Source organism: Nicotiana tabacum, chromosome 6, assembly GCF_000715075.1.
Source record: "Nicotiana tabacum cultivar K326 chromosome 6, ASM71507v2, whole genome shotgun sequence".
In the NCBI taxonomy this organism is placed as follows: Eukaryota; Viridiplantae; Streptophyta; class Magnoliopsida; order Solanales; family Solanaceae; genus Nicotiana; species Nicotiana tabacum.
Window position 1 is genome coordinate 64404041 of NC_134085.1, and position 72089 is coordinate 64476129.

At 38.6% G+C, this 72089-nt stretch overlaps 3 protein-coding genes across 3 annotated transcripts; 2 read left to right on the forward strand and 1 right to left on the reverse strand.

The window, feature by feature from the left end:
- The first annotated feature begins 11861 nt into the window (after window positions 1-11861).
- On the forward strand, window positions 11862-12386 carry LOC142181861 (secreted RxLR effector protein 161-like). Its single transcript, XM_075255483.1, has one exon. The coding sequence runs from the start codon at window positions 11862-11864 to the stop codon at window positions 12384-12386; it is 525 nt and encodes a 174-aa protein (XP_075111584.1).
- Window positions 12387-12942: 556 nt separating this feature from the next.
- Window positions 12943-14847, forward strand: LOC107802051 (toll/interleukin-1 receptor-like protein). The gene is made up of 2 exons (XM_016625490.2): window positions 12943-13781; window positions 14233-14847. Exons 1-2 carry the CDS (start codon window positions 13291-13293, stop codon window positions 14432-14434), a joined length of 693 nt encoding a protein of 230 aa, XP_016480976.1. The 5' UTR covers window positions 12943-13290; the 3' UTR covers window positions 14435-14847.
- A 4284-nt stretch (window positions 14848-19131) lies between these two features.
- LOC142181862 (uncharacterized) lies at window positions 19132-19728 on the reverse strand. Its single transcript, XM_075255484.1, has 2 exons — window positions 19521-19728; window positions 19132-19403 (listed from the first exon to the last, which is right to left on the reverse strand). The coding sequence occupies exons 1-2, from the start codon at window positions 19726-19728 to the stop codon at window positions 19132-19134; spliced, it is 480 nt and encodes a 159-aa protein (XP_075111585.1).
- Between the last annotated feature and the right edge of the window lie 52361 nt (window positions 19729-72089).

Consider the following 72089-nt stretch of genomic DNA (forward strand, 5'->3'; position numbering starts at 1 on the left):
ACCATTTGGTTAAAATTAGCAAATGGAAGAAGGAAGTTGGCCATTTGTTTTGAAGTTTGTAAACCTTTTGATTAAAATAGGCGGGTTGTTTGATTTTCAAGTTTGTAGGTCATCTTTAAACCTTTGAAACCCAGTTTGTTTTAATATGAAAAATAAAAAATGTTGAGTATTGTTTATCTTTTATTGGTCCGAACTACGCAAGGTCTGATTCATGCGGGGTCATGATACGTAGGCAATCTCCATAAGATTTGACCACAACAAAAAGAAAAGCCAAAAAAAAAGAAGAAATGAAAAAAAAGAAATGAAAAAAAAGACAGAAAAAAGAGAATGAAAAAATGATGAAAAAAAATGAAAAAATGAAAAAGAAAAAAGAAAGAAAAAAAAGAAAAAATCGAAAAAAAGAGAAAAAGAAAAAGATGTTGTCAATAATAAGGACCGACTGAGTCCATTCTAACCTGTTTGTTTTGCAAATAAAATTAAGGTGGTTGGTTTGTGGTAAACCAGACAGTGACACCCAGAATCCTTTACTTGCACCTCATGATGCACACTCTGCGAGGATCAGGCCTGGTGACAGAAGCATTCGAATCCTGTTGGAAACTTGTTGACGGAGATATGGAAATTGGTAATGGTCTCGGCAGTATTGATGCAAAGCTCAGGGGCTAAGATGCCAGTTCTTGATAAAATCGGGGGCTGCTCCGTTCCTGGTTAGCAAGAGAGAAGCTGTTGGGGGCTTATTTTGTTGTCAGTTCTGTTGTTCGGATTATTCTTAGGGTTGTAATCCAAGTATTGTCTTGTGTCAAACCTTCCTATCTTTCCATTTTGTCATATAAGTTTGTTTAAGTTTTGTCGAGGCTGGGTTAAAATTTTATTCTGGTTGTTTTGTTTGTCTGGTCATTCAAACCATTTCACCGGTAATCTAATGCAAAATCCGGTCCTTTTTATTTCCAGTTTTCTTTTGTTTAGTCCTTTTATCATTTCTTGTTCGATGCCGATTCTAGGGACATGACATGCGCACCCAGTTTGGGCCTAATCTTAAAAGTTAATCATAAAACCCCGAAAAGGTGATCAGACCATTTAAAGGAAATAAGGACTGTTGAGATTATTCAGAGCTCGAGTCATATGGAACTGGGGCAAGTAAAATATGAAGAAAAACCGTTAAAAGCAAGATTCGCCAAATTGGCATGAGGGGCGTTCATGATAATGAGAGTATCGCCCAACGGTGCTTTAGAAAGGACCAATGAAAAAGCAAATGTTGAATATAATTGTCAAGTCCAGCACCCTCAAAAGAGAGTACAAATTTAAATTGTGTTGTTTGCACTTGGCATGTTTTGAAGACTAGAATGACGAAGGCATTTTGTTCTGCTACCCAAACACTTTATCCTTCGTTACCCCTTTTTGAGCCTTATTTATTTTCTTTCATACCCCTTGTTCGGAATTAGTAGCAACGAATAAAATATGCGAGCATGGCAGGTAAGAGAAAAGAAAGAAAAGAAAAACAACAAAATGGAAAAAGAAGAATAAAAGAAAAAGAGAGAAAAAAAAAACAACAAAAAGAAAGGAGAAATGAAAAGAGAAAAGAAAAGAAAATTGATAAAAAGAAAAAAAAAAGAAAGTCAGATGGAGAAGAGGAATTGGGAACTACGTTTGACCTGATTCCTCAAAGAGGATACGTAGGCGCTTCACGGCTCGGTCATAGTTTTGAAAAAAAAATGAAAAAAAAAACACAATTAAGATATCCCCAAGCAAGAAACTGGGGCAGAGGTTGCGGTCGTTGTAAATAAATCTAATTCCAAAGGTTGTAACTAATAACCCAAAAAATTAATGTATTTTTGAGCCTTTTATACCCTTTCTTTCTAGCCCTATCCAAAACCCACATTACGGTCCAAAGAAAGACCTTCTGACCAGCCTTCAAAAGATGCCAAGTCAGACAAAGGAAGAGTCTTACCGGCGAACATAACATTCTGTTCCACAGCAGAAAGGACTCTAATCTCCAGCAGAAAGAGTCATACCGGCGACACTCCAAATCTCCAGATGAAAAGTGATACAAATGAGAGAGTCTTATCGGTGAAAACCTTCACAGGCACCATAAGGCGATGAAAGCTGAGAGAAGAAGCCAAAAATGAGAGAGACTTGATAGTGAAAACCCTTCGGGCACTGCAAGTCGAATAAGATGAAGAATATCTGCGTTTGATAGATTTTTATTTATAGTTTCTTTTGTAAAGGAGTCATTCGTTTCCTTTGTCTTTTATTTTGTTTCTGTTATCTTTCTCCTTTCATAAAAAATTTCCCCAATAGAGTCTGTCCGGTCAGAACAAGTATGAAATGACTTCAAAATATGCCATCAGCTTTCCAAGATGAGATCTGACTAGTATATCCAAATTGTATAGTCAGCGAGGAACAAGCGCGAGGCCAGTGTCAAAAAGATATCCCCAAAAGGGAGTTGACAAAAAGATTGACAAGTGTCAAGAGGGATACCATCGCCTTTACCAAAAGTTATAAACCTCAAGGCCAAGGCCCATGAACAAAGCAAGGAAAGCAGTGTGCATGATTTGGGGAAATTCATGCTAGACTAAAAGGTCGGGGAAATGCTAGTTTCCGAGCTATGCCACGAAAGAAGAGGGATATCCCCAACAGAAAGGGATTATCCCCAGCACATAATATCATCCCCAACAAGTTGTGGAGCACAGAGCAAAGAAGAGAGAAAGGGAAAGTCATCCCAGTAGGAGTACCACAACCAACCACTGCGTTTTAAACTAACAAAATTTTGTTTGATTTGAAGCAGGTAACGGAAATGGCATTGATGCCAGAACTGCATGCCACAAGGGATATTATCAAACTGGGGCAGAAAATTTTCCTTCCATTTAGAAAAATTTTCTGGAAGTCAGGTACCCCCAGCTGATAACATTTTACCCCTCCAACAGGTAAGTAAATCAAGGGAGGTAGTCTTTGAAGGATGAAGCTATGCAAAAACAAAACAAAAAAAGGAATAATAAAAAAAAAGAATAATAATAAACATTGGGGAAGGTAGAAAAGGAAAATTCATCCCAATCCCCAGCAAGTATTCGAGGTAAGACATTTTCAAGTCTTAAAGATATTTTGGGTTCATCCGCCCTCGAATAGGATCTTTCGGGTTCATCCGCCCTCAAATAAGATATGTTGGGTTCATCCGCCCTCAAATAGGATCTGTCGGGTTCATCCGCCCTCAAATAGGATATGTTGGGTTCATCCTCCCTCAAATAGGATCTGTCGGGTTCATCCGCCCTCAAATAGGATATGTTGGGTTCATCCGCCCTCAAATAGGATATGTTGGGTTCATCCGCCCTCAAATAAGATATGTCGGGTTCATCCGCCCTCAAATAGGATATGTCGGGTTCATCCGCCCTCGAATAGGATCTGTTGGGGTCATCCGCCCTCAAATAGGATATGTCGGGTTCATCCGCCCTCAAATAGGATCTTATTTTCAAAGTTATTGTTGAAGACAGGCGCCCACCTGAATAACGAGAGGAATACATTTCTGTCTTTTCATTCTTTGTTCTGGGTCACCCACCAGTATAATGCGGGAATACATTTCTGTCTTTTCATTTCTGTTCTAGGTCACCCACCAGTATAATACGGGCATATCATTTTTCATATCTTTACAACCAGGCGCCCACATGTATAACGAGAGGAATACATTTCAGTCTTTTTATTTCAAGTGTTGAATTTGGGAGCCCGCCCAGATAATAGAGGCATACATTCAGTCTTTTTTACTTTTAAGTGTTGAAGTTGGGAGCCCGCCCATAATAACAGAGGAATACATTCAGTCTTTACTTTTAGGTGTTGAAATTGGAAGCCCGCCCAGATAACAGAGGCATACATTCCACGTCTTTACCCATAGGAGATGCATTTCCTCCTAAGTTTTAGTTTTACCATAGGAGACGCACTTCCTAAGTTCAGTTCTACCAATAGGAGACGCACTTCCTAAGATAAGTTTCATCAATAGGAGATGCACTTCCTAAGTCAGTTTCACCATAGGAGACGCACTTCCTAAAGTTCAGTTTCACCATAGGAGACGCACTTCCTAAGTTCATTTCACCCATAGGAGACGCACTTCCTAAGATATGTTTCACCATAGGAGACGCACTTCCTAAAGTTCAGTTTCACCATAGGAGACGCACTTCCTAAAGCAAGTTTCACCAATAGGAGACGCACTTCCTAAGCAAGTTTCATCAATAGGAGACGCACTTCCTAAAGATAGTTTCACCATAGGAGACGCACTTCCTAAAAGCAAGTTTCACCAATAGGAGACGCACTTCCTAAGCAAGTTTCATCAATAGGAGACGCACTTCCTAAGTCAGTTTCACAATAGGAGACGCACTTCCTAAGAATAGTTTCACCATAGGAGACGCACTTCCTAAAAGTTCAGTTTCACCAGTAGGAGACGCACTTCCTAAGTTTATTTCACCCAATAGGAGACGCACTTCCTAAGCAAGTTTCATCAATAGGAGACACACTTCCTAAGTCAGTTTCACCATAGGAGACGCACTTCCTAAAGTTCAAGTTTCACCATAGGAGACGCACTTCCTAAAGCAAGTTTCACCAATAGGAGACGCACTTCCTAAGCAAGTTTCATCAATAGGAGACGCACTTCCTAAGTCAGTTTCACCATAGGAGACGCACTTCCTAAAGTTCAGTTTCACCATAGGAGACGCACTTCCTAAGTTCATTTCACCCATAGGAGACGCACTTCCTAAGTCAGTTTCACCATAGGAGACGCACTTCCTAAAGTTCAGTTTCACCATAGGAGACGCACTTCCTAAGTTCATTTCACCCATAGGAGACGCACTTCCTAAGATATGTTTCACCATAGGAGACGCACTTCCTAAAGTTCAGTTTCACCATAGGAGACGCACTTCCTAAAGCAAGTTTTATCAGTAGGAGACGCACTTCCTAAGATAAGTTTCACCAGTAGGAGACGCACTTCCTAAAATATTTCACCAATAGGAGACGCACTTCCTAAGTTCAGTTTTACCATAGGAGACGCACTTCCTAAGTTCAGTTTCACCAATAGGAGACGCACTTCCTAAAAATATTTCACCAGTAGGAGACGCACTTCCTAAGCAAGTTTCACCAGTAGGAGACGCACTTCCTAAGCAAGTTTCACCAGTAGGAGACGCACTTCCTAAATCCATTGTACCAGTAGGAGACGCACTTCCTAAAAAGTTTCACCAGTAGGAGACGCACTTCCTAAGTTTATTGCACCCAATAGGAGACGCACTTCCCAGGCAAGTTTTACCAGTAGGAGACGCACTTCCTAAGACAAGTTTTACCAGTAGGAGACGCACTTCCTAAGTTGATTTCACCAATAGGAGACGCACTTCCTAAAAATATTTCACCAATAGGAGACTCACTTCCTAAAAATATTTCACCGATAGGAGACGCACTTCCTAAGATAAGTTTCACCAGTAGGAGACGCACTTCCTAAGTTCAGTTTCACCAATAGGAGACGCACTTCCTAAAAATATTTCACCGATAGGAGACGCACTTCCTAAGTCCAGTTTTACCATAGGAGACGCACTTCCTAAGTTCAGTTTCACCAATAGGAGACGCACTTCCTAAAAATATTTCACCCCTAGGAGATGCACTTCCTAGTTTGATTCATTTTAAGTTCGACCATAGGAGACACAATTCCTAGTCCAGTTTTTTTGAAGTTTACCCGTAGGAGACGCACTTCCTAATCGAGATTTTATTCATAGGAGACACACTTCCTAGTTCTAGTCACTGAAGTTTTCACCCTTAGGAGACGCACTTCCTAGTTTAGCTCATTCTGATTCAACCATAGAAGACACACTTTCTAGTTTGAGTCATTGAGGTTTTTATTTTAGCAGACACATTTGCTAGCAAGAGTTTTGGTTTTACTCATAGGAGATGCACATCCTAGCCTAGTCTTTAGTTTACTCTCATCATTGCATCAGTAGTGTAAGTGAGTTACGATTTTGCTAACGACTCACAAATCTTCCCAGTACAAACTGGGTTAGGAAATTTTGTTTGTTTTGTTTGTTTTGATTGTCAGGGACCCGCCTGTAGAACGGAGGTTGTTGCGTGTCGAAGATAGAAGAAGTCAGGAGTCCGCTTGTAGAACGGGGAAACATTTTTCAAGATCAAGCAGTGACCCACTGGAAAGCAGAAGGTTACAACAAAAATCCCCAGCACTCAATCCAAGACAGAAGCAACAAGAAGCTCGCCCCAAGAATGCAAGTCCACAGTCTGGGATGATCAACAGAAGCTGGTCACCAAAAAACAAAAAAAAAAACAAGAAGAAAAAGAGAAAAAAAAGAAAAAAAAGAGAAGAGCCCAAAATACGGAAGTGGAGAACAAATGTGGTCTGCTCAAGAACTAGCGCCTACATCTAGCAAGTATCAAGGTTCAGATCCAAAGTCTGTATGAAGCACCATTCAAGACTCAAGACCAAGTTTCAGAAGACTTAAGAGATAGGAATCCTTGTAACTAGTAGCTGATAGGCTTAGCTAGTCTTTTTCAGTTTTCATTTTTGTTGTAATGACAGGACCGCGGACCGGAACCTCAACGGAACGGCACCTCGATCGGCTCTCCACCTCGGTACACTTCACTATCTCTCTCATTCCCGAACTACACGTGGCCTGATTCCTGTATAACCAAGGATATGTAGGCAGCTCAGATACCAGGGCTCGGTCACATTCCCTCCCTTTCCTTAAGTGTAGTCCGTCCAAGTAATGGTCGGGTCAAAAACACGTCTAGTCGTTCTTTGTCGGAAAACTCTTCGTGTTTCCAGTCAAAGAGGGGCAACTGTAAGCACGTGATTTTTGACCCTCCCCGGGAATTTTTACGTCCTTAAGCTTAAATATCTAATTTAGGACTAGTATAGCTATTTTAACTATTTTTACTTTATTTCGTTGCAAAAAGAAAAAAAAATCAAAAAATATATATATAAATTTTAGTTTATGTATCTCTCATAAACTTGAAAAATACAAAAAATTGCACTTTATTTTTGTACTTTATATAATTTCGAAAATTACAAAAAAATAAATAAAACATAGTTCTATTAAGGTTTTATAGTCATTTTAACTTTGAAAAATACAAAAAATATTACCTCATATTTTATCTTAATATTTAAAACAAAAATTACAAAAAAACAGTTTCATTAATATTTTGTAGCTATTTTAAACCTTGAAAAATATTTAAAAAGGATATAGTTTTGTTTAAATACTAGTCTTATTTTTGGTAGTTATTTTGCTTACATAGGACTAGTTAAGCAATGTGTTCCTATTTCTCGGGTCCGGGCAAAAGAATAATATTCGGGTTTAAATTACCCGGTTTTAGGCCTAATTTTCGGACCTAGCCCATAATAAACCGTGTCCAGGACACGTGGGGAACCCCACCACGCGTGGGGGACATATGCCTCGAACCCCACCACGCGTGGGGCTCATTTTCATGGGCATTGTATTACAAAAACACGGACAAAAGCATAAAAGGACAGGGGGAAATTTTGAAGGGAACGAACGGACTTGAAAAATTTGAAGGGAACGACTACTGTTCCTCTTTCTTCTTCAAAGAAGAAAGTAAGAAAACCCTACTGCCCCCCAGCGTCGGAAGCCCACCGGCAACCTCCTCCTCCTCCTGTCCAAACAACTACCTTGCCCCCGTCAAACCTCCATCCATAACCCAGCCCGACGAGCAGCAACAACGTCGTCACTGTCCAAACACCATATCCGAAAACCACCCTCAAACCTAACCCAAAACCACCACGAAAACCACCAGTCCATCACCTTCCCCCAGCTGACCCCTCGTCGTCAACCACCACTGCCCCATCGTCGGAGCTCCAGCTCCAGTCCGCCACCTTCCCATCGCCAAATAACCCAGCTCAGCACCACCACCAAACGCCACTGCCCAGACGACCCCTAGCAGCCCCGGCGACCAACCTGTAATACCACGCCAAGGCGACCATCCAGTCGCACCCCCACGTTCAAACGGTTGCCTGCAAACGTCCAGCCATGAACAACCTTTCCTCCTTGCCATGACTGACCAAGAAAACACACATACGCACAAGCTGAAACCTAACGAAAACGTTCAACAAAATAGCCCAGAAGTTCTGTCCGGGATGAGTTCCGTCGAGGTCGACTTCGGTTCGTCGAGGTCCGGTACGCCGAGGTTGTTGTTGTCCATTTTGGCGAGGTGGAGATGTTGAAACTCGACGTTGCTGTTTAACGTGAGTATTCATGTTATTTTTGTCTCGGTGTGTTCTTTGCTTCCATGTCTTGTTTCGATGAATTTGAGTTAGTAGTAGTACATTTGCCGTATTGTGAAGTTTATCTCGTCATGTTAGTTTATCGTTGTTTGTTAATGTTATGTTCTGTTGTTAGTTTTATATTTTTGTTTATCACTAATTGTTAGACGTTTACCATTTATTGTTAGATTAGTAGCTTATATTTCATTAAACTAGATTTAGAGGGAAAAGAATGATAGTTTATAAATAGCGTCAAATTAGTAATTTGTGGCAATATTGTTGGTTTGCATGTAATTAGATTAAAGGAACCGGGGGTGCATCTCATGTGACCCGGCTCCAATTCGGAACATAGTTAAATGGAACTTGTCGTGAACCACTAGTGCGTTGCGTACATCATGGCTTGCAATATATTTTAATAACTTTGATTTAACTCTTTAAATAGATAAAGTAGAAATGTAGTAACCTTAAGTTTACCTCTTCTTTTAAAGAAAAAAATATATATAAAAATAAATAAATAAATAAAAATGAGACGAGCCTCGAAAAATGCACAAGCTGCGGGGCCCTCTAAATGTATATATTAAATAATTAGAATTCGGGACGTGCCGTTTAGCGAATTTTACGGCCTTCCCCAAAATAACAATACGCTAGTCGCTTTTGGCGCGCCTTTAATAATGTTATCTCCCTAAACTCGGGTGCAGATTTATGTGACCCAAATCCAAATCTCAACGGAGTCGAAATATGTCTCTAGTCACGGGCACATTGATTGTGACGTAGCCCGAGATGCATGTCCATGACGTTGCAAATTCCTTTTAAAAAATAAGAATGAGACGAGCCTCGACAAACAAATGTACAAGTCGCGGGGCCCTCTGAATGTATATATATTAAAACACTTAGAATTCGGGACAGGCCGTTTAGCGAATTTTACGGCCCTCCCCAAAAATGACAATACGCTAGTTGCGTTAGGCACGCCTTTAATAATTTAATTTCCTTAAACTCGGGTGCACATTGATGTGACCCAAATCCAAATCTCAACGGAGTCAAAGTGTGTCGACAACCACGGGTACATTGATTGTAACGCGGTTCGAGATACATTTTCACAACGTTGCAATTCTTGATAAAAATAGTAAATGATGAAAGGGGTTAAAAGTTAAATTTTGCACATAAGTTCACACTTGTATAAAATCAGATAATCAAGCCGAATATAACAGTTGAGCGACCGTGCTAGAACCACGGAACTCGGGAATGCCTAACACCTTCTCCCGGGTTAACAGAATTCCTTATCCGGATTTCTGGTAAAGAGACTGTAATATAGAGTCATTATTTTCCTCGATTCGGGATTAAAATTGGTGACTTGGGACACCCTAAATCTCCCAAGTGGCGACTCTGAAATAAATAAACAAATCCCGTTTCGATTGTCCTTTAATTGGAAAAAACCCACCTGCGCCCCTCGGGCGCGGAAAAAGGAGGTGTGACAATATGTTACTCAAATGCAGGTTGTTAATGCGTCAATTGAAGATATCAACAATCAACCATAACTTCAGAGAGGGTAATGCAGTAGCTCAGCATCTAGCTCAGGAAGGAATCAACCACTTCAAGGCAAAAACGAGTATCTACCATGCACGTCCACCTTATTTAGTTGAAGTTTTTTTGGAAAAGGACATGAATGGCGTATGTTTTGGAACAAAACTCTTAAGTTCCTCGGTTTTTAACAACCTAATAGCTATAAACAATAGAAATGTCCTTAGGGACTACGTAGATGTATGTAAAACGTTACCAGTTTACTAGTAATTAATATATGTTTCGTTATCGTTAAAAAAAGAAGTTAAATGTGGTACCAAATGTATGAAGCTACAAGAATCCTAGGCCAGATACTCCCTCCGTTTCAGTTTATGTAAACCTATTTCTTTTTTGGTCCGTTCCAAAAAGAATGATTACTTTTTAAATTTGAAAACAATTTAGCTTAAAGTTCCAATTCTTCCTTAATGGGCGTTTGGACATAAGAACTGTAAAATTCCAAATAAAGTGAAAAAAAAATTCAAGTAATAATAGTATTTGAACATTAGAGTTGTGTTTGGACATGACTATAATTTTAGGTTAGTTTTTGAAGTTTTGTGAGTGATATAAGTGAAAATTTTGAAAAACTACTTCTTGGAGTTTTTCAAATTTTAAAAAAATTCCAAAATGCATCTTCAAGTGAAAATTTAAAATTTTATGACCAAACACTAATTTCGAAAAAGAAGTGGAAAATTTTTTATGTCCAAAGAGGCTCTTAGTGAGAAGTTTTTATAACCACACAAATACTCTAGACCTTTTTTGACTTGTTTAGGACCACAAATTCCAAAAGTCATCATTTATTTTAAAATTTCTTGCCCAGTCAAAACATTAACATTTCTGATAATTTTCGTAAGGTCGTGATCATTGTTACACAAAATAATATTTTTGTTATGGTGGATGTCTACTCTTCTTCCATGATTTTCATCTCAAATGCTTAACGACTTATTCAATGACATATCAATGACATATTCCATGACATATTTTCTTCACTTTTTATGCATATATAAAGGCCTTGTAATAGATAGGAAAATACAAACAATTGAAGAAGAAAATCTCTTCCTTTTCTCTATCTTTATTTTTGTTCATGTTTTACTAAATTGCTTTTATTTCTTGTTCATGTTTTACTAAATTATTTTTATTTTATAACACGTTATCAGCACGAAGTCTCTAACCTCAAGGTTGAACTCCACTTCTTACGAGGTATATCTCTATGATTTACTGTCAAAATTATCAAGCCTAATAATTCTTTAGTTTTTTTTCCAGATATACATATGAGTATATTCCGCCAAATGAATACTAGTTCCTTTATTTATTTTCTTTCTTGTGATGTTTCATCATAATATAAACTTGAACATCATTTTTTTTATTCATGAATATAGTACTGACAAAGATCGATGAACAAAAGTGTAAATCTTTTGGAAAATAGAAATAATCCTTCTAACACAATGGAAAACGGAAATAATCATGAATCTCATGACGTTATAGTAAATATTCCTAGTAATAATCTCATAGCTAAGAGGAGCTAATAAAATTTCATTATCCAGTACATTGGGAACAATAGACGTATAGACGAATATAACATTATCATTCATTTGGATTGGTATTTATCACCTAAATATCATACAGAATCAGAAGAGTTTAGTGTAATCATTTCTTTACGCTATTATCCTAATAATTTCTAATTATTTATCTTCTTTGATAGTCTTCACTATGTCTTTACGCTGAATTTGTCATCATAGTTGTGTATGTTGGTGACTTGAATATCATTGGCACTTCGAAAAAGGTTGTAGAGTGTTTGAAGAAAGAATTTGAAATGAAATATTTTGGTAAGACAAAATTTTGTCTTGGCCTCCAAATTGAGCATGTACCAAATGGAATTTTTGTCCATCAATCAACATACACTGAAAAGGTTTTAAAGCGATTTTACATGGATAATGCACATCCATTGAGTACCGCAATGGTTGTGAGATCGCTTGACATAAATAAAGATCCATTTCGGCCTCAAGAAAATGATGAAGAGCTCGTTGGTGATGAAACTCCATATCTTAGTGCAATTGGGGCACTGATGTATCTTGCCAACAATACTCGACCAGATATTGCTTTTGCAGTGAGCTTATTAGCAAGATTCAGCTCCTCTCCAACAAGAAGACATTGGAATGGTGTTAAGCATATATTTAGATATCTTCGGGGAACCATAGATATGGGATTGTTTTATTCTAATGAATTCAAGTCAGAAATGATTGGCTATGCCGATGCAGGTTATTTGTCTGATCCACATAAAGCCCGATCTCAAACAGACTATTTGTTTACATATGGAGGTACTGCTATATCATGGCGTTCAATGAAACAAACAATAGTTTCCACATCTTCAAATCATGCTGAGATAATAGCCATTCATGAGGCTAGTCAGGAATGTGTTTGGTTAAGATCAATGACTCAGCATATTCAGGAAATGTGTGGTTTTCTTATGAAAACAGATAATCCAACTACACTATATGAAGACAATGCTGCATGCATTGCTCAACTGAAAGGAGGATACATCAAAGGAGACAAAACAAAGCACATTTTACCAAAGTTTTTTTACGCATGATCTTCAACAAATGGTGAAATTAATGTTCAACAAATTCGTTCATATGAAAATTTGGTTGATCTGTTCACTAAGGCATTACCAACCTCAACATTTGAGAAGTTGAGACAGAAGATTGGAATACGCCGTCTTCAGGAAATAAATTGATGTTTTCATGAGGGGGAGTAAGATACACGATGTATTCTTTTTCCCTTAGCCTAGGTTTTGTCCCACTTGGTTTTACTGGTAAGGTTTTTAACGAGGTAGCAAATAAAGCGTATTACAGATATGTGTACTCTTTTTCCTTCACTAAGATTTTTTTCCTACAGGGTTTTTCCTTAGTAAGGTTTTAACGAGGCACATTGTCTATGAACATCAAAGGGGGAGTGTTATGATAAATATCACATTATGGTGGATGTCTACTCTTCTTCCATGATTTTCATCTCAAATGCTTAATGACATATTCAATGACATATTTTGTATGTTCAATGACATATTTCATGACATATTTTCTTTACTTTTTATGCCTATATAAAGGCCTTGTAATAGATAGGAAAATACAAACAATTGAAGAAGAAAATCTCTTCCTTTTCTCTGTCTTTATTTTTGTTCATGTTTTACTAAATTGATTTTATTTCTTGTTCATGTTTTACTAAATTGCTTTTATTTTATAACAATTTTCTATATATTCGTTAGCTTCCGAAGCCCAATTTTATGTCTTATCCCTAGAATAAAGAACATTTTACATTGCCGTTCAATATCGTTAATTATGCTAGCTTTTTGACTCTGTTGACTTGCAATAGTTCCTGAAAATAACTTTCCCCTTCGAGTCAATTCGAATTATTGGGTCAGTAAAGTAGTTTCTTTTCCAACAGATTGAATTGAACACCCTTGGATCTAAGTTTTTCCGGCAATTACATACATCAACATGGTAGCTGGAGCAAAGCCTAAATACGACGTGTTTTTAAGTTTTAGAGGAGAAGACACCCGCAAAAACTTTGTTAGTCATCTATACCGTGCTTTAACAAAGAAAGGAGTTCACACTTTCAGAGATGATCGGAGCGTAGAGAAGGGAAAAACAATCAAAGATGAACTAATCGGTGCTATTGAAGAGTCACGACTGGCCGTTATCGTGTTCTCGGCGAATTATGCGTCGTCCAGATGGTGTTTGGAGGAACTCGTTAAGATCATCGAATGCAAGATCCAGAAAAAGCAAACTGTTATACCCATCTGCTATGGTATTAACGAATCAGAAAAGTGCAGCGTAGTTGATGGTTTTGCTGAAGCTTTTGCCAAACGTGAAGCATATTCTACGGATGGTTACTTTGATGAAGAGAGACTGAAAAGTTGGAGGAAAGCTCTAACTGAAGCAATAGATTCAGGCTGGGATGTCAACAAGTGTGTGGAACAGTACTATCGGTGAGTTTCAACTCTCTCAAGTTTAATTGTAGTAATTTCTTTGTCACTCAGTTGTATATACACTAAGTAGAAGTGGTAAGTAAAAGAAATTTAGCGGGGATGAGGGAAGAGGGAGATAGTGTTGAATGTATATATAGGAATTTCATTCCATTAATGGCTTTTAACGTTACACTAAACCAAACTAATGAGTCGCTAAAAGAAGGTGAAGAGCTCACTTAAATTATAACTGAATTAATGAAAGAAACAAGTTTACTCTATCTTATAATTTGTGCCTGTGCATAAAATTAATCTTGCAGGGGTCATGCATGCATATACTGTTTAACCTTTTGTTTTTATGGGAAAAGTTTGTTTTCTTTTAATCATACTAGCAAATCAAATTTAATTCATTAATTTAGGCAATTTATCAACTGATGGATGAGTTGAATTGGAATTAATTCATTAATATTTTTAGGAACGAAGCGGAATGTATAGAGCAGATAGTGAAGGAGATCGTTAGCAAGCTAAGATCGGAAGAAGTGGCCGGAGAAGTACGTCAAAAGGATGTGGAATTCGGAAGTAAATTCCTGTCGGAGAGAGTCATTGGCTTCACTCGTTCAGCAGCATCTCCTTTCCCATTGTGTGTGCCCGTATTTTTTTTTTGTGACCATTTATAGTATTTAAAAAAGTGATCAAACTTTCTAGTCCAAATATAAAGATATAAAAGTCGACGATCGACCAATGGTTGGAGTACTTGGTGCGACTTTTTCTTTATTTGTGGGGTGGGGACGGTGAACCACTTGAGCACTCTAATGTGCTTTCTGACTATTGTTAGTGGGCACGATAGACCACTTCACTACTCTTTATGCTTTGTTGACTGCAAATATTATTACTCTTATTTAGTACTGTAGTTTAGTATATAGTATTAGATTAGAAATATCTCCAAAATCGTATATAAGGCTCTTGAGTAGATAGCTACCTAATATAGTAATGTACTCCTAATTTCTATTGTATGTTAGGATTAGGATGGTTTAACTATTGTATTAGTAATGTACTCCAAATTTCTACTGTATGTTTGATGGTTTAACTATTATATATTTGAGTAGGAACTGGAACAATGCAGTGATAAATTGACTAGCCAAGTCCCTACATTCCTTGGCATTCTCTCTTTTTACTTCAAACCCCCCACCACCCACCCCCACCACCCCCACCCCGCATCTGTAGCACTGTAAACTGTAAAGTTTCAACCTTGCTAAAAAAGTTTCTCCACCTTAAGGAGTAGAATGTCAAAATCAGTGGATCGTATTTGTACGTTGTTGACAAATTTAACTCGATTATTCATCAACGGAGGTTTAGGTATAGAGGAGCAGAAATGAGAGAAGAAGAATTAGAGGTGAAGATAAAAAATGAACGTTGCTTTTTCATTTCACACTATACGTGTTAATATACAATTACAGTCTAATAATACAACTAAGTAACAGCTGTCATTCTTTAACCTACTAACTTCTTAACAATAATTAACCATCTTGCTAACTACCTAGCAGCAGTGTAACTAACAACTGCAACCATAGTTAGTTAACTCAAGTTACTCCTATTTTATCACTCCCCCTCAAGCTGGTAGGTGCAAAAACATTAAGCACCCTCAATTTGGATACTAGATACTCATGTTGTGATATCAGAAGTGCCTTGGTCAATATGTCTGCTTGTTGCTCTTTAGAACTAACATGATGTGTTTTGATTAATTCTTGTTGAATCTTCTATCTCATAAAGTGGCAATCAATCTCTATATGCTTTGTCCTCTCATGGTACACTGGATTTGCTGCAATTTGTTGCGCTGCCTTATTATCACAGAACAATTCAATCGGTTTCTTCACATCTGCTCATAGCTCCTTGAACAATCCAGGCACCTATATTAGTTCTGCTACAATCCCTACCATGCTTCTGTATTCAGCTTCTGCTGAACTTCTTGATACTGTGTTTTACTTCTTTGATTTACAGGAGAGTCTCCATACTTTACTAGAAAACTAGTAACTGATTTCCTTGTATTAGGACATGATGCCCAATCAACATCACAATAGGCACTCGAAACATTTGCCTTTCTGCTACTCATCAGTATGCCAACTCCAGGCTCTCTCTTGATGTACCTTACAACTCTTAAGGCTGCTTCCCAATGTCTTCTCTTAGGTTGCTGCATGAATTGGCTAAGGGTTTGAACTGCAAAAGCTATATCTAGTCTGTTTAATGTCATGTACAATAGTTTCCCAATGCGTCTCTGATATTTCCCTTTATCTTCCAATGCATCATCATCTTGCACCCCTGTAATGTCATCTAGTTTTTTGCTAGTAAACTTCTGGTTGTATTCAAGTGGAGTCCAAGCAGTCTTTGCAGCATTTAATCCTAGATCACCAATTAGTTCTAAGGCATACTTCCTCTGGTTCATCAGAAAACCTTTGGTGGATCTACATAATTCAATTCCCAAAAAGTATTTTAACTCTCCAATATCCTTCATTTTGAATGTTTTGTTCAGTTGATCCTTAGTAGCTTCTATCAATTTCAGACTATTCCCAGTGATCAACATGTCATCCACAAAAACCAGAATGACAACAACGTTGTTATCCTGTTTTTGAGTAAACAAGGAATGATCCAGACTGCTTTGAGTAAACCCATGTGCCAGTAGAGCTTCATTCAACTTAACACTCTATTGCATGCTTGCTTGCTTCAATCCATAAAGGGATTTGGCATGCCTGCATACAAGATGCTCCCACTAGCTTGTAAAACCCTTAGGTAGTTGCATTTATATTTCATCATGAAGATCTCCTTGTAAAAAGGCATTGTACACATTAATTTGGTGGATGTGCCAACCTTCCGCTGCAGCTATAGACACCACTGATCTCTGAGTTGCTATTTTAACCACTGGTGAGAATATTTTAGTATAGTCAAGGCCTTCTTGCTGGTTGTATCCTTTGGCAACCAATCGTGCTTTAAACCTCTCAATATCTCCATTGGCTTTATACTTCACCTTGAATACCCATTTGCAACCAATGAGAATTTTTTCTTTTAGGCAAAGGTACCAATTCCCAAGTTTTGTTCTCCTCTAGAGCTGAAATTTCAGTCTTCATAGCCTCTACCCATCTAGGGTCTGCAGAAGCTTCCTTGAAGGATCTTGGTTCAGCTACAGAAGTAAGGGCAGTGAGAAAATATTTATAGGCAGGACTAATGTTGGTATAGTCAACTGAATTCTGGATAGGATATGATACATGTGAAGCAAAATTGGTGGCTGGTGTGACAAAATCCTTTAACCAACCAAGAGCCTTTTTTGTTCGAACTAACTTTCTTAATTCTGCTGACTCAGTTGATGGCATGGTATCTGGAAAGAAGATTTCCTCATGTGCAGATTTAATCACAGATGAATCCTCCATCACTGCTCATGTGTCTGGTTCAGAAGTAGGTGGGATATCTATAACGATAGGTATATCTACTTCATGATCAACTCCAGCTGATGGAACTGGTGAAGCATCATTCTCCAATTGAACAATCTCTAGATCATCTAAACCAGCTTCTCCTTCCATGTCATCCATAGCTTGATCAAGCAATATTGGACAATTTAAACTATCATCAGCAAGCAATGGTGAAGGTCTGCCCTTTTTGAACTTGAAGGGAAATATAGTTTCTCTAAAGCTAACACCTCGGTTGATGAAGAAGGTGTGAGAGGCTATATCATACAAAATATATCCTTTTGTAGAATCTGAATATCCTATCATGATAGCTACAATTGCTCTAGCAGCAAATTTATCATGATTGTTCAGCGTCTTTGCAAAACACAAGCATCCTATTGTTCTCAGATGTTGCAGATTAGGTTTCCATTTGTGAAAAACTTCATAAGGTGACTTCCCTTGTAAAGCCACAAATGGCATTCTATTTATCAGGTAAGCTATTGCTATGACATAATGTCCCCAAAATTTTAAGGAAATTGCTCCCTGAAATCTAATTGTCGTGGCTATCTCCAGGATATGTTTATGTTTTCTTTTAGCCACCCCATTTTGCTGTGGGGTGTGCACACAAGTTCTCTGATGTATGATCCCCAAACTCTGAAATATCTGAGAGCAATTTGCATTAACAAACTCTCCGCCATTGTCTGATCTAATCAATTTCATAGATTTCCCAAACTGTGTTTGTATCATATTGAAGAAATTCCTTAAAATTATATCTACATCATTTTCAAACTCGAGCAGATATAACCAAGTAATTCTAGAATGATCATATACAATTGTTAGAAAAAATTTATTCCCATAGTAAGTTTGGACATTGTAGGGGCCCATTCATCAATGTGTAGCAAGTGAAAAACTTTAGAAGCTCTACTTGTGCTATTACTGCAAGGCAATCTAACATGTCTTGCTAATGGACATATTACACAGTTTTCAATTGTTTTTCTACACTGTTCTTGAGATAGTCCCAACATTTGTTTTATTGCTCCAACTGCTGCATGCCCCAACCTTCTATGTCAAAGATCAATATCTACCTTCTCCTTCACTGCAGCCAAGCCTTTATTTTCAACAGTGGTCCTTTTAGTATAAATCTGAGGGAAAAAGTAGAGATCACCTCTTTCTCTACCAATCCCCCTGACCTTCCCACTATAAAGGTTCCGGAACATGCAAAAATGTGGGAAGAAGGTGACTGAGCATTGTAACGCCTTTGTGAGCTTAGAGAACAGACAACAAATGTGTGTGTGTGTGTGTGTATATATATATATATATATATATATATATATATATATATATATATATATATATATATATATATATATATGACATTGTCTAAAGTGTCTATGCCATTGAAACTACATGAACCAATGTGTGTTACAGTAGTTGTTCCTTCATTTGGTAATTGTACCTTTTATTGTTCATGAGGTTCTAATTTAGTTTTGTTTTCTAGCATATTTAGGTCTGAGATCATATGGTTTGTGGCTCTAGAGTCAACAATCCAATCCTTCTTCTGCAAATCTACTGAAAAAATATTATCATTACCTGCCATATTTGCTGAGACTTCATCAATACCTGCCATGTTAGTTGATGATTCACTAGTGTTGTCTTGTTTGAGTAGCTTTAGGATCTGAGAGTACTGTTCAGGTGTGAAATAAGGCCTTAGCAATTGTTCTGCCCCATTCATCACCATGGCTTTGTCTTTCCTCCTTTGCATCATGTTTTCTGCCATTACCAACAAGAACATTATGAGCTGCAACGAAATTTTGCTTCTTCTTATACTTGAAATCACCAGGGTATCCTATGATTTTGTAACAACCTTCACGAGTGTGGCATTTTAGTTTGCAGTAGTCACAGTACACATTGTAGTTCCTCTTAAGCTTCTGAGTAAAACCTCATTTTGCCATGATAAGTGTTGTAATATCTGCATTATCTGTTACAAATACAATGTTTGTCATATTTCTTTGGCTCTCCCTTTCCTTAAGCATAAAGTGTGCTTTGTTAATGGTAGGCACATGTACCATCATAAGTAGCTGCCTTCTAGCTTGTTCATATGACTCATTGAGTCCCATTAGAAATTGTAGAAGCTTTTGACGCTCTATAAACTGAACAAATTCACGAGAATTGGCAGTTTCACGACCAGAAATTGGTGTCAAACTATCAAATTCTGCCCAAAGCACTCTCAATTTTTAGAAATAGGTTGAAATTGAGCTAGTGCCCTGCATAGCAGTGGCAATTTCTTTGTGGATCTGAAAAATCCTAGAACAATCCACCTTATTAAAACGTTCCTTCAGTTCATCCCAAACCGCATTAACATTTGATGAATACACCATTCCACTCAATAATTCTGGTGAAACATAATTCATCAACCAAGACAAAATAATTGCATTACAATTCTCCCACAGATTAACGAGATTCGTACCGTAATTCTCCCTTTTACATGTGCCATCAATGAACCCTAGCTTATTCCAACCTAGGATTGCAATGCTCATTGCCCGGCTTCACACGGAGTAATTTTCCGGTCCTTTCAATTGCAAAGAGATCAATATAGCTCTTGAATTATCATTTGAATTCAGGAAAAGTGGATGATTGTGACCTAATTTCTCTGGTTCGGTGTTATCAAGAGTCGCCATCGTCGAGCTTCCAAATTAGCTTTGAGAAAACAAAATTAAGGATGATAAGACCACACTAATGATTGTGTGGCTCTGATACCATATCAAAATCAGTGGATCGTATTTGTGTTGTTGACGAATTTAGCTCGAGCATTCATCAATGTAGGTTTAGGTATAGAGGAGCAGAAATGAGAGAAGAAGAATTAGAGGTAAGATGAAAAATGAACGCTGATTTTTCATTCCAAACTGTATATGTTAATATACAATTAGAGTCTAATAATACAACTAAGTGCTAGTTGTCATTCTCTAACTAACCTACTAACTTCTTTTAACAATAATTAACCACCTTGCTAACAACAACAGTGTAACTAACAACTGCAACCACAGTTAACAACCTCAGGTTACTCCTATTTCATCATACAATCCTACCATTTTCGCAGGATCTCAAAACTAAATTACAGTTTTTGTACGAAAATACCATTTTATATGTTTATTTATTTTAGGTATGTTTTATGAAAAAAGTATTAGTACTTTGAAACGAGACAATACATATATATATGTTTGTCAAATCCAATCATGCTTTGGACGAAGATCTGGCTCTTCTAGAAAGGTTTCTCCCAATGTGCCGCAGGACATAAGATAACGCAATATAAAAAAGGACCGTGCATGTTTTCTTTCACTAAGCCTGTTTTATTTCGTGAGTGCATTGACATGGCCACTGCTATTAAGCCACAAGTTGGATAAGATTTATTGGAATCAGGAGAAATCACATACGTTGTTGTATAAATTCGTGGACTTCAATTATAGCCTATTGACTCAAATCAAAACCATCCCTTAGAGAGGACTAGTGAAACAACTTTAAAGCTTAGCAGATTGAAATAAATTACTAATAAGGGTAAGAGGGAACAACGACTCTGTTTAGTGTTATATGTTATTGGGCAATCATCAATTCATAAGCTAGTATCTGATGTTTAGTTATGCCTAAGTGTCACGATCCAAAAATCTCACCTATCGTGATGGCGCCTATCGCAACACTAGACAAGTCGACAATTCACAAATAACTATGCATTTTTAAATTTAAAACATAATTAAACAAGCTTAAATAGTGAATATTTCATAATACCTGATAAGAAAATACCGCAACTCAATACAAAATCTCTCCCCCTCCCCCCCTAAAATCCGGGTGTCACTGAGTATATGAGCATCTAAATGACAACATAATATGACTACTAAAACACTATCTAGAAAGATAGAACAATACGAATAAACTAGAAAGAAGTAGAGTCAAGGTTTGCGGATGCCAAGGCAGTTACCTCAATAGTCTCCGAAGATAAAGCTCCAAAGCTAGCAACCACCGTGCCCCGAAGTACATGGATCTGCACACGTAGTGCAAGGTGTAGTATGAGTACAATCGACCCAATGTACTCAATAAGTAACAAAATTAACCTTGGGTAGAAAATAGTGACGAGCTCAAAAAAGTACAATCCAAAATCCAGATTACAACGTTACATATATGATAGGAAATGTGACAGTAATATCTCAGAGAAACTCATAATTAGATGGTACACAATACATGAATGTAGATATGCTTTCAAGTCAGTTTAAGCTCAACACAAATGACATATGCCAAGTATGATTGATATGTGTAATGTTACATCTCTATTTCTACATGTCAAATGTGCATGTCACATGTAATGTACCACAATGATAACCTCACGTACACCCACTTTTCGAGTACTCAATCTGACTGTCTCAACTCTCTCGCATCACACTCAGTCACTCAATATTGTATGGTACCTGCGCTCACTGCTGGTATGTCAGACTCCAGAAGGGTGGAGCCTGCCCAAGAATTAATACAAAGCCAATCTGGCCTGCTGCGACGTGCATCCCGATCCCATAATAGCAAAGCTTATAAGGCAAGCTGCGGCGTGAAGCCGAATGTATATAATAATAATATATATAAAGCCAAGAAGGCCTGCTGCGGCATGCATCACGATCCACAATCTCTCTCACAACACAACTCTCAAACCCAACTCAGTCATCAATTTCTCCAGTTTTCCGGGCTCACAAATCTCATGCCAATCAGCTCAAATAATGATATATGATACAACAATAAATAATAAGAGAGACTGAGATATGATATGCAAATGATAGATGTGACTGAGCATAATATTGCCATTTAAGTAGATAATTCAACAATAGTAATGATCCTAGTAGGTCTAAACAGGATAGGCATATAACCTAAACATGATTTCTAACATGGATTGCAGCTCAATTACTCTAACACATAGGGATCACATGAATAAAATAAGGTTTGATGACTACACAGTACCACAGAATCGACCGGTCACAATTACCACGGTGCACGCCCATATTCCCGTCATCTAGAATGTGCATTACCCCAACACTAATCACATAATACGTATTTCGGGGATTCATACCCTCAGAACCAGTTTAGAAGTATTACTTACCTTAAACTATGCAAATCTCTACTCCAACAAGCCTTTGCCGTGCGAATCGGCCTCCGAATGACTCGAATCTAGCCACAAATAACTCAATACAATCAACACGAGCTATAGGAATCAATTCCTTATGATAAAGCTAAGCTTTTTAACAAAAGTCAAAAAGTCAACTCAAAAAGTCAACCCCGGGCCCACATCTCGAAATCTGATAAAATTTACAAAATTTGACCACCCATTCAACCACGAGTCGAACTATACCAAAATTACCAAATTCCGACACCAAATCGTCAGTCAAATCTCCAATTATTACTCTCTAACACATGGGTCAAAAATCCCCAAATTTACCTCAAAAATACCAAATCTATGGGAGAAATTCAATTGGTATTCAATGTTAATAGACAAAACGACCAAAATTTGCTTACCTCTCAAAATCTTGAAAAACCCCCTTCAAAACTCACCTTAATCCGAGCTCCCACAGTCCAAAACTGAAGAAATCACTCTAATCTTCGTTTATATCCCTTCTGCCAGCGAAACCACACTTGCAGCCAAGAATTTCACATCTGCGAAACTGTTTCTGCGGTTGCACGTACGCTTATGCAAAGAACACTATACACCCGACCATGCACTCTAGCAGACCCCTTTTGGCACCTGCGGGACTGCATATGCGAATAACCCATCGCTTCTGTGATCACCAGCCACACTGCCCAGCTTCGTTTCTACAGAACACTTTGAATAGGAGAGCGTCTGCTTCTGCGGATTTCTACTTCGCACCTACGCTTCCCAGATGCCTTTTCCATTTTTGCACATGTGCGCACCAATCCGCTTCTGCGGCTTCGCACCTGCGGCCAATCCTTTCGCAGGTGCGATGCCACCAGACCTGAAGCACTTCAGCATATATCCTAAGTCAATTTTCGATATGTTAACCATTCGAAATTCACCCGAGGCTCCCGGGACCTCAACCAAACATACCAACAAGTCCTAAAAAATGACATAAACTTAGTTTAGGCCTCAAATCAGATCAAGCAACATCAAAACACGATTGGCACCCCAATTCAAGTCTATTGAAACTAACTAATTTCCAACTTCTACAATCGATACTGAAACCTATCAAATCAACTCTGATTGACCCCAAATTTTGCACACAAGTCATAAATGACATAACGGACCTATTTCAACTTCTAGAACCAAAATACAGTAATCATAAAGTCAACTCTCGCTCAAACTTCTCAGCTCTCAAAACTTCTATTTTTCCAACTTTCGCTAATTCAAGCCAAAATCACCTACGGACCTCCAAATCAATATCCGGACACACTACTAAGTCCAAAATCACCCTACGAAGCTTTGAGAACCATTAAAACTCCATTACGGAGTTATTTAGACATAAGTCAATATCCGGTCAACTCTTTCAACTTAGGCTTCCAACCTTGGGAATAAGTGTCCCAACTCATTCTGAAACTTTTCCAGAACCAAACTGAGTACTGCCCCCCCTCCCCGCGAGTCACATGACAAAAAATGAGCCAAACTAAGCAATAAATAGGGTAACAAGGTTACAATACTCAAAATAATCGGTAGGTCGTTACACTCAAGTTCATTTTCTCAACAAGATATCAAGGTTAGATCCATTCCAATTCTTTAGTTTTTTAATGTGCAACCCCTAATGTTAGCTACGGTTTCGGATAAATGCATTAAGTTTACTTCGAACTTATATTTTTGTATTAAAAAAATATGGAATATATTGTTACGCCCCGTAGTATTACGTCGATGTTACGCCCTGCAGTATTATATTACGATGATGTTATGCCCTGCTGTATTACATCGATGTTATGTTTCGGAGTATTATATTACGGCGATGTAACACCCTGTATTATTATACGTGAAATTATCGTAAGATAATTGACCTCAATTCAAGGACAAGATTATTTGGAGATTATAAGCATTATGCTATTTCAAACAAGTGATGAGTAAATTCGTGAAGATAAGAGGGTAAGCAAATCGAAGAAAATGAATTTTCGTTGAAGTTTGACATTTTGGGATAAAATATGGCCCGAGCTAAAATACCCGGTATTTATGGACTAGTGCCATACAAGGTACTACGTGACAATTATAGTAAGGGGTCGTTTGGTAGGGTGTATAAGGATAGTGCAGAATAATGTGTATTAGTAATGCGGAGATTAGTAATGCATGGGTTAATAATGCAAGCATTAGATATGCAGATATTATTTCTTATCTACTATTTGATGAGGTGTATTAAAAATTATAATGCATTGCATAATTTTTAAGAAAAGTAGTTGTTTACCAAAATGCCCTATATATTCTCTAGCTTTAAAGGACTTTAAGGACAATTTCGTCTTTAACCATACTAATGCATGCATTAATAGCCTTGGTATTATTAATGTCATGGTTTTCTATGCATTACTCATACATAGGATAATACCAAGTATGATGTATAACTAATACAATTATTAGTTATACACAGGTTGAAAAAAAGTACCAAACAAAGTATTAGTAATGCACAGAGCTAATGCTTGCATTATTTTTTCTAATACCTCCTACCAAATGACCCCTAAGGTGTATAGAGTGTGTTAAAAGTGAGTAGTATTTTAAGTAATTTGAGACGATTCTTAGTAATGTGGATAATTAGGTAATTATTAGTTTTTAGTGATAAATTACCATGTAATTAGGTGTTTGGCGGATAAGATTAAGGGTAACACCATCCCCAACGTGGCAACCCAAGTAGTCTTGATCAAGACGCATGTAGTGATGCTTAATTTCACATGAAAGGTGACAAAATTTGGAGAAATCATTGGCCAACTAAGCCACAAAGTGGAGCCCACTCCCAAAGGTTAAGAGAACCTTTCTAATTCATTTTCTGAATCTCTACAATGAAAAGAAAGCTTCAGCAACTCATTCAACATGTTAGCAACGTGAATTTTGCTACAAAAATCATATGAGACTACGTAATATTATAGTAACGGGATTTGGAGATTCTAAAGGAGTACGGTACAATCTTTCTCAAGAATATTATACGAATTTTCTTACTTCGATCCGCCATTACGTATTGTTGCAAGTGACGCGTGTTAGAGGGATTGTAAAGAGAATCGGCTCAGGTATGTTAAGGCTATCCCTTCTTTCTTTTTGGCATGATCCATAATATACAGGCGAAACGAGCAAATGCACAACTTCTATAAATGACTTTATTCATAGAAATATTAGAGATGCTTATGTTCTTGATTCCTCACGTGTCATATTATTCCATCTTCTATTCATGAGTCTCATAAAAATACGTAAGTTAAAAAATAAAGTTTACTTCATGATATTTATCAAAGGCATAAGGGTTTATGATACTTCGAAAGATTTTATTGACGTACTTCTCATGCATTGCATTCATTTACATTGACCCATGACCAGATGACGTTATATACACTTATATATGTATATATATATATGTATATATAGGATATGAGAAAAGGTTATGGTGTTATATACGCACCACCACCTGATCAGCTGGTGTACGTTGATGATTTGCCCACAGTGGCCGAGATGATATGATGAGATGCCCTCAAAGGATTGATGATGTTATGAACGCATATAGCCATGCATAGTATGATATTTATATGCATATGAATGGCATTATAATATTAAATGATTCACAGAGATATTCAGATATACATGTTGAGTCTTTTACTCCATGTTTCTCTCATGTCTATTGTTTATAGATTTTCATTCCTTACATACTCAGTACATTATTTGTATTGACGTCTGATAAGTTGGTATTTTATCAACTTATCTTGTCTTTAAGCCTATATTTTTGATATGTTTGAGGGATAAAATCACGTGTTTAATGCCATTTACTTATATATTACAGGTTCTATGTGATTTAGAAGTGATGTTGAAGAAACCAAGTGAAATGAGCCAAAAAGAAGCTAAAAAGAGGAAAATCTGGGAAAAGCAGTGATGGGAATTGCGAGAGGTTTCTCGCAATTGCGAAGAAAGGCCATTCAGGCAGTTTTCGCAAATGCTAAGAATACTTTGCAAATGCGATAGTCAACTAGGTAGTCAACCTTCGCAAATGCGATGTCAAATAGTATAGACATAGTTCGCAATTGTGAACTTATGTTCACAAATGCGAAAAACGTGATTCAGTTTTGGGCAATTCTGGAATTTCACATTTTTTGGCCCCAAACCATTTAATACCCAACTTAGCTCATTTGTAAGATATCTTTTGGCTTACTTTCAGTTCCAAACACTAGAGAGAACAAGGTGGGAAGCTAGGATTTTGCACACACACTTTGATCTTGAAGATTTGAAACTTGTGGTTGAGAATTTCTTACCCTATTTATGTTTATTTTTTCATTTCCTTGCTTTGTATTGTATATCTAAGTGTGTAGTATTTTATCCAATACTTGAGTCTTGGTTATGGGAATATTCATATTTAAAGTGTGGATTAAATACCTTGTTGTGCTTATAAATTGAATGACTTTTATCCTTTAATGAAGTGAGCTATTGTTTCTTTAATTATTCTTGTTCTTTAATGTTTCCAAAGGGATTAGATAACCCTAGGACTCGCCCATTAACTCTGAATTAATTTTGGGAAAGATTAATTAACAAGAACTTGAAGCTTTAACCCTCAATTTATAGATTCTACCTAGGGATATGATTGAACTACTTGTAGACATATCCGGGTGTGCTTAATCTCTTAATTGTTTTAAGGATAATTCAATTAGGAAGTCTTGTTAGTCTTTGGAAGAAGCCAATATAGAATTATTACCCGTGGCTAATTAACATAAACTCGCTCATATTGTAAAATCGTGAAAAAGATTGGATCGTTACTTGATTGTAATTCTCGGGGCATCCATACATGTAGCCATTGATCATTTTACTCGCTTTCTAGGTTAGTTTACATTTCCGCATTTAGGTATAAATATTTTCTCAAATCAATTCTAAGTGTTTGGCATTGCATAACAAGTGATAATTCTCTTACATTCCTAATCGCCTACATATTGTTCTCTGTGGGATTCGACCCCGACTCATAGTTGGGTATATTATATTGCATGCGACCGTGTCCATTTACCTTTTAGTAGTGGATTTGGACGTCATCAAAATTGGCGCCATTTCCGATGAACAATTTGGCATAATTTAGGTTGTTTAAGAAATAAGCGTAACTGCTTTGGTCCAAACTTGTGAATATTTGTGTAATTAATTTTTCTTACCTTGGTCTATTCTTCTTGTTTGTTTCTTGTTTATTTTCTTAGTTTTGAAAAATGGCATCATTTAATGAAAATTGTTCGGATGGCAGTTGTTCATACTTAGATGACCCTTGTCCTTATTGTGGAGGACCACACTCGTGACAAAATTATTTAAATTCTCTCGGGGGTGAATTGCACGCACAATCTCAAACCCATGAGTGGTGTATTTGTGATAAGTGTGATCGTCAAAATGGTCATTGGGATGATTGTGATTATTTGTCCTTCCCTTCCCCAAGCCCCCGCTATGATGATTCTACTTTTTGTGATGAAAATGATAGGGCTATGAAAATGGAAGAAGTTGAGCATGGTCAAAGTGGAGAGTTCAAGCTCATGTTGGAATGCCTAATTGAAGGAGGAAACAAAGAACAAAGTGCCTTGGAGGAGCTTTTGTAAAATAGTCTCCAAAATGACTTGGCACTTAAAAGGTTGCACTCACAAATGGGAGAAATGCTTGAAACTTTAGAGCTCCAAAAAGCCTCGGAGGTTAATGATAGCAAAGAATTTTCCATAGATGTGGAAGCCAAAAATCCTTCCTTGGCACTTGATCAAAACCAAGAAGAATTCTCAAATGCTCAAAATGAGAAGACGATGCTCATGTTGGAGACCATTCTTGCAAATGAGGAGAAACACAACTTTGCACTCGAGGACTTGAAGCAAGTCTTGGCTCACAATGATGAACATATTCGCACTTTGGAAGATCAAATGAAAATATTGGTTAAGGCTCACTGTGCCCACCAATTTGAGATTGTGGAAGGAAGTCAAGAAGAGTCCGATTTCGAGGAAGAAAGTGAGCTCGACTTTGAGGAATCAAGAATTGAACATCCGCCAACTGATCCCATGAGTGTTAATGATGCCAAGAAAAATATGAAATTAGTGTCAACCGGTGTAAATGAAAATTTGGTTGCGATTGATTCTAGTCCGGTGGAAAAGGAGGATGTCAAAATCCGGGAAGAATTGCAATTTGGAGGGCTGATGTCACATTCCAAGCATTTTTCAACATTAGAATTGTGTGGTGAAATGGGAATTGAACTACACGAGTCAATGAAGGATTGCGAGGAGGAAAGACAAAGGCCATACATTTTACAATTTGAGGGAACAAGAAGGAAAAATGATATTCCTCACATGAAAGACAAGAAGTACAAAATGACGAAATTAAGTCTTGGCTTGATCATCTACTTACCACCCCCACCGCTCGTGGTCACAAACTTGATTCCAAGTTGGGTGCCCAATTCATATCGTCCAAGTGGCGAGAAAAGTGGTAAAATTGAGTTGCGTCGTGCCACGACTTTAAATGCGGCGCTTGGTGGGAGGCAACCCATCGTTTTTCAAAGTTTTTAGGTCATTTTTGAAATTTTCTTTTTTTAAATAACTTATTATATTATTTCTAACCAATATTCCAAGTTTCATAATTTTTGGAGTTGATTTGAGTAGGTCGGGGCGACGTAAAGCATGAAAAACAGTAGCTGATGAAAATTGCAGGGGCAGTCTTCGCATTTGCGAACCTGGTCCATCGCATTTCCCAGACTTTTATCGCAATTGCGAACACTACAGGGTTCATTAACCTTCGCAATTGCGAAGGTTGTGTCGCTATTGCGACATCAGAGAGGTAAAATAGGGTCGTTTACTCATTATGAACAAAAGTGAAGAAAAAGTTCTAAGGCTCTCAACCCTTTGTCTCCCTCACTCTCACCACTGTAAAAATCCATTATCTCTCACTCCTAATTGCAGGAAACCAGGTATGAAGGCTTAATCACTTCTTCTTTTTCTTCTTCTTCTTCTTCTTCTTCTTCTTCTTCTTCTTATTTTCTCTTAAACCCTAGGTATTCAAATGGGTAACATTTCCTTTGCCCGAAATTGTTTAAAAATTGTTCAAATCATAAGTTGATTTCTGGGTGAGGTTGGTTGAGAGTGTGTATTTTGCTCTTGGCTAAAAATTTGGGGAAGTCTGAATACCCAAGGCTTGTCAAATAGAAGTGAATTTTTTGTGCTTCTTATGTGATCGATGAAAGGACCGAATGAGATTCTAGGCCGAAACATCGATATTTTTGTTGATTCGTGGTTGTCTATGAAGTCTAGTGCATGATTTATGTTTAAAAGATGATTGGGTTCATTAAGAATGGCTTGGATTCCAAAATTTTAGGGCTTAGAACTATTCTCTAAAAAAGGTGAGGCTGGGGACGGTAATATCGTAATTGCAATGGCCTCTTCGCATTTGCGAAGAGGTGGTCGCAATTGCGAAAAATCCCAAATCCAGCAACCTTCGCAATTGCGAAAATTTCATCGCAATTGCGATCTTGTCAGAAGTATGTTTTCTTTCCATTTGCAAGAAATTTTTCGCAATTGCGGCTTCTGATAACTTCGCAATTGAGAAGATTTCCTAGAATTTGTGACATCACAGAGCAGTCACTTGAAAATTTCAAAATCCTGAAATTTTTTCTAAGGCTGAGTTTCGACTGTGCGAGCATTCCTTTGGCATATTTGATTCATTTTGCATTATTCTTCATAGCCATACCATATTTTCACTCCTTTCATTTGTTGACAGGTACTATAATTGAAAATGAGCTCTAACTCTGAAGGATCCGCAAATGACAACCCCTTGGAAGTTGAGCAGAACTATGACCAACACCGGTTCTTGTCATTGGAATGCCAAGAACGGTACTTTACTGAACTTATCTCGAAAACGTTGCTCCCAGAGAGTGGTATACTGCTAGACCATGTCCAGGAATGCCTTCCCGAGTTCCATCAAAAGCTAATAAACATGGGATAAGATTGTTTTGCCCTCAACCATGCCATGCCAATGAGCAATGGGTGAGGGAATTTTATGCAAATCTCCCAGCTATCAGGCTAAGGAAGCCCAAGATGAGAATTCACGGCAAAATGGTGCACTTTGGAGCTGAAGCTGTGAATCAAGTGTATCACCTGCCGGACCACGACATCACCCCATTCCATGCAAAAGACTCTGCCTCAGGGGAGTGGTTGGTGTCCAAGTTATGCCCGAGTGCAGATGTTCCATGGGCAGTTGAGAAAAGAAGGATCACATTCAAAGAGTTCACTGTCAAAGCAAAGATATGGCTGGCCATCATATGCAGTCGTGTCTCCCCTGTGTCAAACATATGGAATGTAACGGTTATAAGAGATCAAATTATAGCCTGCATCCTTGATGGTATTCAACTAAATGTTGGTGAAATCTTCATCAATGAACTGAGGGAGTATCGAATCCAAAATAGTCCATCCTTGATATTCCCATCGCTTATCACTGAGCTGTGCCACTCTTGCTGGGGTGGAAGAAGCTCAGGAGACAATTGGATAGAGCCATGAAAGCCTCTAAATCCGTTGAAGAAAAGAGGAGAAGGCATACACTGATCTGGCCAAGGCGCATGGTAAGTTGAGCAGTTCTCATGACACTCTAGCAAAGGCACACACCCAAATGAAGAAAAGGGAGAAAAAAAGAGACAAATTCTTTACTCGCATATGGAAGGGTGTGAAGGGGATATGGAAAGTCCTAAAGCCTCAAGACCCAAGGCCATCAACCAGCTGGTAGATGATGGTGATGCTCATGTTACTTGGTCAGAGGAAAAATGAGAGGAGGATGCCTCTGAGTCAGACAACGAGGAGATCACCTGATGCAGTATTTAGGGAGAACTTTCCACCATTTTACTCTATCATATTTAGTTGCATTGGGGACAATACATGATCTTTTGTTGGGGGTGGCTTCTTGTAAAACTATTGTTCTTGTTTAATTGTGGATAACTGTGGATATGGCAGATTGGTATTGTGGTTATTTTCATTTTGTTGTTATTGTATTTTCATGTGATATGTGATATTATTATGTTTATTAGCTTCTTAACTTCTTATTTTTATATATATTACGTTTTAGTTACTTGATATTTATTAGCTTCTTAATTTTGGTTATTAGCTTCTTAATTTTTTTTATATATAGTATGTTTTATGTTAGTGGCGAGGTTCAATTTCTTGCCATTAAGGTGTATTTGGGGAGTCATATCAATATCTCGAGGCTGCGGGATTGTGGCCAAGTTCTCCCCCTCGAAGTTCATTCACGTTCGACCCAGCAATGACCCCGAGGGTGGGGATTTCCCGAGGTGAGCAAATGGCGTCAGTAGGGTCTGATATCACGTCTAACTGTCCTATCTCCATATCTTTACAATTAATACATTCTGTACTATATTGTATTTCCCCTCCTATATAAAGGAGATCCTCACCACTTTGTAAAGAGCTGCTGTTGCTCTAACCATTCTACTTAAGATCAATAATATCTCTCTCTCTCTCTCTTTTCTCTCTAAACTTACTCGCTCGAGGCCACATTCTTCGTTTATTGCTTTCATACTTATTCTTCATTTATTGCTCAATATTAGCCATTACGAGCCTTCTTTAATTATATCTTAACTGTTATCCCCTTCCCGGTTACCCCCGATAGCTCGAGCTTTAGCCGGGTATCGACCTCGAGGCCTTTCATCGATCAGTCCAAATCCTGGGTGGCAAACCCCTCGGTTTGATTACTATCCCGTTTTTACTCGTATTTCATCATTAAACTTCGTACGCCTAACATCAACTGCTCTAACAAACTAGTATAAAATTAGATCACGTATTTTTAGAGTCACATTTACAAATTTAATTGTTATTACCATTTTCACGGTAAACAGTTTGCGCCCACAGTGGGGCTAAAAATAATAGTGATTATTTTCTTGCTGGTTTCATTACACAAATGCAAGTTATCTTTCACGGTTTTTCTTGTCCAAGATCTTTTGATTTCAGGTTAAAATGTCTGGCTCGGTAAACAGAGTTGAGAACGACTACCTTGAATATCACGGGGAAAACGGTGTGGTTGTTCTAGTCGTTGGCGCGCCACAATAGAACCCCGATAACGCACCTGGACCGATTCCAGTGGATGCGGGTTCGCAAGACGCGCAACGGGTCGACAAAATCTCACATACCGACAGAAGCATGCAATATGGAGACCAATAGGAAGCCTAGAAGACCCCGGCTCGGGAAGTACACGAAGTTAGTCTTCATGATATTTTTAAAATATTGCAGGCACAACAGTTGGCTATCGATCAGTTGCAAAGCCACCCGAAAACTCCCAACCCGACCGAATAGGTACCGGAGAGGTCAAGCAACAACGGATCAGTATCCGATCCTGCCATCGTGAAAATGCCAGAGGACCTCACCAAAAAGATCGAGTCAGGTAAAAAAATGATAGCAGCTAACGATAAGAAGGTCGAAACTTATAACTTTAGAGTCGACCAAATCCCGGGCACACCCCAGGTCCTGAAAGGTGTAGATTCGAGGAAGTTCGTGCAACGGCCGTTCCCAGAGGAAGTGGCTCCAAAACCCATTCCAAAGAAGTTTATAATGCCAGATCTCCCAAAGCACAACAGGACCTCGGATCCCAACGAACACGTCACTGCCTATACATGCACGGTGAAAGGCAATAACATAAAAGATGATAAGATCGAGTCTGTCTTACTGAAGAAGTTTGGAAAAATGCTCTCGAAGGGGGCCATGATGTGGTACCACAACCTAGCCCCCCATTCGTTTGCCCTGCTAGCAGATTCCTTCATAAGGGCGCACGCTGGTGCCATCAAGGTAGCAATAACAAAGTCCGACATATTCAAGATTAAGCAGAGGGAGTACGACATGCTGCGAGAATTCGTGTCTCGTTTCCAGATAGAACAAATGGAACTACCCCGGTCTCCGATGACTGGGCAGTGCAGGCCTTCACTCAAGGCCTGAATACAAAGCTCGGTGGCCTCACGGCAGCTGAAAGAGAATCTTATTGAGTATCCCACCGTAACCTGGTCGAACGTCCACAATCGATACCAGTCAAAGATCAGGGTCGAGGATGACCAGCTGGGAGCCCCCTCGGGCTCAGTATATCTGAACAGACTCTTAGCGAAGGAGTCAAGATCGAATAAAGAGAGGTACCAACCGTACCCCGATGATAGGAGGAATGCCCCGAGACGCAATTCGCCTCCCAACTATCGGTTGGTGAACAGAGGAGAGAACCCTCGGGGACCCCTCAACAGAGGTGGCTTAGACGAGGACACCGGGCCAACGAGGGCTCCTCATCTATCAGAATACAACTTCAACGTCGATGTATCGGACATCGTGCTCGCCATCAGCAAAATTAGGAATGCCAGATGGCCCAGGACTATACACTCGGATCCTTCCCAAATGAACTACAACTTGATTTGTGAGTTTCACAACTCGCACGGGCACAGAACCGAGGATTTCAGGCAACTACGAGAGAGGTGGCCCGACTGCTCGATAACGGGCACCTTCAGGAATTTCTCAGTAACCGGGCTTAAAACCAGTCCCAAGAAAGGGAAAAAACCAAAACGAACAAAGCAAATGAGCTCCAACACGTCATCCACATGATTTTTTGATGCCCGCTTCCTGACGTATTCAAATAAAGGACCACATAGCATCCGCCAAACGAACGTCGGAACCCAAAAGCGCCATCACCTCTAAGGTATAATCACCTCTCCCTTTTTCTATCTTTTAATTCACGGTAACTCTTGCGCAGGCCAATGACCAAGGCAGTCGGGACGTCGCTCCGGCTTGAGGGCCCTCAGTTTTCAAAGCGACTGTTGCACTCTTTTCCTTCGACCGATTTTTTATCCCGAAATGGATTTTTGCCGGCAAGGTTTTTAACGAGGCAACGTCCACGCACTTCGTAAAGAGGACTCAACAAGACTATCGGAGTTTCTTCGCAATCAACCATGTACCGGGAAATGGCAAACGAGGTTCCAATAGGAAATGATGTACCGGGCCAAATGGTCGAACGATCTGTGTCTGCATAAGCCGGGATTACGACAACACAACCCCAAGCAATCAAAGAATATCTTTTGCCAAAAGCATCTCCTACTCCAAAAGAAAATTCAGCATGCTCACTGCAAGGATCCCTCCATCGAGTATGTCCCGAAACACTCGGAGACTGAGCGTCAACAATTTGGCATCTACACGACCTCAGGGTCGGAACTCCATGCTCATAAGTCCTTAACGAGGCAATTCCGAGCTCATGAGTAATGGCCTTCGAGCCTAAGCAAACTCGATGACTCGGAGACTGTCGTCAATCACCATTCACTTGAAAACTTGAGCCCGTAAGGCCTCGAGCAGCCAAACTCGGTCTAGCCAGATCTATTTTACATAACTACAAAAAGCTATAAGACCTCAATAGGCGTGAAAAGCTGTAAGACCTCAACAGGCATGAAAAAACTGTAAGACCTCAACATGCATGAAAAAACTATAAGACCTCAATGCAATGACTGATATAACCTCGCTATTATCTTCGCCCTCATCGGGGGCAACTAAAAGCGCCAGTTTTTCCTCTAATTAATGGGCTTCTTTGAGAGCAGCTGATAGTTCGATACCTCTGGCTCTGATTTCCTCCAAGGTCTCTCTCCTCGCCTCTGCCTTAGCATGCTTAATAGCTCGGGTTAATTTCTACTTCCATATTTTCTTGAACGATGAGAGGGATAGTAGCATTGTACTGAGTGATTTGGAACTCTCCGGGAGTCGCTTAGCTATGGCCAAAGCAACAACCTCCTTGCGAGCATCCTTGAGAAGATTTCGAGATGTCGCTAACTCACCGATCGCTACTTCATTTCGCTAGATCTCTGTATTCAGTTGGTTAATCTGTGAACGATTCTGCTCGACCTACAAATAAAGGTGAGCCAATTTATATCGGAGCACGGGAACGGAAGTCGAGTACAAGCAAGGCAAAATACCTGTGCGACAAGGCCGGCCATTTCTCCAAGCACCGTTTCCAATGTAGCTCGGAGCTCTCCTAGTTCTTTTCCTCCCTGGGCAGAGCGAGCCTCCGAATCCCGTGGTATCAAAGTTGCTTTATTTCACTCCTTTTCATGATAAGAGAGTTCCTCGCGGAGTCAAAGGATGGCATGATCATATGCCTCCTTGCACTGTGGCATAACAGATAAGTTAGAAAGACAAGGGATGACGTCCGCGGATAAAAGAAACACACGAGAAATGGTTGTCACCTGCTGCATGAACTTCTCCGCCGCATTGACGGTGCTGGGAACATCAAGATCGGCACTATCACTAACACCATCAAAGATGTTGGCAATAGAGCCTCCCCCTTGGAGAGGAATCCCAGCTTTGGCGCCGACCACTGCGTCCCGCAGTTTCCCTAACGAGACATGGAAGTATAAGAAGAAGTCATTCAGGTCGCCGACTTCTCTAGAAAGCAACCCATGCTTCTGAAATTCTCCGGGCCCCGACCCTTCAGGATCGATGGCAGCGGTCCCCCCGGTGAAAACCGCATCGAATCTAGTTACGCGATTTGAAGCCGCATTAACACCTTCTTCATGGGTCTCTAGTTTGCGAGATCGACTGGAGTCAGCCATTCTAGACTCAGTAACCTCCGATCGAGGCACCTGCAAGGCTTTCACATCCAACCTCGCCCTCCGCTCTAGCTGACATTCATCATCATCCTATTCCCATTGTCAGGATTCACCTCTGAAGTTGAAGCAGAAGTTCCAACAGTGGCTCGATGCTCGAGTGACCTGGATCTCTTTGCCACAGGAAGGATAACAACTGCCTTGCTTTTCCTTTTCTTGATCGTGTCAGGCTCTAAAGCCCCTACTTCGCCATTAGGAGGCGGCCTCATCAGCATATTCTCGCCAAGACCTACATAAGTGCGGTAACCGCAGGATGTCACCACCAAGGGCGCGGGGGGAAACACAAACATAAGACATAGGCGGTAAGGAAAATCTACCGTGATTCTTAGCCACCCATCACCCCTTGTCTAGGTCGGTCCAAGACCGAACAAAATATGGGAACTTCTCGTCCAACCGCCTGATCCATCCTAATAAATCTGGAACCACCTTGGGGCACCAAGCAGCTGTTGCAGGAAGCACAACAAGATCGTTATTTCAAAAAAAAGAATAGTTGAAAAGCGGTTAAGGGAAAAATTGCTTACGTTGGGTATTCCACCTCTACGAAAAGGGCATCCTCCGGGCCGGGATGATATTCGAGGTATTTACCCGGATAAACCTGCTCATCCATCCTCGATCCTTTCCCTCGTCGACGCTCGAGAAAAACAATTTTTTGATCGATGACAGAGCCTGATTAAACCTCAATAAAATCGAGGGTTGTACATCTTGATCAGATGATTAAGGGTAAAGATCTCACCCTCAACCCCTTCGGAGAAATGGCGTAGCATCAACACTATCCTCCAAAAAGAAGGGTAGATCTAACCAAGCATCACTTGGTATCGGTCGCAGAAGTCAATGATAATTGGGTCTATCTTCGGGGGAGAGGATTCGGAAGAATTATCAAGACCCAGGGTGAATGGGTAGGTGTACACATAAAGAAAGCCGGCCCTATGGTCCGTTATATTATCATTCAGACCGAGAATCTCCACCCCCACTACCTTGCTCCATCGACAGTTCGTCCTAACCGTGGTAATATCGGTCATGACACTAACATATCGGGATATATGCTCACACCGGCCCGGTGTAAATGAAGTGGTATCGACGTTAAAATCCTTCGACATATCGAGATTAGGTGGGGTACACTATTCCAAAGAAGGAATCGCTCTAGTTTCCTCCTTAGATGATCGAGATGATGATGCAGCGTCGTTCTGTCGGAGAACTATTCTAGAAGTCCTAGCCATGTCAATGGCAAAAATTTCTCTAAAAACAAGATGGAAAAATGGAAGAGGCAAAGGGTTCTGACTCGTGAATTTGGAGATGGGGTGAAAGTGAGAAGTATTAAACAGTCGATGCATTTATAGGAACCACTTGGGCAGCAGGAAGCACGAGCCAATGGCAGTTTGTGGGTTCCTCGATTATCGCATTTGACGGCGATCTTTGCATGGTTTTCTAGAATATGGCATTTAATGCTCTTATCGATTGACGTCACGATAATCATGACCTCGATACAACGGTTCAAAATCATTTCCTATTACTTCATTCTAGGAAATGCAGAGACTATCTGTATACGGTAAAACCGGAAGGTCCAATTTCTCGCCATTAAGGTGTATTTGGGGAGTCATATCAATATCTCGAGGCTGCGAGATTGCGGCCAAGTTCTCCCCCTCGAAGTTCATTCACGTTCGACCCAGCAATAACCCCGAGGGTGGGGAATCCCCGAGGCGAGCAAATGGCATCAATAGGGTCTGATATCACATCTAGCCGTCCCATCTCCATATCTTTACAATTAGTGCATTCTGTACTATGTTGTATTTTCCTTCCTATATAAAGGGGATCCTCACCACTTTGTAAAGGGCTGTTGTTGCTCCAACCATTCTACTCAAGATCAATAATATCTCTCTCTCTCTCTTTTCTCTCTAAACTTACTCGCTCGAGGCCACATTCTTCATTTATTGCTTTCATACTTGTTCTTCATTTATTGCTCAGTATTGGCCATTAAGAGCCTTCTATAATTATATCTTAACTGTTATCCTCTTCCCGGTTACCCCCGATAGCTCGAGCTCGAGTCGAGTATCGACCTCGAGGCCTTTCACCGATCAGTCTGAAGCCCAGGTAGCAAGCCCCTCGATTTGATTACTGCCGCATTTTTACTCGTATTTCATTATTAAACTTCATACACCTAGCGTCAACTGCTCTAACAAACTAGCATAAAAATAGATCACATATTTTTAGAGTCCCATTTACAAATTTAATTGTTATTACCATTTTTATGGTAAACAAGCTTCTTAATTTTGGTTATTAGCTTCTTAAATTTTTTGTTGTTATTGTATAATATGTTTTATGTTAGTGGCGATATCCTTAGTTTTCTTTCTACCACGGTTCTTTTTCCAAGGATGCCAATTTTCTTCTTGAACCAGGTAATTGTCAGTAAATTTTTGTTGACTTTTCCCAATGATGGATAGCTAAGCAACTTTTTTAAGGGAATTAGTCTTGTAGTTTAGATATAGCTTATATTAATTTAGGAAGAATAAATGGTTTGGGTTAGAGTTTGTGCCCATTGACCAAGTTGTGTCTTGCTTGGTACCAACATGATTTAAACCTGGGCATATGAATTTTTGGTTGTCTAAAAAGAAAAATAATTGAAGTAAAGATGTCATGACTTTTAGACTCAAATTTTGGCTCTTTAATTCACTAAGTAACTTCCTATACTATATGTAACCTCTTTGAGTCATTGGTTTCAATTGGATTTTGGATTTGTATTCTACTTGAGTGTTCATGTGCCATGTGTGGTGAGATTTATTGTGAGTTCTTTTGCATTACTTGTAGTATAGAACTTGCCCGGAATGTGTTTCAAGGCGAAATCATAGACTAACTTGGTTTGAAAAATGATATTAGGCCTTCCTTGGACCGCTATTGTGCCTTAAATCTCCTACCCTTGAATATTTTCCCTAGTCAACCCATTTTGACCCTTTAACCTTGTTCTTTGGCAACCATGTTACAAGCTTTAATCCTTTATTCTTTATTGATCTAGTTATTAGCACCCTACCTCCCTAAGTACTTCGAAAGTATAAACATAGGCTAAAATCATAAGTTTGGGGGTGAAGGTTGGAAAAGTTGTGATATGGAAGTCGTTTAAAAGGTGGAAGGTAAAAAAAATTGATAAAAAGTGAAACTTTCCTTGATGTTGAAAAGTAAGGAAGAAAATAAAAATACAATAAAATAATAAGAGTTGTGAATAAATGGAAGATTAGGTGTGGAATGAAAAGTGAAGAGAGGATGGAGAATGTTTTTGAAGGAAGTGGACTTTGATTGCAAATTTTGTAGTGCTTGGGGAGGTTTTGAGTCACTCTAACCAAAATTGTGCCCTACCTTAACCAAAAGCCTAAACTACAACCCTTTAAGTCCTAATTGATTTTGAACCAAGTTGTCTACATTAGTGGAGAAATATATGAAGGGCAAGCCTATGGTACTACTTGTATGCATTTGAACATCTTTGTGAGAGAGAGTTAATTCTTTCGATTTGATATCCCATTTTTGTTTTGAATTAAGATTTATGAGTGTGGGATTCTCCCTTAAATGTGAAGACACATGAGATTTGAGTTGTGAATTTAATCCCATTTTCAATTGGAAGGAATGACCAAAGAAAAATAATTGTGATAGAGAGGCAAATGTTGAAGCTTTAGTGTCATGACTTGATTTGCTACTTTGATTTGCATAGTGCTTGAGCACGTGAAATGTAATAAAGTTCATAAAAAGTGTTCGGCAATTCATATGCATTGGTTTAATTGTTGGTACCAATCGAAGTCATGTGTTTGTGCTTATAGTAGACATTTTTGGCTTGAAATGATAAGGATGCAATGTTCAGTTAATCACTTGGGAGGAGATTTTGTCGCTTTCATTGCTTGAGAACAAGCAAAAGCTTAAGTTTGGGGGTTTGATAAGTTGGTATTTTATCAACTTATCTTGTCTTTAAGCCTATATTTTTGATATGTTTGAGTGATAAAATAACATGTTTAATGCCATTTACTTCTATATTACAGGTTCTATGTGATTTAGAAGTGATGTTGAAGAAACTAAGTGAAATGATCCAAAAAGAAGCTAAAAAGAGGAAAATCTGGGAAAGGCCCTCAGTTGTCGCAATTGCAACAAAATCCTGGGAATTGCGAAACAAGCAGTGATGGGAATTGTGAGAGGTTTCTCGCAATTGCGAAGAAAGGCCATTCAGATAGTCTTCGCAAATGCGAAAGTCAACTAGGCAATCAACCTTCGCAAATGCGAGGTAATTATCGCAAATGCAATGTCAAACAATATAGACATAGTTCATAAATGCGAAAAGCGCGATTCAGTTCTGGGCAATTCTAGAATTTCATATTTTTTGGCCCCAAACCATTTAATACCCAGCTTAGCTCATTTGTAAGATATCTTTTGGCTTATTTTCAGTTCCAAACACTAGAGAAAACAAGGTGGGAATCTAGGGTTTTGCACACACACTTTGGTCTTGAAGATTTGAAGCTTGTGGTCGAGAATTTCTTACCCATTTATGTTTATTTCTTCATTTCCTTGCTTTGTATTGTATATCTAAGTGTGTAGTATTTTATCCAACACTTGAATCTTGTTTATGGAAATATTCATATTTAAAGTATGGATTAAATACCTTGTTGTGCTTATGTATTAAATGATTTTTATCCTTTTATGAAGTGAGTTATTGTTTCTTTAATTATTTGTGTTCTTTAATGTTTCCAAAGGGATTAGCTAACCCTAGGACTCACCCATTAACTCCGAATTAATTTTGGGAAAGATTATTTGGGGTTGGGGAAGATTAATTAACAAGAACTTGAGGCTTTAACCCTCATTTTATAGATTCTACCTAGGGATAGGATTGAACTACTTGTAGCCATATCCGGGTGTGCTTAATCTCTTAATTGTTTTAGGGATAACTCAATTAGGAAGTCTTGTTAGTCTTTGGAAGAAGCTAATATAGAATTATTACCCGTAGCTAATTAATATAAACTCGCTCATATTTGTAAAATCGTAAAATATATTGGATCTTTACTTGAGTGTAATTCCCGAGGCATCCATACTAGTATCCATTGATCATTTTACTCGCCTTCTAGGTCAGTGTACATTTTCGCATTTAGGTATAAATATTCTCTCAAATCAATTCTAAGTGTTTGACTTTGCATAACAAGTGATAATTCTCTTACATTCGTAATTGCCTACATATTGTTCTCTATGAGATTCGACCCCGACTCATAGTTGGGTATATTATATTGCATGCGACCGTGTCCATTTACTTTTTAGCAGTAGATTTGGACGTCATCAATGTCCCTTTTGCCCGGGGACGTTGCGTTTCATGTCTGCAGGTCCCGATAGACAGGTTGAGAATCCTCCAAGTAGGCTATTAGCTCAGCGGAAAATGTTGGTGTACTCCATTTGCTCCGAAGTTTCTTATTTGGTCAGTATGATTTAGACATGTATTGATTGGTATGTCGGGGCCCTGTCCTAGCCTTATGACGTTTATGTACTCTTAGAGACTTGTATACATATGTCATTTATATGAAAGATTGTATGGCCTTGTCGGCCTATGTTCAATGTACGAGTGATTATTTTAGCCTTGTAGACCCGTACGCCATATGTATAAGTTAGTATATCAGGTTGGGTCATTTTATGTCTAGTGTTACCTTATGTTTTTTTCTTGTTACCTTATACGACCCTTCTGGACCATTTACCATGTTGATGTAATAATAAATATACGTTACAATGGTACTCGGTTGAGTGAGGCACCGGGTGCCCGTCGTGGCCAATCGGTTTGGGTCGTGACAAAAGTGGTATCAGAGTAGTTCTTTCCTAGGGAGTCTACAAGCCGTGTCTAGTAGTCTTATTTATGGGTGTGTCGTGCACCACACTTATAAGCAGGAGGCTGCAGGGCATTTAGGACTGTCACTCTTTCTTCTTACTCTAGATCGTGTGGCAAAGCTCAGTTGTAAGAGCTCAATTTCTTAAACTCTATATTATTCATTATATGACGATGCCTACATCCAGAAAGACGGTTGATAAGAGATATAGCCATGGAAGAGTTGAGTCAGAGGAACTCGATTTTTGCATCATGCTTATGATGAGTAAATGTAAGGTCTTCAGTAAATCATATGTGTATAAGCTTCTTGATAAGAAGCCTTAAGGCAAGGATATCTATCCACCAATATGGTTAAAAGCAATAAGAGATTCAGAAGATATATACAAGTTTCTACAAGTAAAAGAAGCAAGATGAAGAAGGGAACGAGGTACCCAGTTAGTGAAGATGATCATTACCTACAATTCAGGAAAAGAGATATAAGCATTTTGAGTTACCTTCGACAGTAACAGAGGTATGTAACATTCCACATCAATCTCAGTTATGCCCTATGAGAGCTAGCAGATATGGTTTAAGAAAGGACGGGATATCAGGATTCGACTGGGGTTAGTGTAACCCAAAATGGTGAATGGATTGTTTGTGTTAGTTGACATTTTCGAAGAATATTACAAAGGTGCAAATAGATCTCCTTGTGAGGCACCCAGATGGTGTACTCTAAAATAGTACAGCTGACTATGAGTACTACAAAGTTTGGTACTGGAAGCCTTGAAGGAATAAATATTACCTTATTGTGGCTCCCGTCCCTAGTAGAGAAAAAATATCGGGCAACCCGAAGAGCCAACGAATGGAGCAAGGGGAGCTAAAAGCAAAAGAATGTCTTGTTCGAGTTTTCAGAATAAAGTGATAGACATAAATGTTACCGAGAAATAAGAAGAATGTTAATGAAGCATTATGAGTAAGATATGATACATGAATAACAATGGTAGATCAAAAAGATGACAATATTACAGAGTCTATAGTCATGTGGGGGGAAGAAACGAGAGGTGACAGACCTTAAGACAACAAAAGAGTATAGGCCATATAGTCATATCCTCATTTCGAGAAATAAGTTTGCAACTCTAATGCGATTACCAAAAGGAAAAGTTAGACCGCAGAGTAATAGAAATCAGTATGGACTGGACGATAATAGGATGGACAACAGAAGAATAACCCTTAAAGGTCATTCAGGAAGATGCTTCCCTAAAGCAAGCAATGTGAGCAAAGTTAAGCTTAAGGGAGATTGTGTGCCAGTTACACCAAGTGTCACCCTCGTGAGTAAGGAATTTCGTTATCCTTGGTGCAGAAGCATGACCGTAAGGCGAGTAAGGATCATCAATGATGTGAATAGACGACAAAGATAAAGAGGTAAAATATCTATAGGTAGATCGTCGTGGCTCTAAATCTTAGTAATTCCCTAAATAAGGGAATATGGAGTAATATGGCATAAGTCAAAATTAAGTTGTTCTAGTAATCATGGAATGGTAAAGGAAGAATGCGGTAAAAAATGAAAAAGGAATAAGATTGCACTTATTCAAATCTCAAAGATATGCTATGAGCCCAGAACATTATGCAAGCACGGCGTCTAGGAAATGAAGTAAGGGTTTCTGCACAGAATGTTATTGATAAATAAGGAGCCAGTGCGAGAGGTAAGTTAAGGCAAAGGAAATAACCCAAAAAAGATTACACGGAATATTGATATGAGAATGGGCCAACGAGTAGTTAGTAGTTGATTTAGGAAGAGCCTATTCATGGCAATACAAGAGGTTACAGACAAAACAGCAGATCATGCAAGATAAACATAGTGAACCCCAACATGGAGAATTCAGTCTCGCAGATATGACAACGGGACCCTTGAGAAATATTCAGGTATGAGTTGGGGTAGCTAAAGGTATCATATGAATATTTGAAATAAAAGAAACTACCACTGAGAAGACAATTAAAATATCAGTTCATAAGCAATCCTACAAGCACAAGGGCGTGGAGGTAAGAACTACGGATAATTATAGGTGAGTACGAACATCAAGAATTCCATCGAGTATACGATGTAATAAGCTCGCAGCTTTACAAGAGTCTAAAGGTCTTACCTAAGTACTACAACAAAAGACTACCTAAGGAAATAAGAAAGAAGACTTCAATTTAAACATGGTAACTCGAAGGACAAAAAAAATGGTCATGTAAAAACAGTCTCACTATAATATTGTATGCACTCTATAAGAAAGTGGTACCTGACGTGTCTAACGGACGAGAAGTAAAGTCAAAAGTAATATTCGAGATTGTACAAGTTGCACAAAAATTCTGGCATGCGTAGGAACTAAGATTAGCTAAGTATGCACGCAACAAGGAGGCAGAAAGACTAGAAAAAATAATAGCTTATGTTTAAAGAAAGTTGAGAAGGAACGAAAGGACTTATTCGATCAATGATCCAGAGTTAGTTACGTTATGAACACACTTGCGATTTCAGAATATACATATATGTTGACAATCATACAGCCATCCATAGAAGACTCTAGTATTAGTTAAAAGAAGAAATGAGTCCAGGTCATAGACAGAGGATTGAATTGTTAGAAGATTGTATCCTGGATATTCCATAGCGTCCATGATGGGCTAAAGTAATAACTAATACCATGAGCAGCAGATCGGAAGATAGCTTAAGCCTACACAAAGGTTGATTAGTGTCACGACCCCAACCCCGGTCATGATGGCGCCCAACACACTGCTAGGCAAGTCAGACCATTCAACAACATTATCCCAAATTTCTTATTCAGATTATAGATAAATATCACAGAGAATTTACTAAGTCATTACATTCAAGGGTATAATTAATAATAAAATCTGCGGAAGTTCAATTAAAATACCACACCATAGCCCAATAGAATCTGGTGTCACGAATATGAGCCTCTAATAAGAAAAACAAACTATTACAAGTCTGTCTAGGAAAAATACGGAATAAAAGATAGAGATAGAGGGGAGAGATCAAGGCTGTGAACGCCATGCAGCTACCTCAATACTCCCGGATATTGCCTGCTCAGCTAAACAATTCCTCACTTAGCCTGTGGTGTACCTGGATCTGCACGCAAGGTGCAGGGAGTAATGTGAGTACTCCGACCCAGTGAGTAATAAACATAAATAAAGGCTGAGAATAAGAAATCATGGAAAAATACAAAGTAAACTATAACTGGCAGTTTAGAACAACAAATAGTGAAGCAACAAGTCAATTAAATCAGAGTACCAAATACTGAGACAGGTATAACAGATAAAAACAAATGCATGAGTGCAATGCAATGCATATGATGGTACACTCTATGCATGAGTGCAATGCAATGCATATGATGGTACTCTCTAGTACCCACTGCGGCGTGCAGCCCGAGCCATCCATTTTATTTATCGTCGACGGCGCTCACTGGGGGTGTGTACAGACTCCGGAGGGGCTCCTACAGCCCAAGCGCAATATCAAGCCATCTCGTGACATCAAATCTAGGCCCTCGGCCTCATATCAATATCAGTATAATCACCCAGGCTCTCGGCCTCAATATCAATGTAATCAACAGGCCCTCGGCCTCAATATCAATGTAATCAACCAGGCTCCTAGCCTCAATATCAATATAACACTGCTGCGGCGCGCAGCCCGATCCATGCTCAGTCCAGAAATCATCATAAGCCCCTTGGGCATTTGTAAAACAGTAGTTCTCAGCCCGAAATACCATTTAGAAATATCATTTAAGTTTTGAAATCTTAGAAAGATGGTTGAGTTTGCAAAACAGTATTTAAAACCTTGGACTGAGATCAAATGATATGTATGTATGCAAAAACAGTGATGTCAATCCCTGAAGGATTCAAATAATTGGCAAGAAGCCCAAATGTAACAATTAAATCCAAGTAAGGATGATTCTCAATTTAGTTCAAATAGAAAACACGGTAAAAACATCTCTCGAGACGGACCAAGTCACAATCCCCAATGGTGCTCTACCCCACACCCGTTATCCGGCATGCATGTCACCTCAATAAAGCGTTACGATGTGAAATTCTAGTGTTTCAAACCCTCAGGACATCATTAACATCAATTACTCACCTCAAGACGGTCAAAGTCTAGCTCGCTATGCCCTTGCCTCTCAAATTACCCTCCTCGTGCGACGAATCTGCCCAAAATCACAACGAATATGTCGCATTATGCTAAAGAGACAATACCCAATCGAAAGCAATCGAAAAATATCAAAATTCACGAATTTGACAAAACCCGAGCCCCGGGCCCACGTCTCGAAAAATCATAAATTTTACGTCATCGGGTTCCTTATCTCACCACGAGTCTATACATACAAAAATCTCTCAAATCGGACCACAAATGGCCCCTCAAATCCCAAATTTAGAATTTCAATTTCAAGCCCTAATTTCTTACAATTTGGCTATATTTTCATGAATTTCAAGGATGATTCCACAATATAATCATGTTTTTAACTCATAAAACTTACCTCCAATCAATCCTCTTCGAATCCCTCTTCAATTGCTCCCAAGTAGCTCTCAAAATGCCCAAAAATGGTGAAAGAAATGACTTAGCTCGCGGATGAAATGTCTTATAAATTCACTGCCCAGATTTTGTTTCGGAAGTACTGTTCACCCGCGCTGTTACTGTTCACGCGCGGGGTCACTGTTCACCCGCACGGTTACTGTTCACGCTGCTAAAAAAATTACAGCAGCCAAAAAAAATTGTTGCACTTTGCTTTTCGCTAAAAATGGCTCTAACTCCATCATACGAACTCAGAATTCGATGATTCTTGTTTCTATGAGTCACAAATAATGTTACAAACATAGTCCTTCAATCGAAACTCAATTCGGAGCTCGTTTGCTCAGTGCGATATCCATTTCGCTCGTTAAACAATTAACCCATGTTTCGTGTCAAAAACTCAATCGCGACTTGATGAAATTAGACCAAACTTTCCAGATCACTCCTATAATTCATTATTTAAATTCTGGAAATCTCGAAATAAAATTTTGATCTCTAGAATTAAAAATGAACCTTTGGATCATTACATGCTTATGCTCAAACGACAAAAATCTTCCAAAAACTCTTCCAAACCTTATCCGAACCTCGTGGGACCCCGACCAAACATGCCAACATAATTCATAATATTATTCAAACCTCTTCCAATCATCAAAACACCTCAAACAACATCAAATTACCCAAAACTCATCGAATTCAAGCCTAATTTTCTAAAAACTTCCGAAATACACTTTCGATCAAAAACCCGACCAAACCACGTCCGAATGACCTAAAATTTTGCACACATATCCCAAATCACCTAACGAAGCTACAGCTACTCTCAGAATTCCATTCCGACTCTCGGATCAAAATCTCACCTATCAACCAGAATTCGCCAAAATACTAACTTCGCCAATTCAAGCCTAATTCTACACCGGACCTCTAAAATTACTTCCGATCACACTCCTAAGTCACAAATCATCCCCCGAAGCTAACCGAATCATCAGGATTCAAATCCGAGCCCTCTAACACATAAGTCAACGTCCGGTTGACTTTTCCCAAACAAACCTTCCTTAAAGAGACTAAGTGTCTCATTCCATAATAAAACCAATCCAAATCAACTCGTTCACACCAACACTAATAATGAAGCATAAAGAAATAGGAAATGGGGAAAACGGGGTGGTAACTCACGAGACGACTGGTCGGGTCGTCACATCCTCCCCAACTTAAACAAACGCTCGTCCTCGAGCGTACCCAGAGTTGTCCTAGAAGCCCACCAATAGCTGAACGACCTTACCAAGAATATACCTGTGGGTGATCCCACACTACCCTATCTCGCATAGGTACGATAACACAACATAGCTGAAATTTCACAATCCATCTAGTCCATAAACCATAGAACCATAATGCACCTTCCGAAATCATACACAAGATTAGAACTTCATATCCATACTCAGAATAAGCCCGAACCAGTTGTAATAACCCATACCTGCAACATCAGGTGCAGTTATCTGATATACCACATAGCTCAAACACTCGAAATGATAATTTCTATTCACAGTAGTTGCACATAATAATCGAATATCGATAGGAAACCTCTTAACAACTAAAGCCTCATTCCAACACTTTCACATACTGCCAATGATAAAGGAAACACGTAATAAATCATAACCATTTCCTATGTCAACCATTCATGAAGTCATTTCTCTCCTGGTAATTACCATAGCAAATTTTGAACCGAACCTCAATATTTACCCATCACACATACTGAAATCGAATCCGTTCGCATTCATTAATGATTTCAACGATCTCTTCTGACCAAACACACTACTCTGGTGATATGACACATCAATACATGCCTAAGCCACAACTTGCATAATACGTGCACCAATAAGAAATGGTCCGAACATACTCAATTCATGAAAATGACTCAACTGAGAGAGTTGTACCTCAAACTCACCAGTACTGACACAACACAAGGCTGAGACCCTGTCTCACATCATATAAATAGGACACACAAATTTGACCCGCAATGTCACATTTCCATACAGCTTTGCTGCAACGCGCGTTCCTATCCAAATACCACTCCACAGGAAACACCTCAAGTTACTATGCTTGAAATCGACAACCATGCTCAATTGATGTCTGGAGCCAAAGCAAATCATTACACCCGTGGTGAAACAATAACACACACCACGCAAACCTGATAGAACATAACTGGTACGTTATTCACCGAGCAACGCCCAATTACTCATCCCGCTCAACTTCCACTATTACAACTCCTATCGGAGCCAGAGGATCCGGTGCCCAGCACCAAATTAATACCGAAATCAACAACCTCGCCCGGCGAAATTCCTAGCTATATGAAACTCATATAAAAAGTTCCCCAACACCGAAACTAAATTAATGATAGCAACCTTTGCACTGACATCCATCACGAATGCCCAATTAAGAAAGCAATCCTTCCCAACCGTCCACTGGTCCTTTGAAATATAAACCACTCTGCTAGAACATAATCCAACACACTTCATCACTTAAACCGTGGCATTTTCGGTATTACCCGTAGCGCAATAGTTCAGAATCACTCGACATTAAGACAACCAGTCTGAATTCCGACATCACATCGTAAATCTAACATACCAGCAAACAAAGATCCACTCGAGCCTCCAAATCCCGATTGTCGCTAAACGGTGCCGAATACACACGATCCACCACCACAACCTAGCATGTACATGAGAACTCCCAGTCTCCAACTCCATATGGCACACAAATCATCATACCTGATTCCAGTTTCCACCGTGCGAATACATGCACACCTTTGATACCCAATCATTCTACGATAAATACTCTAAAATTTCCATGTGCCATACAAGCAACTTGAATATCAGCAGTCGATCCAGTCTTAAAGTGTCGCAATACTATTGAAGTGCCATCAACTTAATCACATTGGCTTTTTTTCTGAAACATATACCCTCTACAAATCACTATGATTAGAAATAGAATTTCCTTAATCATCTGAAGATCATTCACCCTAATCATCTGAAGCTCATCCCTCTAATCACCTAAAGTTGCCCGTACTGCCTAAGAATGTTATGAATTTCCATTCAGAACTGAACCATAACCTTACACACGCAAATCTCAATCTTTCACAACATATCGCATATACCATATCATCCTAAGGTAACATGAGGACTTCACCTCCTTTTCGAACCATGAACGTTTACGTACTCAACTAGTCAAGAACTTCCATTGATCCCATCTAGAAGAAAAATCATGACACATCCCATGCTCTGCATGGCATACATAGGTCTTGTTCAAATTCTTACAATACTGATACGAAGGATGAGAGCTGTATAAATTCATAACACCGTTGAATCAACAATTCATTGGGTCTATACTTCTGGCAAGAACTATCACCTCATTATGAACCAAACAATGGTCTTAGCCCCTTAATTTACTTCATATACTCAGATTGCACTTATCTCGAATTCAATGATCTCGTCTCACCCATTACGAACTGCTCAGGCAATAAGCCACCCCAGACATAATCAAAAGCCGCATATGATGCCCCAATATGCCAATAGGCTACCAATTCGAATGCGATACAAAAAAGAAAACGAACTCTTGAAGGAATTACCAATCCCACGCACTAATACGGACTTTCCTTAGAAAATAGGAAGCAAGGCATACAAAATAGCATATAGAAAACTATACTCAACATCATACTGTTGCGGCGTGCAACCCGATCCAGATAACATACCCATGGCGGCGTGCCACCCGATCCACACATAGATCTCACATAAGGAGATGCACATCGAGCCAAATTTGCTCATTATAACAAAATACCGAGTATCGGTCGTAAGCATGCTAAGTGCATAATAATATCTCTGAAGGGACATATAGCGTTATAAGCTACAAAATTCAAGCACAACTGAGGTGCGATGTACAATCTGAATTTCAAGAGCCAAGATGCTCATATAACGTCATTCCTACGCGGATTCTCAACACATAGCAATTTCTCAAGCCGTCTCACAACTCACACGGCGCAATGCATCACTACGCGAAATATCTGACAACGAAACATCAACCTAACTACTCCTCCATGAGGACCGCGTTACTAAAATGCACACATCTGGCCTGATATAGAGCCATTATTCACATTAAATCTATCCACCGACTTCAAGCTGATTCTGATCACACTGAACTAGTCTGATAACCTTTCAAAGGTCCATAATAACTCCCATTTTTCTCATAACACACAAGAACAACCATCACAATCGGAGTAATCCTCCCCAGTTCACAACCCAATATTCCAAGTGCCCTCAAGGCATGAATCTTCAATTTAACGACACCATCACAAACTTCATACTTGGTTTACATATAATCAATCAAGTGATCACATGCCACACTTATATAATCTTCCCGTGGGACACACTCCCACAACCTACCACAACAATATCTGGAGCGTACCTCCAAACCACCGGTCGCACTAACGCTGAAGAGCGATCAAGAATCATTAACCAGGACGCAAAACCCTTTTTACAAAACACCGATCTAAGGTGATGCTGAAGTTAATACCAACTTAACGTAAACATCGAAACTTATCTCCTGCTCATCCGAGCTCATGACATCTTGTCAAAAATTTTCCTTCACTCGTGCCATTCTCGGCCCAATTTCCACAGCCAGAACTGATTCACCAGCATGTATCAAATGGGAACTAACATAGTACATAACCGAATAATCCGCTAACCAATAGCAAGCTCCCCAACTTGGCTCGAAGCCATAGATCACAACACACTATACTCATAACGTATATACTCCATTGTTGCCTCAATACCATAGTGAGGTTAAACTCAAATCCTCTGTAAGCTTGTGTAAACACATTTCATCTAGTACTTCAACTCTTTGGCAATCTCGCAACAGTTAAACTCACTCTCTTAAGTGAACCAAAAATTTCAAACTTCAACACTTACAATTCATTTGCACATGAGATCTTCTGTCATTCACATGAGGATCACACCGCCTCAGCACATTTCGCGGGAGATAACCCACCTGCTTTGCCTCAATATAATATTTTCGTATACCTTACCGCCATAAGCATTACGCAGTTAGTTGATCTTCCTGAGTCTGTACTTATACCGCAACATGAAATTTACTTCACTCCCAACTAGGAGACATGAAAAGATTCTTCACACGCCCATAACTCGGGCTATAACTTGAATCAAGATAGACTTCAAGCATCTACTAATTCTTCCATCATTTAACAGACCCCCTTCTCGTCGCTTCCAATTCATATAGATACACCTCGCAGCACTAACATACTCCTCACATAGCCACAGCCGTCATTTCCTCTAACGGGGACACTACCGAACATATAAGTTTAAAACACGTACTCACACAATCAGTACCTCGGCGCTCCAGCCATAGGCAAAGATCCAACCTCAAGTCCTTCAGACTGGCACACCATAAACTCACAGAGATTGCACCTCGCCCCTCGATCGGGGAATCACAAGCCATCGAGGCACATCTGATACTGAGCGCCCATGCGCGCATACGAACGCGTGGAAGGAATTTCAAAAGTTTCTTTTCAAGATGAATCAAGAACGCACGATAAGAACTCAAGAATGTGAAGTTTTCCTAAAGGTTCTGCAGCCTCTCGAGGATAAATACAGACATCTCCGTACCGATCCGCGAGACTCTACTAAACCGGCTCATGACTCGCAAGACCAAGTAACCTAGGCTCTGATATCAACTTGTCACGACCCCAACCCCGGTCATGATGGCGCCCAATACACTGCTAGGCAAGCCCGACCATTCAACAACATTATCCCAAATTTCTTATTTAGATTATAGATAAATATCACAGAGAATTTACTAAGTCATTACATTCAAGGGTATAATTAATAATAAAATATGCGGAAGTTCAATTAAAAAACCACACCATAGCCCAATAGAATCTGGTGTCACGAACATGAGCCTCTAATACAAAATATCCACCTATTACAAGTCTGTCTAGGAAAAATACAGAATAAAAGATAGAGATAGAGAGGAGAGATCAAGGCTGCGAATGCCATGCAGCTACCTCAATACTCCTGGATACTGCCTGCTCAGCTAAACAATTCCTCACTTACCTCGATGCCACGTGTAAGCACGTGATTTTTGCCCTATATGAGAAATACTCCCAGAAAATGCAAAATAAAATGATTTTCCTTGGTGTGCAATTTTGAGTATTTTTGTGATATTTTTGGATAATTATTTGTATTTGTCTGTGTTTGCTTATTTGTTAAATTAATAAAAAATATAAAAATATGTCGCATTTTGCATGTAGGATTTCATTCTACAATTGTTAGTAATTAAATTAGTTTTACAAAAATTAAAAATTACAAAAATATGCATCTTTTGCATTTTTAGCGTTTAATGTCCAAATGAACAATTTTATGCTTAATTATTACTTAATTGTGCGTTAATTGTTATTGGGAGTTAATTTGCGCTTTTATAACTTAATTTAGTTCTTAATAATAATTTAAGTATTTTTATAATTTAGTTTTAGAAAATAAAAGAAGAAAAGAGAACAAAAATACAAAAGAAAATCGGATTGGGCCACTTCTTCAATTGTAAGCCAAAGGCCCAAAACATTGCCCAATCTTCTCCATGACCCAGTCCACTACAGACCTGGTCGACCCGGTCCGCCCCATTAACCCATTAACCCAACATCCCTTCTTCATTTTTTCAAAACACAAAACAAAAGAAAAAAAGAAAGAACAAGAAAACCCTAAAACACTAACTCATCCGCCCCCCCTTTCTCATCTTTCTTCTTCTTCTCAAAACACCAACCTCCCCATCAATGGCTACCCTCCTCTTCATCACACAGCCATGGGCTGCCCGCTGTCTCCGTCCCCGGCCAAGCGACCACCATCGCGACTTCATCTTCGTCGTTCGACGTCAAGCTCGGGTTTGAAGCTCGACGACCATGGCAGCCTTTGCCCCCGACCTCGTTCCAGCTTCATCGGAGCTCGTCACTGTTTCTGCTCCAGCTTCTGCTACTTCTGTTTCAAACTCGTGTCCATGGCTGAGTTGCATCTGTTCCAGCTCGTCGTCCATGGTTTCTTCACGAGCGAACGCACCCAGCTGCTCCTGTTTCGCGTCAACCATGGCTACTGTCACTGCCTCGTCGTCCAGTCCCCCCCGCTGTTGTTTCTTCACGTTACAAGCTAGAGCCAGTCATCCAAACTCAGTCACGTAACCAAACGGAACCCCAGCTGCCCCGTTCCTTCACTTCTGTCGCGACAGCTGCTGCTGCTGCTCTAGCGCGGCTTCAGTCAACTTCTTAGATTCGTTCATCGTCGTTTGGTCGAGCTCTTCGTCGAGTTAGTCGTTGAGTCCGGACAGATTTATTCCCATTTGAGGTTTGTCGAAACAGTCCATACAATCGAATTCGTCGTTGTTCATCTCCGGTTAGTAGATTTTGAGTTTTATTCTGTCCGTATTTTGTTTTGATATTTTCGAATCTAAAATCGGCAAGTGTTTGTTTTGTTCATGTAAAATCGGTAGATATTTGATTTTTGGTTTCGTTCATGTTCATGTGTTTTTGTTGAATTAATTTTCAGATTTCAAATGGAAGTTAATTAGTTATTTTTCATGTTTATTTCATGTTTGTATTGTTGTTTAAGTGAATATTTGTTAGTTTAATGTTTGTTAGATTCAAATTGAAATTTAATTAATTATTTCTTCAATTTGTTTCATGTTGTTATGTATTTTCCAGAAAATATTAATGTTGTTTGAATCGTTAGAATCTGTCATGTTTGTTGCTTAAAAACAGATTTAATTCATGTTCATCTGTGTTTGAAGTTCATGTTAAAATCCAGTAATTTAATTTGAGTTTGTTTTGGTTTTTGATTTTTGATTTAATTTGAATCATGTATTTTGTTGTTTGTATTGTTGTATCCTTGTTCATACATTCATGGTCTAAATTAACCAGGATTGGTTCCCGATATGGTTAATTCATTCCATTAATTTTGAGTTGTGTTGTTCATCGTGTTCATATAATTGTTGTTGAAGATTGTTGAGAAATTGGTCATCTTGATTGTATTTTGGTCAAGTTATGATTAATTGAGTGTTTAGAGCTGATGGGGGTAATTTGGTAAATTGCATTGCATTCGGGGGTAGATTTGTAATTGCAATAAGGTCGGAGGGGTAGTTTGGTAATTGAACATTATTTTGATTCTTTATGTTAAGCATGGGGGACAAATATAATGGGGTGGGGTTTTTGATGTACTTGTTTAATATAATGGGGGACAAGACAAAACATAATGGGGAGGAATCTTGTACTTGTTTAATGTAGGCATGGGGGACATATTGTAATGGGTTGGTAATGTGGCATTTATTTAATGAAGGCATGGGGGACAAGGTTTAAAATATAGAAAACATTAATAAGTGGGGCAAAGCATGTCATTGAGGGAATAATTTGGGGTTGTGAATTGAAGACTTGTCTTGCTATATATAGAGTCATTCTTGACATTAAAGAGGACTAGACTTAGAGAAAAAACTTAGACTAGAACTTGAAGATTAAGGGGGCTTAGAGATTATTGGGAGAATATTTTTGAGAGTAATACATTCTGGAAAATTTCAAGAGTGTTAGAGAGTAAAAGAGAAAGACAACTTGAACTTCTACTTGAATAAATTTCGTTTGTCTCTTCTCGAGTGTTATTGAAAATCAGTAAATTACTGCATTTTGTATCTGTCTCTCTTCTGTTTTGACTACAATTGCACTTTGATATTGCTGAGTTTTCAATCTGTCGCTGGGTTATTCTACTGGTTCTTACTGGTCTGCGGTGTTGCTGGACCTGCTGTTGATGTGTTATTATTGCTGCTGACTTCTCCTTCTTTTGTTCTTGTACTGCCATTTCCAGGTACACATTTGTATACTCTCGGATTGAAGAGAAATGAAATATTAATCAGGCTTTGTTCCTGTTGAATCCCTCATGTTTAGATTTATGTTTGAATATAATTTTCCTTTCTTGTATAAAAATGTAGTTGATTGATTAAATGAGTAATGATGTCGCATATGTATAACTTCTTCATCTAATAATGTTAGTTTAAATTAATCAAAGAATAGTTAATCTGTTTTGATATTATGGTGTGTCAATCTCACGTTTTAGTATTATTGAATAATAGAATATAGAATGAAAGCAGTTTTTCTTTGTACAAACTCGGTCGCAATTTTCCATTCGCATTAGCCGTAAACTAGTAACTAATAAGTTACGTTTTAGCATGTAATTAATTAAGAGATTTTCTTTTATTTTAGAGATGAACTTAATAGAAAATATAGTCACTGTAGGTTTATCCTTTTAAATAAAAATGAGACGAGCCTCGACAAACAAAAATGCACAAGCTGCGGGGCCCTCTAAATGTATAAATTAAAATACTTAGAATTCGGGACAGGCCGTTTAGCGAATTTTACGGCCTTCCCAAAATAACAATACGCTAGTTGCTTTAGGCGCACCTTTAATAATTTAACCTTCTTAAACACGGGTGCACATTGATGTGACCCAAATCCAAATCTCAACGGAGTCAAAATGTGTTGACGATCACGGGTGCATTGATTGTGACGTGGTTCGAGATGCATTTTCACGACGTTGCAATTCTATAAAAATAAATGATAATAATAAAAGCGGTTTTAAACTTAATAAAAGCACGTAAGTCATAACATGTATTTAAATCAGATATTTAGCCATTATAACAATTTAAGCGACCGCGCTAGAACCACGGGATTCGAGGGTGCCTAACACCTTCCCTCGGGTCAACAGAATTCCTTACTTAGAATTTCTGGTTCGCAGACTTAATTTGGAAAAGTCGAAAATTTCCTCGATTTGGGATTCAAGATAAACCGGTGACTTGGGACACCAAAAACCAAACCTTTCCCAAGTGGCGACTGTGAATTAAATAAATAATCCCATTTCGAATATTGTCACTTAAATTGGAAAAACTCCCTCGCGCATTTTACCCTTCGGGGCCGGGCGCGCAAAAAGGAGGTGTGACAGCTCTGGCGACTCTGCTGGGGAATTAACCCAGAACCACTGGTTCAGGGTTAGAATTCGAGCTTAGATAAATTGTTATATTAGGTTTTATCTGATTTTTACATGTTTGAGCCTAATGTGCTAAATGCTATTTTTACCGCCTTGATATTATTTGGACTGTACATATAAACTGTGCCGAAACTCTTCTCTCTTCACCTCCGGGGAGAAGCTCGCTGATCGAGGCTCCCTATTCTGTTAGTGTCAATACCTGAAATAAGAAAGAGGACGGATAAGTTACGAAGCCGGACGGCCTTTTGGTTCCCGGTAAGTTGCCCCTCCTCGACTTGAGTTGTCCGCTCGAGTACACAGTCTAGAACATCTACCCAGGTTATAAACCTAGTATAACGAAACCTCATGCCGGATCCCTAGTAGGAACGTTTATCTGCATCATGTTGCATTTGACATAGGGGACTCAACACAGGGGTTGGGTCCGTCTAGGACAGGCAACCTGGAATGAAAAGACCATCCTGCTACATCCCGTTTGTTGTGCGCATCTATTTGCTTCGGATCTGCATGTTGACCGGTTTCCGAAAAATTTTCAAAAAAGAATAGCAGGGTAGGGAGATAATTACTTATTCTTTTGGAAAAAAAAACCAATGTCCAAGTAATGTCAAAACCTCACCGGATTTTTTTTTTAAAAAAATATATATAAAAAAAAATTAAAACAAAGCTTGTCTTTCAGTTTGACTATTCCTTTTAATCACTTTCAAAATCCAAAATATATATAAATAAAAAAAAATCAAAAAATTTATTGTTTCATTTGTAGTACCTCTTTAAAAGATTTTCGAAATTTCAAAAAAAAAATGAAAAAAAGAAGTTTAAAATGTATAAGTATTTCCTTGGTCTCTTTTCAAAAAATAAATAATAAAAAAAAATAAAAAAAAACATATAACAAAATTCCAGAAAAAATAGTTATTCTTCTTTTCTTTAAAGGATTTTATTTTTGTTTCTCCTATTTTGATCCGACCGAACTACGCGGGTCTGATTCTCACCGGATGTGAGATACGTAGGCAAACCTCATCGGTTCCGGCCCCAATTTTCAAAAATCCAAAAAAAAATATACTTTCCTTTAGTTCTTTCTTTATAAATTTTTCTTTAGAAAATACAAAAAAGAAATAAAGAATAATATAGAAGTTTTCTTTAAACTCAAATAAAAAAAAATAGTCTCCTCTTTCTGAAATCTTTCATATGAAAAAATGAAATAAGAATTAAAAATCAGCAACAAAAATCCAAAAAAATACTCTTTGCTTTTTAATCTCTCTTTTGTAAAATGTTCAAAAAAAATAGTTGAAAAATTGAATTCCCAAAATATTAGGACTTTTTTTTAGAAGTGCTTTTGTAAATAAATAAAAACTCAGAAACTCCAAATCATTTTCTTAAAAGTCCCTCTTTCAAAATTTAAGAGGCAACATCATGAATAAAAAAAAATATATTCTTTCTTCCGTAGAAAAAGGTGAAACAAATGAAAAATCAACCAAAACACATTTTTCTTTTCTTTTTTTTTAAAAAAAAAATATTCCCAAAGTTCAAGTCAAAAGCAAATAATTTTTTAGAAGTCTCTCTTTAAAAAATAATAATAAAACAAAAATCAAAATAAAAAAAAATCTTCTTTCTTCTTTTAAAGCATTTCTTTAAAGAATTCCAAAAAAAAGGGTTAGTTTGCTTACTCTATTCACGAGCGAGAACTACGCCGGTTTGATTCTCGTAGGATGCGAGATACGTAGGCAACCCTCATCGGGTCCAACCCCACCTTTTGCTAAAATAGCCAAAAATCAATAAATAAATAAAAACGTGTCAAATTTTAAATTTTGCCATAAATAAGTTGGGTGGTGTCCAACCTTCCCTTTTGCTAAAAATAGCCAAAAATATATGTCAAATTTTAAATCTGTCATAAATAAGTCAGGCGATGTTGTTTTGTCATAAATAGCCGAATGTTCCCGAAAGGGACGCCGGAAGGCTGACTTTGCATAAACAGCCACCTTTGGGTCATTTTTTAAGGTTTGGTCTAGTTGACCCACACAGCCTTAAAATCTTCGTCACTGAGGCGTTGAAAGGCCGTGTTGGCAATATTGAGTTTTCTAATTTGAAAAAAATGATAAAAAGAGACATAAATAAGTCAGGTGATGCTGTTTTGTCATAAATAGCCGAATGTTCCCGAAAGGGACGCCGGAAGGCTGACTTTGCATAAACAGCCACCTTTGGGTCATTTTTTAAGGTTTGGTCCAGTTGACCCACACAGCCTTAAAGTCTTCGTCACCGAGGCGTTGAAAGGCCGTGTTGGCAATATTGAGTTTTCTAATTTGAAAAATGATAAAAAGAGTCATAAATAAGTCAGGTGATGTTGTTTTGTCATAAATAGCCAAATGTTCCCGAAAGGGACGCCGGAAGGTTGACTTTGCATAAACAGCCACATTTGGGTCTTGTTTAGTATTTTTTGTCTAGTTGACCCACACAACCTTAAAAACCTTCGCCCCGAGGCGCTGAAGGGCCGTGTTTGCAACACCAGGTTTTTATTGTAATTTGAAAACAAAAAACAAACAAAAAAACAAAGAGTCAGCGGTCGAGTGAATACCGTTTGAATTTTGTCATAATAAGCCGAGCCAGCTTCGGTCGCGTCTTAAACCGTTCTTGCCGAAGTAGCCTTAGAGTATCTTTCAGTTGTCGAAAGGTTATTTTCGTAAAAGAACGGACAAGTTTGTAAAATGATCCTCCCCGGCCTCAAAATTCATGTGAAATTTGGAAGGGGCCACGTTTGCAAAAAATAACCGTTCGGTTGCATTTTGTGAGTGTTGAAACCCAATTTTTTATTATGAAGAAAAAAAATGTTTCATTGCTTTTACCTTTCATTCGGCCCGAACTACGCAAGATCTGATTCATGCGGGGTCATGATACGTAGGCAATCTCCATCGGATTCGATCATAGCTATAAAATAAATTGAGAAAAAAAAACAAACTGAAAGAAAAGGAAAAAGAAAATCGAGTGAAAAAGAAAATAGAAAAAAAAGGAAAAAAGAAAAAAAAAGAGTGCAAAAAATAAAAGAGCGACAAAAACAAGATCAAGAGTGACTAAAGAGAGGCAAAAATAAAAGAAAAGAGGTACATAGTGAAGAGGGCTAGTTTAGGGTCGGGATGAAACATGCAACCCGTTCAAACACATGGTAAAAGCGTTTAACTGTTTAGGTGCATTGCATCCCATCGTCCGATTTCCTATATGTTAAATGCTTCAAAACTAACAAGGTTGTGTGTGTGAGTAAATTAGCCAGGTTCTGTTCAGGTGATTGGTTTTGTTGGTATGCAGTGATGAGCAGCCTTGCACGCGGCCACAACATTATACACAAAACTGAGCTCCACCTCCCAGAAACGCCCATCTTTACCAAGCTCCATATAGTCCCCCAATCAAATGTTCATCAGTACAATCCTCACCCAAGAGAGTCTTTCAAAAGGAATCAGTTCACCTCTATTGGTGAATCATACTCAGGCTTGTTCCAAAAGCTAGTCAGGCGAAGTCTGCTGCAGCCAGTGGCCCCAAATCGGCCAAACACCGAGTCCCCCCTCCCGCATCGAGCTGATACTAGATGTGAATGCCAGTCTGGAGCAGTGGGGCACGATACAAAGGACTGTTGGTCATTAGACCCTCAAAATAGCAGTTGAGGACTTGATTGAAGCTGAAAGAATCATTCACCGGGACGAAAAGGTTCCTAATATGATGAATATTCCCCTGCCTACTCTCACAAATGGGCCAATAGATGGAATGATCTGTGAAGCTGAGGAATTTGATCCGGCACTGAAGGCTATTGCAGCCATTGCCGAGACAGAATAAAAGCCAAAAAAACGATTGCCATGCCTGAAAGTTCCCCATCAGAGGGGAGTCTCGGTAGCCAGTCTTGCTATCCTTTCTGCATCTGGATTGTCTCAGGGTGTGATCCAGATGTTTTACTTTATTGTCTTACTTTCCAATGTAAACCCTTCTATCTTCAAAAAATAAAAACAAAAAAAAAATCAAAAAAAAAAAATCAAAAAAAATCAAAAAGAAAATAAAAAAGAAAATCAAATGAAATTGATATTTCATTTTCCCGGAATGTCTCTTTTCTTAAATCTTGTCAATTTTCTCATTCTCTTTTAGTTCTGTTAAATGCAGATTTCAATAATATGACATGCTTGCGGACTTCATGCCCGGATCTTAAAACTTTGTCAGACCTCGAAACAATGAATCAAGAATTGGGTCGAAATGAAGAATAGCTTAAGGAAACAAGACAAAGAGTTGGAACAACTCAAGGAAAATTGACTCCCGAAATTGGAAAGGTCCATACATTACAACAAGAGTACTGCCAAAAAGAGTGTGTTGTACTCGGGACACATCGAAGGAAATGTCCTTGAAATAACTGTCAATGCAAATGCAGTCAAAAGGTACTATGTTGGATCCTTTATATAATAAAATCTTTTCCTGTTGAGATGACGAAGGCTTTCATTCTCGCTACCCAAACACTATCAACCCTTTGCAAAACCCATTTGAGCTGGTTACTCTTCTTTGATTACCCTCTTTGGAACCTGAAAATATTATTGAAAATAAAATGAAAAAAAAAAGAAGAAGAAAGAATTGGAAAAATAAGAAAATATATATACAAAAAAAAGCAAATCGCCAAAAAATAGAAAAAAAAATCCAAAAACAAAAGTTGCCTGAACTACGTTTGACTTGATTCCGAAAGGATACGTAGGCAACCTCTCCTTGGGGTTCAGTCACACCAAAACAAAAATCCAAGAAGTCCCCCAAAAGTGAAACTGGGGCAGAAGTTATAATGGTTCGGCAATGATCCCGCCCAAAAGGTTCCAAAGTTGTAGTTCAATCCAAATTCCTTTTACCCCAAACCTTGTTCAAGTCCTTCTGATCAATCGGCAAAGCGGTTCAAAATGGGAGGATGGAGTTATTTGGACCTGATACAACAAAATGAGAAGAATAAAATGAGAGAGTCTTATTGGTGAAAACCCACACGGGCACCGTAAGACGACGGTAAGCAGAGAAAATCAAATGAGAAGTCTTGTTAGTGAACACCCACACGGGCACTATAAGGAGATGGTAAGAAATGAAATGAAAATGCCATCTTGTGAAAACCCGCAAAGGGCGCCCATGATCGAAAATGAGATCCTCACAACCACAGTCATCAACAGAGTCCTAGCGAGGTTTCTCGGTATTCAAAGCAAAGTTGTGATAAATTTTTGGGAGTCAGACGGTTTACACAGATCAGGCATCCAATCTAAAAGGCATGTCATGTTCATTGAAGTCCGCATGTACTCCGGATAAGTCGTTCTCTCCTTTCCCCAAGAGGGACACTTCTAGCTTTAAACTCTCTCCATTCAATTATTTGTTTCTCTTTGAATCCTTTTTGGTCTAACACTATTCCAAAACCAAGGCAAAGAAAGGATTGCAAGACTGATTTACAGGGCTTTCGTTGGATACACGCTAATGTGCAAAGGGCACCCAGCCTCAGCAGGGGGCATCAAGATGACCTCGACTGGCCATGGCAGCCTATAAAGGCAATTGAAGTTGAAAGGTTTGAGTTTCACATGGTTAATCGCCTCCACGAAGTTAAAAAAAAAAAAAAGAAATCCCCACAAAGCCTTCCCTTGTAAAAATTCCCCAGCAAGCTTGCCCCAACAAATCCCCAGCAAGTCCGTTCTGTACAAATCCCGACAGAGTCTCCCCTTGTACAATCCCCCACAGAGTCTCCCCAATATATATATATAAAAAAAGAAAATCACCACTGAGTTGGCTTCGTAAAGATTCCCCGAGCGGAATGGGATGGAAGAACCAAAGCCTTACACAAATCCGGAAATGCGAGTCTGATCAGTCTAAAACAAGTCGCCTGTGAATCCAATCAATGGCGAAGTTCTCAAACAGGAATTAGCCCAAGACCAAGCAATTGGAACGATCAAGGCCACCGAATCAACCGCCGTTTTCAAACTGACAATTTGTCTTTGTTTAGACAGGTGCAATCCAAAGCAACCATGCAAGAGGCAGGTACAGCCCGAAAGACGTTGAAATGCGCGAGCATTGAACCAGCTGTGCGATGGGAGAACAACCGAAAACAGGCGCAATCCAAAGCAACCATGCAAGAGGCAGGTACAGCCCGAAAGAAATGAAGCGCGCGAGCGTTGAAACAGCTTTGCAGCGGGAAAACGACCAAAAGTAAGTTTCCCCGGAATTCTTTCATGCATTTTAAATAAAAACAAAAATTATATATATAAAGGAAAACCAAAGAAAAGAAAGAAGACAAGGAATAAAAATGAATATCCCAAAAGAAAAACAAATCACGATAGCATAGGACCTCATTCCTCGACCCTCCCGGCATGATCCGATGAACCTTCAGGCATAACCCGATGAAACCTCCTGGCATAACCCGATGAATCTCTTCGGCATAACCCGATGAATCTTTTCGGCATAACCCGATAAATCTTCCCGGCATAACCCGATGAATCCTCCCGGCATAACCCGATGAATCCTTCCGGCATAACCCGATGAATCCTCCCGGCATAACCCAATGAATCCTCCCGGCATAACCCGATGAATCCTCCCGGCATAACCCGATGAATCCTCCCGACATAACCCGATGAATCTCTTCGGCATAACCCGATGAATCCTTCCGGCATAACCCGATGAATCTTTCGGCATAACCCGATAAATCTTCTCGGCATGATCCGATGAATTTTCCGGCAAAACCCGATAAATCCTCCCGGCATAACCCGATGAATCCTCCCGGCATAACCCGATGAATCTCTTCGGCATAACCCGAGAACTCTTTCCAGCCAGTCAGCATTAGGGTTTTAAACCCTAAACTGAACTCTTTCCTTTAGTTAGCATTAGGGTTTTAAACCCTAAACTGAACTTTTTCCTTTAATCAGCATTAGGGTTTTAAACCCTAAACTGAACTTTTTCCTTTCAGTCAGCATTAGGGTTTTAAACCCTAAACTAAACCTTTCCATTCAGTCAGCATTAGGGTTTTAAACCCTAAATTGAACTTTTCCATTTAGTCAGCATTAGGGTTTTAAACCCTAAACTGAACTCTTTTCCATTTAGTCAGCATCAGGGTTTTAAACCCTGAACTGAACTCTTTCCTTTAGTCAGCTTTAGGGTTTTAAACCCTAAACTGAACTTTTCCTTTAGTCAGCATTAGGGTTTTAAACCCTAAACTGAACTTTTTTCCACTCGGTCAGCATCAGGGTTTTAAACCCTAAACTGAATTTTTCCTTTAGTCAACATTAGGGTTTTAAATCCTAAACTGAACTTTTTCCATTCAGTCAGCATTAGGGTTTTAAACCCTAAACTGAACTCTTTCCTTTAGTCAGCATTAGGGTTTTAAACCTTAAACTGAACTTTTTCCTTTAGTCAGCATTAGGGTTTTAAACCCTAAACTGAACTTTTTCCTTTAGTCAGCACTGGGGTTTTAAACCGTAAACTGAACTCTTTCCTTTAATCAGCATTAGGGTTTTAAACCCTAAACTGAACTTTTCCTTCAGTCAGCATTAGGGTTTTAAACCCTAAACTGAACTCTTTTCCATTCAGTCAGTATTAGGGGTTTTAAACCCTGAACTGCACTTTTTTCATTTAATCAATATTAGGGTTTTAAACCCTAAACTGAACTTTTTCCTTTAATCAGCATTAGGGTTTTAAACCCTGAACTGAACTTTTTCCATTTAATCAGCATTAGGGTTTTAAACCCTAAACTGAACTCTTTTCCATTCAGTCAGTATTAGGGTTTTAAACCCTAAACTGAACTTTTCCTCTAGTCATCATTAGGGATTTAAACCCTAAACTGAACTTTTCCTTTAGTCAGCATTAGGGTTTTAAACCCTAAACTGAACTCTTTTCCATTTAGTCAGCATCAGGGTTTTAAACCCTGAACTGAACTCTTTCCTTTAGTCAGCATTAGGGTTTTAAACCCTAAACTGAACTTTTCCTTTAGTCAGCATTAGGGTTTTAAACCCTAAACTGAACTCTTTTCCACTCGGTCAGCATCAGGGTTTTAAAACCCTGAACTGAACTCTTTCCTTTAGTCAGCATTAGGGTTTTAAACCCTAAACTGAACTTTTTCCATTCAGTCAGCATTAGGGTTTTAAACCCTAAACTGAACTCTTTCCTTTAGTCAGCATTAGGGTTTTAAACCTTAAACTGAACTTTTTCCTTGAGTCAGCATTAGGGTTTTAAACCCTAAACTGAACTTTTTCCTTTAGTCAGCACTGGGGTTTTAAACCCTAAACTGAACTATTTCCTTTAATCAGCATTAGGGTTTTAAACTCTAAACTGAACTTTTCCTTCTGTCAGCATTAGGGTTTTAAACCCTAAACTGAACTCTTTTCCATTCAGTCAGTATTAGGGTTTTAAACCCTAAACTGAACTTTTTCCTTTAATCAGCATTAGGGTTTTAAACCCTGAACTGAACTTTTTCCATTTAATCAGCATTAGGGTTTTAAACCCTAAACTGAACTCTTTTCCATTCAGTCAGTATTAGGGTTTTAAACCCTAAACTGAACTTTTCCTCTAGTCATCATTAGGGATTTAAACCCTAAACTGAACTTTTCCTTTAGTCAGCATTAGGGTTTTAAACCCTAAACTGAACTTTTTCCTTTCGTCAGTATTAGGGTTTTAAACCCTAAACTGCACTCTTATCCATTCAGTCAGTATTAGGGTTTTAAACCCTAAACTGAACTTTTCCTTTAGTCAGCATTAGAGTTTTAAACCCTAAACTGAACTTTTCCTCTAGTCAGCATTAGAGTTTTAAACCCTAAACTAAACTTTTCCTTTAGTCAACATTAGGGTTTTAAACCCTAAACTGAACTTTTTCCTTTAGTCAGTATTAGAGTTTTAAACCCTAAACTGAACTCTTTTCCATTCAATCAGTATTAGGGTTTTAAACCTTAAACTAAACTTTTTCTTTAGTCAGCATTAGGGTTTTAAACCTTAAACTGAATTTTTTCCTTTAATCAACATTAGGGTTTTAAACCCTAAACTGAACTTTTTCCATTCAGTCAGCATTAGGGTTTTAAACCCTAAACTGAACTTTCCTTTTAGTCAGCGTTAGGGTTTTAAACCCTAAACTGAACTCTTTCCTTCAGTCAGCATTAGGGTTTTAAACCCTAAACTGAACTTTTTCCATTCAGTCAACATTAGGGTTTTAAACCCTAAACTGAACTTTTCCTTTAGTCAGCATTAGGGTTTTAAACCCTAAACTGAACTCTTTTCCATTCGGTCAGCATCAGGGTTTTAAACCCTGAACTGAACTCTTTCCTTTAGTCAGCATTAGGGTTTTAAACCCTAAACTGAATTTTTTCTTTAGTCAGCATTAGGGTTTTAAACCCTAAACTGAACTTTTTCCATTCAGTCAGCATTAGGGTTTTAAACCCTAAACTGAACTTTTCCTTTAGTCAGCATTAGGGTTTTAAACCCTAAACTGAACTCTTTTCCATTCGGTCAGCATCAGGGTTTTAAACCCTGAACTGAACTTTTCCATTTAGTCAGCATTAGGTTTTTAAACCCTAAACTGAACTTTTTTCCATGTAGTCAGGATTAGGGTTTTAAACCCTAAACTGAACTTTTCCCTTTAATCATGATTAGGGTTTTAAACCCTAAACTGAACTTTTCCCTTTAATCAGGATTAGGGTTTTAAACCCTAAACTGAACTTTTCCCTTTAATCAGGATTAGGGTTTTTAAACCCTAAACTGAACTTTTCCCTTTAATCAGGATTAGGGTTTTAAACCCTAAACTGAACTTTTCCCTTTAGTCAGCATTAGGGTTTTAAACCCTAAACTGAACTTTTCCCTTTAGTCAGCATTAGGGTCTTAAACCCTAAACTGAACTTTTTCCATTTAGTCAGCAGTAGGGTTTTAAACCCTAAACTAAACTCTTTCCATTTAGTCAGCATTAGGGTTTTAAACCCTAAACTGAACTCTTCCCTTTAGTCAGCATTAGGGCCCCAAACCTAAACTGAACTTTTCCCCAGTTGGTCAACATTAGAGTTTCAACTCTAAACTGAGCTTCTCCCCAGCTAGTCAGCATTAGGGCTCCAACCCTGAACTGAACTATTTCCATTCCGCCAGCCTTAGAGTTTCAACCCTAAACTGAGTATTCTTACCTTGTGGCAATAGCGTTGATCCAATTGCTTCATCAATGCTATGAACTTCCTGGCAAATAACTCACGAAATTTCCTAGTGAAACTGGGGCAGAAGATTTCGTTCGTTTGTTTTTTCCCCGCAGGTCTGACCTCGAGGCGCATGGATCGAGAAGACCCACGAGATGAGCCTCAACCCAGAATCAAAAAGAGAAGATGTTCTGAGATGCTTGGAAAAACGAAGGGCGGATCGCTCAAAGGTTTGATCAAGGTCCCAAATTCTATCAACCCCGTCTTACCCAGTACCGGAAATAAACAGGCACCTACAACTTGCAAGCATCAAGATTCAGATCGAAGTCTACAAGCAGAATCAGCTAAGACCCAGGATCAAGTCGCAAAAGAATCATAGATAGGAATCTTGTAACTAGCGGTTGGCATGCACACGTAGTTAGTTCAGTTTCAATTTTCCTTTGTTTGTAATAAAGGAGTCAGTAAGCAGCAACAGCAGCGGCAACAGCAATAACGGCAAGCATTGCAGTCCCATGGTAGTCCCAGCTACCCAAAGTTTCCCGAACTACATTAACCTGATTCCCCTTTAGCCAGGGATATGTAGGAAATCTTTGAAGCAGAGGTTCGGTTAAATCTTTTTCAAAAAAAAAATGCTTCACACGGAGTACTCGGATAGGCAAAAATCGCTCACTTTATCTTTGCGCGAAAACCCTTCGTGTCTTCGGGCAAAGAGGGGCAGCTGTAAGCACGTGATTTTTGCCCTATATGAGAAATACTCCCAGAAAATGCAAAATAAAATGATTTTCCTTGGTGTGCAATTTTGAGTATTTTTGTGATATTTTTGGATAATTATTTGTATTTGTCTGTGTTTGCTTATTTGTTAAATTAATAAAAAATATAAAAATATGTCGCATTTTGCATGTAGGATTTCATTCTACAATTGTTAGTAATTAAATTAGTTTTACAAAAATTAAAAATTACAAAAATAGGCATCTTTTGCATTTTTAGCGTTTAATGTCCAAATGAACAATTTTATGCTTAATTATTACTTAATTGTGCGTTAATTGTTATTGGGAGTTAATTTGCGCTTTTATAACTTAATTTAGTTCTTAATAATAATTTAAGTATTTTTATAATTTAGTTTTAGAAAATAAAAGAAGAAAAGAGAACAAAAATACAAAAGAAAATCGGATTGGGCCACTTCTTCAATTGTAAGCCAAAGGCCCAAAAAATTGCCCAATCTTCTCCATGACCCAGTCCACTACAGACCTGGTCGACCCGGTCCGCCCCATTAACCCATTAACCCAACATTCCTTCTTCATTTTTTCAAAACACAAAATAAAAGAAAAAAAGAAAAAAAGAAAGAACAAGAAAACCCTAAAACACTAACTCATCCGCCCCCCTTTCTCATCTTTCTTCTTCTTCTCAAAACACCAACCTCCCCATCAATGTCTACCCTCCTCTTCATCACACAGCCATGGGCTGCCCGCTGCCTCCGTCCCCGGCCAAGCGACCACCATCGCGACTTCATCTTCGTCGTTCGACGTCAAGCTCGGGTTTGAAGCTCGACGTCCATGGCAGCCTTTGCCCCCGACCTCGTTCCAACTTCATCGGAGCTCGTCACTGTTTCTGCTCCAGCTGCTGCTACTTCTGTTTCTGCTCCAGCTGCTGCTACTTCTGTTTCAAACTCGTGTCCATGGCTGAGTTGCATCTGTTCCAGCTCGTCGTCCATGGTTTCTTCACGAGCGAACGCACACAGCTGCTCCTGTTTCGCGTCAACCATGGCTACTGTCACTGCCTCATCGTCCAGTCCCCCCCCCCCCCCCCCGCTGCTATTTCTTCACGTTCCAAGCTCGAGCCAGTCGTCCAAACTCAGTCACGTAACCAAACGGAACCCCAGCTGCCTCGTTCCTTCACTTCTGTCGCGACAGCTGCTGCTGCTGCTCCGGCGCGGCTTCAGTCAACTTCTTAGATTCGTTCATCGTCGTTTGGTCGAGCTCTTCGTCGAGTTAGTCGTTGAGTCCGGACAGATTTATTCCCATTTTGAGGTTTGTCGAAACAGTCCATACAATCGAATTCGTCGTTGTTCATCTCCGGTTAGTAGATTTTGAGTTTTATTCTGTCCGTATTTTGTTTTGATATTTTCGAATCTAAAATCGGCAAATGTTTGTTTTGTTCATGTAAAATCGGTAGATATTTGATTTTTGGTTTCGTTCATGTTCATGTGTTTTTGTTGAATTAGTTTTCAGATTTCAAATGGAAGATAATTAGTTATTTTTCATGTTTATTTCATGTTTGTGTTGTTGTTTAAGTGAATATTTGTTAGTTTAATGTTTGTTAGATTCAAATTGAAATTTAATTAGTTATTTTTTCAATTTGTTTCATGTTGTTATGTATTTTCCAGAAAATATTAATGTTGTTTGAATCGTTAGAATCTGTCATGTTTGTTGCTTAAAAACAGATTTAATTCATGTTCATCTTTGTTTGAAGTTCTTGTTTAAATCCAGTAATTTAATTTGAGTTTGTTTTGGTTTTTGATTTTTGATTTAATTTGAATCATGTATTTTGTTGTTTGTATTGTTGTATCCTTGTTCATACATTCATGGTCTAAATTAACCAGGATTGGTTCTCGATATGGTTAATTCATTCCATTAATTTTGAGTTGTGTTGTTCATCGTGTTCATATAATTGTTGTTGAAGATTGTTGAGAAATTGGTCATCTTGATCGTATTTTGGTCAAGTTATGATTAATTGAGTGTTTAGAGCTGATGGGGGTAATTTGGTAAATTGCATTGCATTCGGGGGTAGATTTGTAATCGCAATAAGGTCGGAGGGGTAGTTTGGTAATTGAACATTATTTTGATTCTTTATGTTAAGCATGGTGGACAAATATAATGGGGTGGGGTTTTTGATCTACTTGTTTAATATAATGGGGGACAAGACAAAACATAATGGGGAGGAATATTGTACTTGTTTAATGTAGGCATGTGGGACATATTGTAATGGGTTGGTAATGTGGCATTTATTTAATGAAGGCATGGGGGACAAGGTTTAAAATATAGAAAACATTAATAAGTGGGGCAAAACATGCCATTGAGGGAATAATTTGGGGTTGGGAATTGAAGACTTGTCTTGCTATATATAAAGTCATTCTTGACATTAAAGAGGACTAGACTTAGAGAAAAAACTTAGACTAGAACTTGAAGATTATGGGGGACTTAGAGATTATTGGGAGAATATTTTTGAGAGTAATACATTCTGGAAAATTTCAAGAGTGTTAGAGAGTAAAAGAGAAAGACAACTTGAACTTCTACTTGAATAAATTTTGTTTGTCTTTTCTCGAGTGTTATTGAAAATTAGTAAATTACTGCATCTTGTATCCGTCTCTCTTCTATTTTGACTACAATTGCACTTTGGTATTGCTGAGTTTTCAATCCGTCGCTGGGTTATTCTACTGGTTCTTACTGGTCTGCGGTGTTGCTGGACCTGCTGTTGATGTGTTATTATTGCTGCTGACTTCTCCTTCTTTTGTTCTTGTACTGCCATTTCCAGGTACACATTTTTATACTCTCGGATTGAAGAGAAATGAAATATTAATCAGGCTTTGTTCCTGTTGAATCCCTCCTGTTTAGATTTGTGTTTGAATATAATTTTCCTTTCTTTGTATAAAAATGTAGTTGATTGATTAAATGAGTAATGATGTCGCATATGTATAACTTCTTCATCTAATAATGTTAGTTTAAATTAATCAAAGAATAGTTAATCTGTTTTGATATTATGGTGTGTCAATCTCACGTTTTAGTATTATTGAATAATAGAATATAGAATGAAAGCAGTTTTTCTTTGTACAAACTCGGTCGCAATTTTCCATTCGCATTAGCCGTAAACTGTAACTAATAAGTTACGTTTTAGCATGTAATTAATTAAGAGATTTTCTTTTATTTTAGAGATGAACTTAATAGAAAATATAGTCACTGTAGTTTATCCTTTTAAATAAAAATGAGACGAGCCTCGACAAACAAAAATGCATAAGCTGCGGGGCCCTCTAAATGTATAAATTAAAATACTTAGAATTCGGGACAGGCCGTTTAGCGAATTTTACGGCCTTCCCAAAATAACAATACGCTAGTTGCTTTAGGCGCACCTTTAATAATTTAACCTTCTTAAACACGGGTGCACATTGATGTGACCCAAATCCAAATCTCAACGGAGTCAAAATGTGTTGACGATCACGGGTGCATTGATTGTGACGTGGTTCGAGATGCATTTTCACGACGTTGCAATTCTATAAAAATAAATGATAATAATAAAAGCGGTTTTTAACTTAATAAAAGCACATAAGTCACAACATGTATTTAAATCAGATATTTAGCCATTATAACAATTTAAGCGACCGTGCTAGAACCACGGGATTCGAGGGTGCCTAACACCTTCCCTCGGGTCAACAGAATTCCTTACTTAGAATTTCTGGTTCGCAGACTTCATTTGGAAAAGTCGAAAATTTCCTCGATTTGGGATTCAAGATAAACCGGTGACTTGGGACACCAAAAACCAAACCTTTCCCAAGTGGCGACTCTGAATTAAATAAATAATCCCATTTCGAATATTGTCACTTAAATTGGAAAAACTCCCTCGCGCATTTTACCCTTCGGGGCCGGGCGCGCAAAAAGGAGCTGTGACACCTGGATCTGCACACAAGGTGCAGGGAGTAATGTGAGTACTCCGACCCAGTGAGTAATAAACATAAACAAAGGCTGAGAATAAGAAATCATGGAAAAACACAAAGTAAACTATGACTGGCAGTTTAGAACAACAATTAGTGAAGCAACAAGTCAATTAAATCAGAGTACCAATTACTGAGACAAGTATAACAGATAAAAACAAATGCATGAGTGCAATGCAATGCATATGATGGTACACTCTATGCATGAGTGCAATGCTATGCATATGATGGTACTCTCTAGTACCCACTGCGGCGTGCAGCCCGAGCCATCCATTTTATTTATCGTCGACGGCTCACTAGGGTGTGTACAGACTCCGGAGGGGCTCCTACAGCCCAAGCGCAATATCAAGCCATCTCATGGCATCAAATCTAGGCCCTCGGCCTCATATCAATCTCAATATAATCACCCAGGCTCTCAGCCTCAATATCAATGTAATCAACCAGGCCTTCGGCCTCAATATCAATGTAATCAACCAGGCTCTCGGCCTCAATATCAATATAACACTGCTGCGGCGCGCAGCCCGATCCATGCTCAGTCCAGAAATCATCATAAGCCCCTTGGGCATTTGTAAAACAGTAGTTCTCAGCCCGAAATATCATTTAGAAATATCATTTAAGTTTTCAAATCTTAGAAAGATGGCTGAGTTTGCAAAACAATATTTAAAACCTTGGACTGAGATCAAATGATATGCATGTATGCGAAAACAGTGATGTCAATCCCTGAAGGATTCAAATAATTTGCAAGAAGCCCAAATGTAACAATTAAATCCAAGTAAGGATGATTCTCAATTTAGTTCAAATAGAAAATACGGTAAAAACATCTCTCGGGACGGACCAAGTCACAATC

What these genes read in the sequence shown, in the direction of transcription:
- LOC142181861 (XM_075255483.1), top strand. Translation starts at nt 11,862, where the DNA reads ATGTATCTTGCCAACAATACTCGACCAGATATTGCTTTTGCAGTGAGC.
- LOC107802051 (XM_016625490.2), top strand. Translation starts at nt 13,291, where the DNA reads ATGGTAGCTGGAGCAAAGCCTAAATACGACGTGTTTTTAAGTTTTAGA. An exon ending in TGTGTGGAACAGTACTATCG is followed by an intron (nt 13,782 to 14,232) that starts GTGAGTTTCAAC and finishes TAATATTTTTAG; the next exon opens with GAACGAAGCGGAATGTATAG.
- LOC142181862 (XM_075255484.1), bottom strand. Translation starts at nt 19,728, where the DNA reads ATGAGCATTGCAATCCTAGGTTGGAATAAGCTAGGGTTCATTGATGGC. An exon ending in TTGGGATGAACTGAAGGAAC is followed by an intron (nt 19,404 to 19,520) that starts GTTTTAATAAGG and finishes TGCTTTGGGCAG; the next exon opens with AATTTGATAGTTTGACACCA.